At 40.5% G+C, this 72,089-nt stretch overlaps 2 protein-coding genes across 9 annotated transcripts in view; both read left to right on the top strand.

Moving 5' to 3' along the window:
- Nucleotides 1–14,330: 14,330 nt before the first annotated feature.
- tjp1a (tight junction protein 1a) lies at nt 14,331–67,945 on the top strand. Of its 8 annotated transcripts, none has more exons than XM_041942124.1 (30): nt 14,331–14,740; nt 34,620–34,676; nt 35,687–35,811; nt 36,048–36,150; nt 36,401–36,728; nt 37,024–37,127; nt 40,904–41,072; nt 41,278–41,413; nt 45,375–45,514; nt 46,145–46,250; nt 46,575–46,725; nt 48,438–48,546; nt 48,660–48,879; nt 50,216–50,400; nt 50,556–50,651; nt 51,606–51,632; nt 53,339–53,421; nt 53,818–54,028; nt 54,820–54,920; nt 55,044–55,394; nt 57,090–57,341; nt 58,638–59,462; nt 59,634–59,716; nt 59,917–60,093; nt 60,254–60,360; nt 60,598–60,857; nt 61,479–61,633; nt 61,719–61,939; nt 63,507–63,650; nt 67,300–67,945. In XM_041942124.1, the coding sequence occupies exons 1-30, from the start codon at nt 14,717–14,719 to the stop codon at nt 67,392–67,394; spliced, it is 5,145 nt and encodes a 1,714-aa protein (XP_041798058.1). In that variant the 5' UTR covers nt 14,331–14,716; the 3' UTR covers nt 67,395–67,945. The 8 variants fall into 8 exon arrangements, with proteins under 8 accessions (XP_041798058.1, XP_041798087.1, XP_041798080.1 ...); XM_041942153.1 differs by having other exon boundaries at nt 37,021–37,127; nt 63,507–63,590; XM_041942146.1 differs by having other exon boundaries at nt 37,021–37,127; nt 63,507–63,611.
- A 4,077-nt stretch (nt 67,946–72,022) lies between these two features.
- Nucleotides 72,023–72,089, top strand: part of LOC121608477 (serine/threonine-protein phosphatase with EF-hands 1-like) — a 5,388-nt gene continuing 5,321 nt past the window's right edge. Inside the window, 1 exon segment of the mRNA XM_041939771.1 lies at nt 72,023–72,089. This exon segment is cut by the window's right edge and continues 29 nt beyond it. Coding sequence (XP_041795705.1) covers nt 72,023–72,089 — 67 coding nt within the window.

The following is a 72,089-nucleotide window of genomic DNA, read 5'->3' as shown; positions in this document are numbered from 1 at the left end:
GGGAACAAGCTCAGGAATGTCTCTGTTATCACAGGGAGAGAGCATGGAGGGAGGAAGGGAACAGGAGAGGTCAGGCCAGAGGGCCCCAGTGTTGTTAGGTCGTCTTTAGTCAGGACTGCTTGAGTAGTAGGGGTTGCCTTCATCAAATCTTTGATCACTACACACAGCTCTGACCATGGGCTCATATTACATAGAGGTGTATGCCTCTGGCCCAATCAGAAAGCATAGGAATCTAATTTTAGAGCTGCTGCTTTTTAAATCAATATCTCTACTCCTATCAGTGACAGTGTCATGTAGATTATCCCACAGCCTTCACAGATGTCACACCAGGTTGGCTCTGCTCTCAGTCCACAGTGTGCGCTGCTGAGGATCACCCTGTATTCACTCACACAGGCAAACGCACTGACTTGCATACTGCTCGTGCATGCGGAGGGACACACACACGGGCAGAAGCATCCCTCTGGGTTAACCGTAGCTGGAGTCAGACCGTGTGCAGGCATATGCACGCATGTGTGGTGAGTGAATGTGAGAGACGGTTTGATAATGTACGAGCAGCGCAGAGCTAATCAGATGTCACTTTTTGGAAGGGTTTAGTTAAGCGAAGTGGATTTATTTTGCCAGTTTGATGTATTATTTTTCAGTGTTTGACGTTTATACAGTATGTTTAATTCATGCTGGTCATGTCTAAATGTTTGGTCTTCTGCAGAAAGACGAATTACCCGTTTTTTGAAAGTAGATATTTATTGCTGCACCAAAAGGATATTTCTTTTTTGTTGGTCCTTCTCTGCTCTGAACAAGCATTACAAATGAATAACAGTTACTGTTCTCTATTTCTTGTCGTTTGAACCGTGCAAAGTAACTTTCATTCAGTGTGTTGATGTTAGGTTTGTATTTTGTGCTGACTGATTTGCATCGTCTAGCATTGTATATGTGTTGTGGGACTTGGTGATGGCAGTAAATTAGATGCAGAGAAAAAGAATGGAAGAAGTGTAGAGCTTATTAACACTAATGAATCCAATGAGTGTGAAGAAAAAAATTCCAGACTGGTGAGATAAAACCAAAATGTTTTCTAAGTGGCTGATAAAAAAAAGGTAAGACAAAAGGAACATTCTTAAATTTACTGTCTAATAAATTTCAGAAGCGGAGAAAAATTTATGGGTGTAATTTTAAAATGTCTTTTGACCACTGGCTGCGAGGAGGCTTCAGTGCCTCGGTGACTCAGTGGTTGGTTAGCCAAGTCGACTCGCAGCAAAAATATTGTGGGTTCAAACACCTTTCTGTGTTCTGTTCTCCCATGTTTGGGTTTCTTGCAGATGTACTATACCATTTATACCATGCTGGTCTCTTAACTGTGGCCGTCCACTGCTCCTAAATAGAATCAGTCAGATGCAGAGGACAAATTTCTCCTCAGGAATCGAAAAGTGTAATTTAGTGGACAATAACCCGCCCCCTCCCCAAAAAAAGTAGTAGTTTCATGTCAGACTTTTACCACTGGAATATTAAGCAGGTTTTTTCCTTCGTAATGCAAGAAAAATGCATGAATTAGCATAAATATAATGCATAATGGCCAGTTTGTCACAGGCAGTTCAGTCCTGTAAAGCTCCTTTATAATGCCTACAGTTCAGGGTTTCAGTGTGAAATCCATTTAATCTTGTCCATAATGTCATCTAGCCTATATATAAATACAAAGGGGATTGTTTTCATTGCTCTACTGTTCCTGTTGCAGATTTGAGATGTGTCTTGATTTTTTAAACGTGAATATTATCTGCAGCAATCATTTCGTTCAAAGTGGATTACAGTACATTGTGCTAAATGTGGCCGAAATTATGATGAAACAATGAAGTGTAGGTGAAGATTAATGATTGAAGTTATATAAAATTCCAGTAGCTGCTGTACCAAAGATTGTTTTTAGATAAACATATATTGTTATCTCTGAGTCCAGGGTTAACTGCTGTGATTCAGATACATTGTGGTATAAAATGCTGTTATCCTGCAAAGGCCGAGTGTGTCATACAGTCTGACCTTCCCGCGGGAATGCTGCTCTTGCACATTGCACACTGACTAACAGCATGACAACAGAACTAATCACAGCCTTGTAGCTGTGGTCCGCATAATGTTCCCTCTGTTACACTCTGTAATTATGTTCTGTTAGTTGCACACGGGATGGACAGCAAGGAGTCCATTTGTTTATTTAGGTCTCCCTTATTATGTTTATGATATTGATATTGTGTGTTTTTACTCTTACTCTTTACTGTACAGGTCACATGGTTAGGCCAGTGGCACTAGTTCAGCTGAGGGGGCCCCAGGTGATACAAGAGCTTTAGGCAAACAGAGGCAGATAACATCTCTACACAAAGCGCTTTTTCTTATTGGTGGTGCAGCAAAGGCTAATACAACATACTCACTCTGCATTTCATTTTTCAGTTATGTAATATATATATATATATATATATATATATATATATATATGCCATTATTATGTAACTACCTATGAGTGGATTGTATATTATTATAGTGGAGTATGGTGCTATTCCATCCATATTTTCAGAGTTTCAGAAAATATTAAACCTCCCTGGCAACTTTTTGACTTGTAATCACATGGCGGAAACTGATTTTTATTTTGTGAACTTAAAAATCAAACCCACACCCTTACATCTCTCTGCCTGGCATGCAGGGAAGGTCCGGATGTGCACATTCAGTCTCTCCTCACGTATGAGCTCACAGGAACTGTCTATATGCTGCAGAATAGGGCACTGTAAATCCCTGCCCACCACTCAGTCCTGACCCGGCTCAGGCCCCAGAGCGCCCACCCCAAGAGGGGTGGCTTAGTCTGGCTTTTTAGGTCTGCTCTCTTTCTGCTGAGTTCATCAGGCTGGTCCTTTGAGCAGGGAGCCAGCCCACTGCCTTGTGGCCCTTTCTTTCTTTTCAGGCGACAAATGTGCTAAAACAGCACTCCGTAATCACTTGGCATTAGGGGCCGTTGTGTTGGGCATTAGTGGTTAGAATTGACCAGTGGGACGTTATAAAAATGAGTCTGACAAGAGAACACCAAAGCTGATGAGTCTGGATCCTGGCACTGGACGGCTCGAGGATTAGTCAGCTAACACACTGGCTGGGGCTTCTGCAGGGTCGGGTCCCATCGCATCTCATCACCACCAGGCTTGAAGCGGCCCCTGTGGCTGCCGTGTCTCCATCCGCCTCTCTGGCTGGCTCTGGATCTTCCCATCCTCCACCACTTCTCCTTCCTCCGCTCTACCAAAAACACAACATCATCTCCTCTTGTAGGGTCGTGTTTTTCATGGGAGGAGCACATGATATCGTAGGCTGAGGACAGGGTGGGTGAAGTTGCGGCAGAGTGGCCTGATTCACTGGAGCTGTTACTCAAATGTTTCTTTTATGTAGCACAGAGGAAGAGAGATGATGCATGTCGAATAGTCTTAATTCATTAGAGCTATTTTATTTGTTGCAGGTCAAAATGCTTATCACTCACACACTTATATTTACACAGTTTCAACACAAGTCCAGCTGCATACACTCGCTCTATCTACAGTAACTCCCACTGAGGTGACGTAGTTTGATAAGGTAACTGAGTGCGCAGCAAGCTGTTCAGCTCAGCTCTTATTTCTCTTTATCTACTGTGTCATATTCAGCACTGCGAAAACTCAGTTGGATATAGAGAGAAAGCGCAGGGGGTGTTTTCGCTGATTGACCCCTCTCTGATTTCATCTCGTTCATATTATCTGCTACAACAACAGTTACCAGAAATCAATTTCCCTCATTATCACTGAACCATTAAGTCACATTTATTGCACAGCAACTAACCACGCTTTGCTTTGAAGTTAATATAATCGATTTTACAGAATTTCAGCTGCCTGTTTCCCTGCAAGCTCCTGCTGTTTCCACTCATTCACACAGTGAGAGCAGTTTCATACTGTTGGAATTAGCAGTAACAGGCAGTACCATGGGAAGAGTCACTGACGGGTGGGGGGTGTTCACTGGACTTGAAACATTCCCTCATTTGTTGCAACTTTGTCATAAAGTTTGCTGTGGTTTAGCTCATTTCCTCTTTCTTTTCTCTCTACTCTCCTCTGCTCTCTTTATATGTAATCTCTCATCTTTTTTCTGTTCCTTTTCACCTTTTCTTTATTTCACCTTCTCCTTAATTTTTTCTGCTCTCCTTTTCTAGCTTCTCATCAACTCCTACATTTTAAATCACTCTAGTCTGCCTCTTTCTTTTCCCAAAGTGGCATTTCTTTTCTCCTCTCCTTTCCTTTCTTCCTCCTGTAATCCTTTTACCCCTCATCACTCTTCCTCTCCTCTGCTCCCCTCACTTTGCATCTGCTCTGCTCTCCTTTTCTGCCCTCTTCTTTCCTTTTTTATCCACTCTAATCTCCCTCCGTTCTGTACTTTCCTTTCTTTTGTCGTCTCCTTAGCTCCTCTCTTCACTCCACTTTCATCATTTTCACAGCACCGTGCTATGGAGGATATAGACTGCTGACCTCTGTGCTTTTGCTTTGATGCTATTTACGGCTACACCTCCCAAACAAGTCAAAATAGTGAAATCTGTTTAATACTGTACAGGCAATGTCATCTATTATATTGAGGTCTGAGATGATGTTATGTTTTCAACAGGCGCTCTCACATGGGATCTTATTATTCTATCTGTAAGAAGTCAGCTAGGCTGTTTTCAGTTATCTCACACAGAATTTCACCCTGTACTACAAAGAGAAAACACTGATCACTTTGTGAAAAATGAGTGAGTGCTCTGTAACTGCTCTTGTGATTAAGTAACAGTATCAGAACAAAATGAACTCAAGCCTGTTTGTTCATTCTTGGATATGCTGTAGCTTTGTAACAGGGACAGTTTGAAATACTGTTTGTGCCTATTATCAAGAGAGAAGATGGATATGTCAAGGAGATAACCAAGAATGCTGGCCAATATGAATAAATATGCAAAATAAGCTTTAAAATCCATTCGTGGCCTGCCTGTGAGAGAACAGGAAACGCTCTTCTCTGTTGCTGTCATAACATTTAAAACTCATCACATTAATTTAAAAGTCACCCATGTCTTTAACACAAGAGCCGTCAGATGAAACCAGCAATGTTAAATATTCCATGTCTGAAAAGGGGCTTATCATTGCAAGTGTCGTTGCATCATCACTTCTGTTCAGACATAGCAGACAGCAGGGTTGCTCTTACTGCAGTATTTACAGTGGAAACAGTGAAGATCATGTGGTGTGACTGTATAGGATTCCTTTTCTTTTAGTCACCTCATGAAGTGTAATGAGTCAACACGTGTTGATCCATTCACACTAACAGTACACAAATATTTATCGCTGGCATTTGCATGAGTGCAGCATGTAAGGGTTGTTAAGGATCCAACAAGCCTGAACACACATATGCACTCATACTGACTCGTTAGGTAGCAGCTGTTACAGCGTTCAGTGAATGGTGGAGTGAGTCTTTTCTAAACTGAAGGCCGATTACCTCTTATGTATAAAACCGAAAGGTCCACATGAAGCTGCAGCAAGCAAAACTTTCATTGTCTTGAAGCCTGATCATCTGTTTGGTTTATCAAGATGTCAAATCTCACCATTTAGGTTTTGTCATTGGCTTATGTTGATGTTTAGCTACATATTTTTAAAACTGTACAGCAGTTATACAGTAATGTGGCAACTGCAACAGAAGAGTTGCAACAGTTTTTTATCTAACAACATGTGCATCAATGATGTTATATTGAAATGCAAAATAAACGACCACAGACATATTTAAAGCGAAGAAAACAAACACCATCAACCAATCAGATTTGCAGTTTCAAAACACCAGGCGGAGCAACAAGGCGTATTTGTCAAGATCATATATCCTTTTAAACCAGCTCCAGCTCCATTTAAATGGCTTGATTTTGCTGACCTCCAGACGGTGGTTTGACCTCTCACTTTCCTGCGGCAATGTAGAAGTGTACTTCAGGGTATGAGTGTACACTGTGACATCACTATTGGGCGTGTTTACAGGTGCAAAAAGCACACTTGACCACAACCAACCACACCCATAAGTGATGCGGATTGTGGTCAGAGGTAAAATTTTGAAACTTTCAGAATAAATAGTTGGACTTGAACTTGAATAGTGTCAAGTTACTGTTTAACTAAACAAAACGTTTACCATAACCTTTTCTCTATTGTTTGGTCAGTGAACTGTCAAAAGCCAACACGTCAATTAAACTGAAACCTGCTTGAAGCTGAAGTATGTTTTGAGTTATAGGTTATATTGCTGCACCGTTGGACAGCTGCAAAATAAATCTTCAGTCCAACAGGAGTTAATTGTGTTCCTAGAGCGTGGCAGCCTGAAATCTGCAGTTGCTGCCTGTATTAGACTTGTGAACCCTTACTATTCCTTGAAAATCAATTACATACCACTTACAGTATGTGTCAAATGGCATTTTAGTGTCTGTCGCTTGCTGTCGACACTGTAACTTGAGCTGCAGCTGTTGGACTTTCCAAGACATAATTCTGTCTCTCAGTTTAAATGGGGCAGCTTTGGAGCACTTGTGTCTATTGCCTGTTCATTAAGCTGTAGATTCACACCATGCTTGGCCACTGACACATGTTAGCACTTGCACAAAATTGATGCCCTTTAGAGAATAAGTGTGTCCATAATCCCTTCCCTGGTTGAATCTGACCTCTTTAGCATACAGTACAGTTAGAAAGCATTAGGACGGTGATATGTTTTTCATTGCTTCTGCTACACTCTGCACATGGGATGTGAAATTAAACTGTAACTATAAAGTTAAAGAGGTGAGTTTCAGCCTTAAGAGTGTTCACATTCATATTGGCAGTGTAGGACTCCTTGCCTTTATTAAACAAACTGTAGTTTTGCAATTTTAGGAAATGAAGCTGGACAATAACCCTTTATGGACATGATATATAAAGCAGACTTTTTTGGCCATGAAGCCAAAAGTCATAAATTCAATTGAGCATGCTTAATTATTGAAGATGATACTGAAGACAAGATGTCTTCAGTATCATCTTCCTCTGCCAGGCCTCTATTGAAGCCACAAGATGTCTTCAGTATCATCTTCCTCTGCCAGGCCTCTATTGAAGCCACAAGATGGCTTCAATAGAGGCCTGGCAGAGGGTCACCAGAAAAGTCACCAATTTCTTGTTGATGCCTATTGGCTGCACACTCCAGCCAGTCATTGAATGCAAAGGACTTCCCACTAACCATTACAAAGTTAATTTGTTTTGTTGATTTAAATTTCTGCCCTCTAAAATTGATGCACTTGGGTCATGTATAAAAAAAAATGAGCTTACATTCCAGCTGTACATCTGATGTGGATGTAAACACCCTCAAAGCTGAGAGCAGGACTTAAACCCTGTTGCTTCATTTTAAATCCTATGCCCTGGATTTGAGCTGAGACAATGAAAAACATCTCCCTGTCCTGATACATTCTGACTGCACTTTATTTCTATTTAAGTCCACATATATGGATTACAGAGCGAGGTTGTGATTCATAGTGATTTAGAAGATAAGCTTTAAAGTTTCATCAGTGAGCGTGTATAGGTTGTGTTTCTGCACTGTTATTATAGCCTCAGGTGGACATTTACTGTAAGTGCTGCCAGACAGTTTAACTGCTGCTTTTATTACACCCTCTCTTACTCTGTCTGAGGTGACACAAAAACCTGTGAGAAGTAACAGTGCTGTATAATTGCTGTATTTCTATGTAGCTGGATAATATTTGACTGATAATGTGTCTCTGCCAATGGTGTCAGCGTTTTGTTGGTTTGTTTTTGTCAGTTGTACCAGATGAGGCCTTAAGGCTGAATTATGTGTGTGAGCTGTTGCAGTACCTCTTCAGCTTAGAGAATAGCTGACATGCACATGCACTCAAAAATGTATCTACAATACATATGGGGGCTACGTGGATACTGCAAGAGCTGTGACTGGTCTGCCTGGGATGCTTTTGCAGCAGGTTAAAGAAAACCTAATGTTTTCCCTTTCTATTATGCTAGCAGATTTTGTATTTGTATGAAACTGCACTATTGAACTGGAGCATGGGTAAACATCATCCATGCATTATCAGTCAGTTTATACAGACTGTTTCCCAGACACATATACACCACAACACAGCTCCAGAGGTTTTAGGGCATGGTCAGTCGCAAGTGTCTGGGCCATTTGCAGTGTCCTTTTTTTTAAGGACACATACCATACATCCATAGTGTGAGATTTTCAGCAATACGTCTTGTGCTGCATTGCTACACTCTTGGTTTGCATGCAGTTTGTCATCTAGCATCAGGTCCCAATCCCTCACAGTGTAAAATATAACTCATTCTTGTCCATTTTCAGTCTTTCCTCACGCTCACATACGTATATATATATATATATATATATTTAAAAAAAATCAAGTTAACATTGTTCACCTGATTATGGGTAAATCAGCAGTTAACACAGCAGAATTGTTTATACTCAGTGCTTTGAATTAAGGTCAAAACATCTGAACTTTCTAGCTCTCTTCTTGAAATCCATGTCTACTGATTCTCTTTCCCATATTTCTGAAATGCTTACTTATTGTATGTGCAGTATGGTAAACTTAACAAATTGAAAAATCCTATAGCATGTCAACAAAACATTTCCATGCACCAACCTGCACCTTGCCACTTGTCACTGGATGATGAAAATCACTATACGTAAGTGAAGCCGGGGCAGTCATTTAACACATCTCTGCTTTTGTTATAACTCCTTTCCTTGCAGCTGCAAAGACTTCTATCAAATTTATTTTTATGGAAAACTGGAAATGTGAAAAGTATGGTTTTTTTGTAATGATAATTGCTTTCTTTCTATTTTTTGCAAGGTTGTTGGATTTTGTTATCAGTCTTTGCAAGTGGACCAGTGTCGTAAGGAGAAAGAAAAAACATGGTTATGCACAGTGTGTTATATGAAACTTTGGAGCACAGTCTGTACTTTGTCTCTGCGTCATGAGTCGGAGGACATACTTGCACAGCAAAGACACATTGTAATACACTTTATAAACGAATCAGACTGGGCAGTAACAAATAGCTGCTTGAAGTTGCATTTTCATTGTGTGCTACGGTATCGCAACAATGAAGGGAAAAGGTTGAATTGCTTTTCATGAAGTATTTACAGGCAGAACACACAAACACACATACACTCACACACTAGGTTGAGATGAGTGCCTTCTGGATTGTACCTTGGGATTTGCAATATTTTTAATTTACAGTCTCATTCTGCGGCAAACAATGGGGTTATCACGTGGGTGGAAAGCATGACGTAATGGCTAGTTCCCCCCTAGATTTATACAGTATATTGATTGTCAATGGGTGTGGGTCTTGCACAAAAATAGAGATTTAACATTCAGTATTCAGGTTGGTTCAAGGGAGGAAAATCATAAAAACAATTTTCTTTACTGAGAAACAATAATAGAGGTGGGGAAGTGGTGGAATTTCAAGTAGACTTGGAATGGTGCTCTACAACTTGTGCCATTCCTTGTTAAATGAGTTGAGATACCACTGAGAAGTAGAGTGGAGTTCAACCAGGTTCACTGCAGTAGAGACTGTGTTTTCTGAATGCAAAAGCCTCAGCAATCCTTGACCATTGAAAAGAGAAAGAGCAAGAGAGAGGCAGAGAAAGAGGAAAATGAGAGGTTTTTTTGGTTGGTTGATCACAGGCTGCCTCTTGGAGTACATTTCTTCAAGATCAAAAGCAGGCTGTTTCACTCTCAGTGACTGATGACCCACCATGGAAAATTTAGCACTCCGAAAGCTTTTTTCTTCATCACGAGGAACTAAGTGGAACTAAGTATGTCTCCAAATAACAGCACTTCAGTCTATTCTTACACAAGCTATTTTTTCTTCTGTGGTTGTGAATGAATAGGGGATGATCAAAACTGACAGCAGCAGGATTATCAGCTGCAATAATAAGAAACTACTTTGAACTGTGTGAAAATCTTATATTTCCATGCAACTTTTTGCTAAGTGCCATTCTTAGAGTGTTCCCCTGAACTATATATCCTTTGATATTGTCGAAATTAATTGCAGCTGCTTTGTGATAGCAGATTATCTAGTGCCAATTATCTTTTTAGGTCAAGTAGATTGTTTGAAACATGTTGAGAGAAAAAAAAGGAGTATGTCGATTTAGTAATAGCTTGTCAACCATGCTTACAGGATGTCTTTAGGGATGGTAATGTTGGGCCTTTCGGTTGGTCAGTCAGTTGGTCAGTCCACCACTTTGGTTCACACTGACATATCTCAACAACTGTTAGGACAACTGTTGCCATGAAATTTTGCAGACATTCATGATCACACACAAGCTTAACAAGACTTCAATGTGTCAGCTAATCTCTTTAAACAGATCTCTGCATATGAATGCAGATAAATTGAAAAAAGCTAAATCATCGTCATACAATAGCCGATGGGTTCTGAGATTACGTTTGAGTTCTGTCTCTTTTGCTCTCCACTCGTACTGTGTACCTGCATGCAACCAAAGCCACGTATAATGTGATTGGGCAATACTACTCAGACTACAAACCAGAGCACTTCTGAAAACGCTTCTGGAATCTTGTCCATTGCTTACAGATTATGCATTAATATGCTGATATCTGTTTATAAAGATTACCAGAGGATCAGACTGGCTTTGGTAATCCATGACTTTACCTCTAGCGCCACCAGCAGGTTGACATTTTTAGATGAATTGAACTATACTACTGTATATACACATATACATGCATATCCTGTCCATAATCATCCACTCCATGTATGCCCATTCAATATGTGTTTGTATTGTTTACATTATACAGAAATATACAGTATACAACAGGCCAATAAAGCTGATTCTGAATATCTGTAAACTCAGTTTTTCTCTAAATGTCTTCTTTTTAATCCTGTGCCGTGTCTGAATATGGAAGAGAAAGACTGCATGACTAGAAACAGTTAACAGGTTAGGTGAGAGATCAGGTTTAGAGGCACTATTGGAGGATGGAGACCTGAGTTATTATTGTAAGGATATATGTGTACACTCCATGCCCTGGTTGCCATGTGTGCGTCTTGTGAAAACCCTTCCTGATGAAAAGCAGCAGTCAGGAAGTGAGTTTGTACAGCTGATATTTAAACTGATACGGGGAAGGTAATATGTAGGTTTAAAGCTTTGGACAGTTTTTTATGGCATTGCTGGAATGCTTTTTCACCCTCTATTTTTAGTGTTTGTTGTAGAATGCACTTTAGTCTATGACATTATTTTATGGGTATTCATTTCCTTCTGTAATCAGGATGGAGCACTGTTGATTCCCTGACTTTATGGATGAATAAATCTAACCATGAACCTTTAACCATGTCTGGGGCTTATCACATGTTAAGTCTATGTTTCTTGAAATCCCGAAACCAGATTTGCCTTTACTGTCCCACAAAAGCCTGAACAATATTGAACTGGAAGTTAGGGGTGAATTTGAGAGATGTTTGCTAATCCTGTCATATGATACTAATCTGGTCACAAACGGTTGGCCCCTTAAGTAGAGATGTGACATTAGTATACTGATCATTAGAGGACTACACCACAACCCTTTCCCTTTGTGGCTTCTACTGAGCAGATTAGTATTCTGTAAGTGAAAGTTTCTCAAGATGAAATCAAGATGAAAAATATCTTTTAAGTATAAGGCCTGTTCTTATTGTCAACCAATCCCATCATATTATCAAAATCAACAATGAATTGATCCTATTAACAAGTGTTGTCCAGAAGCCAAGGCCTCATTTTGCTTCTTCTTCTGTGCCCTAGAGCTACACTGTACCAGGAGGCACTGTACTTTAGTTTAGTTTGAGTCTCGCAGACTCTGTTCTGCTGCTACAAAAACTCAATAGTGCACCAAATTTGTATTCATCTGTAGCTGAAATTACTATTTACATACTTGTGTAAGAACAAATGGGTAGCAAGCCTGAAAGTATTGAGATGGACAAACTCATTGTTGGTTTTGGTCTTTTCATGGGATTTTTTGACAATGAGAAAAAAAATGAATAACACTAGCGTTACGATTTAAACAGGTTATTTCACTTTTAAAAAATCTACATGAAACAATTTGCAATGCTTTCATACTCAAAAAAAAGGGAAAAAAGAGAGAAAACCTCCAGAACAATTTTTCTGGTTTGCAATAATGTAAGTACAAGGACTGAGAGAGAACTTCAACTGGTCCCATGTCTTCAGAAGGTTTTCATTAGCATGTAGAAACAAAGAGCCTTTGCTGGACCTGTGGGGCAGCCCTGAGTCAACAGGGCACAGAGGGGATCACACACCCTCTCACAGACACCTAACTCAGGACAGATGAAAATAGGGAAACATCTGCTCTTTTTCACTAATGCAAAACAAATGGTTCACATCAAACCTCACACTCGCCATTATTCCTCATCATCGAACTGTGTGTTTGCTTACGTGAATGCCTCTATGCGCATCAACGGCCAGCTTTACATTTTCAGGGTGTGCACATTATGCTGTTTCACTCTACATTAGCCTTTTCGCTGCAGGAGAAGCTGGGTTGAGTGAACCTTGTGATGCGCTCCAACCGAATGTGGGCCTGCATGTTCGCCTTTGTTTTCCACGTGCCTGCTCTTCCATGAGCGCACCTGAGCTTTGAAGCTGCCTGTTGCCCAAAAGAGTTGTGTCTTTGTGCTTGTGTGTGTGTGTGTGTGTGTGTGTGTGTGAGAGAGAGAGAGATGGGAGCAGGGATGCAAGCATAGAGGAGGACAAAGATAGCTTTGATCACACTGGAGTGGCACTAATGTCTTGCTCCTCTCTGTCAGAACATCTGAGGTACCATCACAGGTGTGGATGAGAGGGAGAGAGGAGGAGCAGAGGAAAAGCTTCTGTTCGTTGTCAGTTTAAAAGGTGATTAGCAGTATTTTAGCAGTTTTTTTTTATTTGACACCTTAGTGATCATGTTAAACATCCTGCTGTCTGCACTGATCGATCCTGACAGGCGTTTGAGAAGCTTCAGACGGAGTGAGCGACTTGCATCGATACTAGTATGTATCATCCTTTGGGCATGTTTAGCATTGTTGTGTTTCCTATATGCATTTTTCCAATACATTTTTTTCCAAAAGATTTCGTTAAACTTGCATGTCCCAGCCTTTATCTTCTTCACACATGCCTCGGAGTGTAGTTTGGCTACAGGTTTTAGAGTTGTTCATCTATCTTGATCCTCTTCTTGGCGTGACCTGGCCTTTCTGGAGGTCATTCTCTACTTGCAACCCTAAAGACATGTCTGCAACTCCTGACTGGCGGTATTTTAGCCTTGTAGGATTATGTCTGGTGGGAATTAACCCCTTAGACCACCTACGCTGCCGCCAAGCCCTCCTCCATACACAGAGGAAGTAATCATTAGAGGAGCTAGATTGAGGGAATGTGATTGCTCAGTTTGTTTGAAGAAGATAGGGTGAAAAGATAGGATGCATCGCTGCACTCATATGCTCTCAGAAACACATGTACTGTAACACTGCTTCGTACTGCTTTTTGTTTTGTGTTTCTCCTATGGCCCCCTTTGTTTTGCATATATTGTTTTCTGGAAACAGAAGTAAACTGTGAAACAATACAAGCTGAGATTGTTGCATCCTGTGGGTGGGGTCTGGTCTTGGAAGTCATAGGAAGTTGACTGAATGGTTTTTGTGGTTTCCTGTGAGGTGACTTATCAACCACAAACACTACCAATTTGAACCTGATTTGTTTATTGACTTATTTTGTAATCTACCAGATGCAATGCCCCAAAATGACCAACGCAAACCCCGAAAAGGGAAGTAGTTTCGGTCATTTCCTATACAACTAACTTTTTAAAAATTCTGCTTACATGTTCTACCGTTTTGCTATGAGAGCAGGCTTCGTTTAGCCTGTTTTAAATCATAGATTTTTATTAACAGAATACAGGCTGTGTTTTCCCTAAACTTGAGATTTTAAAGACTACTGTTGTCCTTGTGTAACATACCAACACAACATTCACTCCCATCGCACAGTGAAAGTGAGCATTCAGCATCAGCAGGGACAGCGGCGTCGCTTCTCCTTATTGTATCCCGGACTGTTTATTCCACTAGATAACAGGGGCGGGCCCTTTTTCAGCCGCGATAAAAATATACAGATAATAGGAATTTAACAAAATTAATGATGAAGTAGTAGTAATTAGTATCACGTAGCGACAGAAAAATTCACTATAAGAAGAGTGTTTTCGGTCAAATGGATATTGCCCCCGTTTTTCCAGAGTCATGCACCCCTCCATACTTGAAATGGTCCACTCCGCACAGACACGACACGGCCGTTGCTCACAGAGCCGAAAGCTGGGAGAGGTTTACTCAGCCTGCCATTGCAGTACACCGTCCGAGTGATGCCTACTCTTCCCAACTTTTCATCCAGAGGTTAGCGACGAAACGTCAAAGCAAGGTGGTCTTTTTTGCTTTTTTCCAGGCCGAGTTTCTTCCATGATCCGATACCTAACTGTACTAACGTTAGCGTGTCAGGCAACGAAGATAAAATAATGAACTTTGGACTTTCCACACGGCTTTTCGTGACATGTTTCCCGTCGTCCTGGATAAAATAAAATAACAACGTAGCCCGGCGTGGCGGCAGCTGGGCGAAAATTCAACTGGAAGGAAAATAGCGCACTCACCCAAGTGATTATCAAAACAAAGACACAGACAACTTTCAACCTGCCACTTTTGGAACGGAATAGGAGTGTAAAATGTCTTCCAAAGCGTCAAATAAGGTGGGTACCTGGCCGGATAAAATTGAAGTGAAGTGTTTTGTTCTAACGTTGTACCCGCTGGCTTATGTAATGTGAATGGTAAAGTGAGAAGCTAACACTGGCTAAAATAGGAAAAAAAAGGGGTAATTGTTCTGCCGCCATATAACTTAAAGACTATTCGTAGTAGTAGTATAATATGCTCAATGGTGGTGGTGTGAGTGAGTGAGTGAGTGAGAGAGAGAGAGAGAGAGAGAGAGAGTGTGTGAGTGAGTGAGTGAGTGAGTGAGTGTGTTTTGCTCAGGAGTTTTTCTGAAATCTACACTTACTGACGCAGCCTGCAGCTAGCCATGCTGTTTCTACTGTGCTAGGTTCAAAATTATCTGACTTATACTGGCTGTTACTGTTGATAAGCTGTCACTGACAAGTCACCCAACTGTGATCATAGCAGTTCTCAGCTCAGCTACCTGTTGATATCTACAATCGCAGTCTTAATCGCTTATTAGCAATGGCAGGAAACCATCCAAGGCCCCTTTTTACTCGTCAGGGACCCCAGAATATAGTAGACCACAAACTGAACTCGGTCAAGTCCATTTTAAGAATATTTTTAGTTTTAGGTTTTTGTTTTTGTGGTAGGTTGTTTTTTGTGAAAGACTTATGAAAACTGCCTATGTTGTTAGTACGGTGGTGATAACATTAATAGATAAATAGCCACCTGTTACCCAGTGTAATCATTGTTAGTCCAATAACTTTGTGATTGAAGTAAACCTAAATTAAACTTTTCTGAATTTCTTGGCATTTGTTCACTCACTTGTCAAGTGCCAGTTGTGATCCCTGAAGCCCAATTTGGAGAACCACAAACTTAACATATTGTTTTCACCTGCAGCACTGTTCCAGGTGTGTGGAACTGGTGTTGAGTCATCAATAAAAAACAGCTGGATGAGTATCTTTTGAGCTTTGTATGTTATCAGGTGTCATTTTATATTCATATCTTAGATTGTAAGTCATGAATGAAGCATTCCTTCAGAAGATGTTGAAAACTAGGTCAGGTCAGGTGTTGAAGAAAAACAGTATAGAGCATGTACTGTCTTTTCTCTATAAGGGTTTTTTTCAGTTTGACAAGTGAGGAATTTGCTGTGTTTGTTTAATAGAGGTGGTGATATTCAGGTTAGGTCGGTTGTTCCAGTTAGACGAAACCAGCTCCGTCATGTCCGCTGATGACGTTATGCTGGCCTCGGTCACACCTTGACATAAAACTTACTACTGTAGTATGCTTACAGTTAGTAATGAGCCAAGTTCTGAATGTGCTTATTAGTAATTCCAGTCTTCCCTTATTAATTTTGTTTCATCCTCTACAGTCTTGGAAACTTGTGTCTAGGATAGTTTCCTACATTGTTTTTCAGTAATGCTCTGCAGTAACATGATCAGCGATGAGCAGAGCTTGAACAGATAAATAAAAAAGTGCTGAAAAATGCAGACAAGCAATGAATTAGCATTGCCTGAGTAATTAAAGTAAAATTTCCTGTTGCTGCTTCCGAATGAAAGTTTTCCTGAATTGTGTTTGTGAACAGTTTTGAAGTAGCAGCCACGAGTGTTAGGTTTGCATTAATAGTAGATTAACATCAGCTCTGATGACACTACAAATGAGAATAGAGCAGACTATTATCAGGTGGATGAAAGCAGGAATGTATGAGTAGAAGAAGTCATGTTGCCTTCTTGCTTATGAGCAGTTGTGGCAACTCGGTTTTGATGTGTTTAGTGTGCTTACTAATTTTATGATGGGGAAACACTAAATGCTTTTGTAGTCATGTTGTTCAAGTGATGAATATCTATTTCATATAACTTTAAGGAAGGCTAAATATGGCTTATAACTGCTCATACACATGAATATGTGTTTTTAAAAGGCAGAAAACAAAAATCCTGTCCTTTTCCAAGCTAACCTCTGCATTACTCAATATATATAACCCTGATTCCAAAAACATTGGGATGCTGTGAAAAACTTAAATACAACAGAATGATCATTTGCTAATCGTTTTTGAGATATATTAAATTGAAAACAGCACAAAGACAGTATATTTAATGTTTTACCACATCGGCTTCATTGATTTTTGTAAATATATGCTTATTCTGAATTGAATGAAAAGCAACAACTGACTGGTTAAGTTGTGGTTTGGTAAAAAAGAAAAAGAATCTTACTGCCATCCTTCTTCAGCTGAGCGGTAGGGGTTGCGATGCTCCCCACTAGTTACTGTCTCCGCTCTCCACAGTGACTAGTTACTAGCTACAAGCCAGGCTAAAGAACAAGTACACTCTCAACTACAGTGAAGGAGGTGAAGCTAGCTACTAGCATATCACAAGTCTACAAGAACTATTAACAGTCATTTGAGGGTGAGGCGCTCTGTGTGTGTGTGTGTTTGTGTGGAATACTATTTTTGCTCAAAATGCCGGGATAATTGGTAACAGGTGATAGTGTCATGATTGGGTAGAATGTGTCGACGTTCAACACTTTGTGAAACACTTGATTCTATCAGAGTATTGCTACATAGGCTTGGAATCACTTGATTACATTTTGTTTTTATTGAAGTCTTACACAGTGTCCCAACTGTTTTATAAGCAGCCTTCCTTTCCTAATGTCGATTTCCAGAGTAGAAGAAATATCTCTATCAAAACATGGTCCTCTAAGTTTTTTGTATTTTATCTGTTCTTGTCCAACTGTAAAAGCCTGGTAGAGCTGTGTCTCTTTTGAAGCACAAGACCTAATAACTTCTATCCAGGGATCACTGCACTGACTACCCAAGAGCGCAAAGACAGTAGACACATTAAGCATCCAGAGTGGCTCCCAGTGAGACAGACTCACCCTGACTACATTTTGTGACAACAGATTTCATCATGCATTGTCAGACATAATCGGTGAAACAAGTAAGACTTGACTTTTGTGTTAGCTTTCACTGCAGTGCACCGCTCAATACTCCCACCTGATAAGTTGTGATAACCTGTCATAACACCACAATTAGTCACACACCACATAAAGCTACAGTTAATGATAAACAGTAATAAAATGTAGCAGTGCTGTCTATCAGGAATAGAGTAACATTTGTGGGTGTGTTGACTTTATGTCTGAGAGGTCAGTAATTCTGTTATTGCTAGTAGTGACTTCAAGTGTGTCATTAGGTTAGTATGATGTTTCAGTGAGTATTTAACATTCACTCAATTGCGACAACTTGGGCAAAAACAATTAGGGTGAACAGAAATAAAACACTTTGTCTAATCTAATCTAAATGAAACTGAAGCTACCTTTCAATTTGTCATGATCATCTACACTACAAAGTAACAGTGTATGGTAATTGCCGTTTAGAGGAGGATGTGTTTCTATGAGGACGGGAAAGGAAATATCTTTCTGTGTGGTGCCAAAGTTCCTGTTCTGGTACCAAGGAGAGAGGAAAGGACAGTGTTTTTAAAGCTGGGTGTAAGTCTGTTAGTCACAGCCAAAATTTAAAATGTTGTCAAGCCAAACAAGGATGTTTTGGTATTATTGCCATTAATGGCTTTTCCCTCCAGTTTAAGAAAAAAAAACAGTCAGAGACTGTTAGTATTTTTACAATGCTGAGTCAGAGCAGTTTAAAAGACAGAGAGAAGACAGTGTGGCTCTGCTAGTTTGCTAAGAAATTGTATTTAAAATGTATTTGGTTATCATTTAAAGACAGAATAATAACGCTTACATATTTAGCATGGTAGTTATTATTACCATTTTAACAATCATATTTTGATGTTATCATGTAAATATGAATGTAATCAATCATTTTATTTTTTTTAATAAAATCATTTGACTGATGTCAAACTAGTGGAAAACAACATTAATCCAATGAAGCACTGACATTAACTCTTTTTCACTACTGTAAATGGGGGCATTTTGCCTTTAGCTACTCCTGCTTATTTTTCTGAAGGCAACACAAGAAGAAGAAATATAATTTAGAGCATCGGCAGTCCCTCCAGCCCTTAGACTTGTGTTTTGAGAAGCCAGACTGAAATAAGTGGAAAACGCATTTGGATGGTGGAGGTTGTATTAATTAGAGTTGGACAGTGGGCCAAGAACAGCCTCTGTTTTGCTTTGATGATTACACATCTCCATTTACATCAGTGAAGGAGGGAAATGTAATTAGAGGCCAAGTGCTAGGGAGAGGAAAAGAGTCCTGGTGGTGTTTTTGTTCTCTGTCCTACGCTCTGTGTCCGTTTTGGAGAATCAGAGCTGATGTGGCAAGTGATAAACAGACTATGAAACAGCTGATGTCTGGTGTCTGTGACAAGGAGTTACACCATCCGTTTCTAAAGCAGTTATCCAATCTTCTGTTGATACACTTCCCAAAGGGCTTCACATGCTTACATTTGAACACATTACACACAACTTTAGTCCAACCAGGAAAACGTTCTCAAAAAATATCATAACAGGGCCTCAAGAAGGGCTGGATATACAGCAGTCCAAAAAGGACACAGACAGCTGACGTGCTCATGCTTCTTTTTATACTACATTGAGTATCTGCATGTTTGGATGCATTCACACTAGGGTTACAATGGTATAACGTTTCACGGTATACCATGGTATGAAAATTGACAGTTAATATACCATATACATTTGCTTATCTATGGTATTGAGTTCTACCATATTAGTGTTATCAAAACAATATAGGATATAATATTTTGTGAAATTATATTTAAGCAATTGTTCAACAAAAAAAAAATGTTTTCATGCCTTTAAGGATAATATTGTGGGTGATATTTTTTGAGACGGTTATCGTACCATGAAAATTATACCATTGCAACCCCCTAGATTTGTCAAAGCATACAGTCTGCATGCATGGTCATAAATTTTGAGCTGCACATTGACGGTCAGCAGAGAACCTCACACATGGCATGCTGCCATGTAAATGTCAGAAAGTAATAATTGGGCAAAAGAGAAACTCTTCATGGAAGATGGTCAGGCATGCAATGGGCGGAATAAGAAGGGTTATTGATATTAATTAATTAATTAATTAATGGAAAAGAAAAGACCAAATAATGTAAAAACTGGGGTCGATCATGTCACGGGGAAGCAGGTCAAAAACCACAAAGTTCACCCTCAGTATCTTGTTGCTGCCTCAGTGTAAAAACAAAATAGATGCACCTATACTACGTGTAGCACACAATCTCTTATTCACTCTTAGTCACTTATTCCTGCTCACTCTCACAGGCCCTTGATTCAGAATCCTCCCAACTGTTAAGGAGAGCAGGTGTGGCGTGTTTCTGTGTATAAGATGAGAGGGCTACCAGTTGCCCACATTGAAGACAGCAGCTGGGTGCCTGTTGGATCAGCTGGACTTCATTTTTTGGCTAGTTTGTCTGCAGTTGTGACCTGTCTGGATCTGAACACAAGTATGCATTTGCAGACATTTTGGGCATAGGTCCAAGAACATGAGAGAAGTAGCACATACAGAGTAAGTGTGATTATGTCCACATGCCTGAATTCTATATACTATATACTATATACTAAAGGGAATTGTCATTGTGACTAGAGAAGACAGTGGAGTGTGATAATCAAAGTGTTATCTAAACACACATATGTAACATTTACATCCATATTAAAATGTCTAAAAACAACTAGACCTATGTTATACATTTTTTTGAATTGTGAACTTACATTTTCCCAAATGTATCCAATGTTCAAACCCAGAGAAATCTTTAAGTTTATTCATAACCGCAGTGCTTTTCATTTGGTCACATGTCCGTGGCCATGCGTGAAACACCAGATGATACTTACGAGAGCAAGAAAGGAAATTGGCGAGCATGGCTAAACGTAATGTCAATAAAACTGAAATACATTCTGCGACAATTTCTGAGTCACGCCAGATAAATTTTTATCAGCAACGGTGGTTGTTAAACAATGAAGACAATAACAACAATAATCCCAAGCAAATTCCCGACATCATCAGAGTGGCCCCTAGCGACAGAAATGACATACTGTGCATTCAAGTATCACCTCCTCCAGCGTAAAGATAAAAACATTAAGAGAAAGCAGCTGTTTGTGTTGTTTCAATGCCAGGGGACTCTGGAGTGCGGCAGTTATCAAGGACATCTGACCTGCTTATCCTTTCATCCCTTGAGGGAAATCCAGGGCAGATACACACAGCAGGAGGCAGGTGGATAGCAGAGAGAGAAAACGAAGGAAAACAGAAAATGCCTTCTGAGGAAGGAGGTGATGTGAGGAGGGGTTATTGGAGGTAATGAAATGGAGAAAGGAAGGAGTGAGAGGGAGAGATGCACCAGCTACAATCGGAGTCACATGGCAGATCTTAAAAAGACTGCCTCTGATAATCGGGGCATTATGGCTCTTGGGCTTGTTCATGTTAAAAAGCATATTATAAAGCACATTAATATCTATTTCAATTTAATTCAAATGCATCGGAAAAATAGGATGGAGCAAATGTCCTTGAAGAAGAATTTTCTGGTTAAGACCAGCAGTGGCCTTGGTTTGGCAGTGCCATGACTAACATATCTTAATGGGGACGTTAGTCAAAGTTGGCTATACAATAGGTGATTGACAGTTATCTGCTTCATTGAGTCATCAACATAAACCCTGCCTACACTTTATTGGATGAATGCACCACTTGCCTGACTGTCATTGGTCTCTAGCTGTGATTTTCTTGAATAACATGGGTGCAGGGTTGGGTGATATGGCCAAAATCTTCTGTTACAGTATATGTAATTTTGTATCACGGTATAGTTATTGTTATTTCAATGAAGAAATGGTTTAAAATAACCATACTGTACCAAGCTCCATCACTCCGTCCATCAGATGCGGTCACACTTACTGGAAATACTCCATTTGGTTAACATGAGGGGTGGCGCCTGGGTAGAGCGTTCAAAAGGAGGAGGAAGAGGCCTCACCTGTAATGATGACTGTCGTTGCGTTTATATCCATACTTACATGTATTTGCATGTATCTGCAAAGTCAATAAAAAAGTGGAAAACAATACACAGACAAACAGAAAAGAGTACGAAGCAGCTACACTCAGTGCAGTGTCATCAAAACATCCACTCGTTCACTGTGTAGCACAGCAGCAGTGCATACACTGTGAATGACAGTGTTTAAACACAACCTAAGGGATAGCTCCTGTGGTGAAAACGGTGTTGCCAAATCTCTGGACACATTTCTACCGTTGCATAATATATGCTGTCATACTGCCCAACCCTACGTGGGTGTGGTTCTGACTGTCTTTAAATTTCTCCACTTTTTACCAAAGTTTCTGAAAAACATGACACAAGTATGCACCATGTCGTCAAATTATCATCATCAATCATACTTCAGTTTATATCTTCAGTGCCAAATTGTACTAGTTGTCAGCAATCTAAATGTTTATTTGTTGGTGATATTTGAATCTGACTTGCAGGATGTTGCGGGCAGAACCAAAAACACCTGAGATGGGCCTGAGCAGGAAGTCCATAACATATTTTTCTGATGTATGAGTGGCTGAACACTGATATTGACCTGACAAAGTCTAAATATTTTATCATAGAGGTCTCTCAAGAAGACTCGATTGTGATTCATTATCAGTTTTACCTACACTTTGGTTTGAGGAAACATGTGGGCCACTGGAATAAAATGATCCACAACCTTTCACTTGCTGATATTCTTAACTGACATGAATGGATGGAAATGTCATATAACCCACAGTCTTGGTTAGTCCCTTGGTCTTTATCAAAAAGCCAGCCTAGCAAAGCTAGGACACTCCAACCCAGCCCTGCATCCTTTCTGGCAGGGCAGGGCAGGTCTCTGCAGGGATTTATCATTCCCACTGCAGGCACAGGGGATTTGACATAGGGTGTTTTGTGTGTGAGAGACAGAGAGAGAGCGAGACAGTGAGAGAGAGGGGAAGAAGGGAGAGAGAGAGAGAGAGTGCATGTGGCAGCCGTGGCTCAGCTGGTTCGGGAAGAGAGAAAGAGGCTGGAACAGATTCATCCCAAGGCTTGTTGCCCTACATGCCTTTACACACATACACACAGCTCTGTGTTAATTTGCTTATCTTTTGCAGTGTTGGGAGTGTATCACTGTCATTTCTGTCTGGGAAGCAGAATTATCAGCCTGTGGAAGACGCTGTCTGCTGCCTCAGATGATACAAGGCACAATCATCACTAGCAGTAGATGTGTGTAAATTTCCCAGATCTCATACTCCTGACAAGAGAATTTGCTTCTCTTTGAGATCTAAATTGGCTTTACTTCATACAATGTCATCTTGTTGATAAAAGGAAATTTTTGTCTACTCAATATAAATCTAGTTGTCGTGCACCTATTAAATTCCACCCCCCACCCCCATCTCAGCCCTCAATGCAGTCTGAGACAATTGAATCTGGACCGACCAACAAACCAGAATCAGACTTAACACTATTCTGTGGTATTACTTGTTCCCAACATCGTACATGTGTGATCTGGCTCTTTCATCCCTGCTATACATGAAAACAAGACGAGAAGCAGTCAGTTGAGTCAGACCTGCGGTTTGAGCTCTCTCTCCCCACATCAGCAGCAGGCACACATGTTTTTGTTTTGTTTTGTCTGATTTTCCTTGTACCTTGTAAATAGAAGCTAATTTTAATTTTGAAGAAAATGAAAGAAACACATTTAACTGTTAGCGCATTTAATCGTTTTCACTGTTTATATATTACATGGTTAGATATCTGTAAATCTGCAGGGCACTGTTTATTCTGAATGATGGACAATGGGCCTATATTATTTAACTTAACATTGATATAATATGATATCCCACTAATTTGTTTAAAACAATTAGAAGCTGTGTACGTATATACATGCTATATTGGGGGTTGGGAACCACTGGTATAGAGCATCAGATGATTCTGTAACTGCTGGGTGATTCTGTAACTAAAAATAAACTCAATGATACAGTACACCCTATCACTCCTTTACATCCTCTTCTCCTGTCTGAAGTGTGGATTAGGGAAGTAAAAACACAAAATAAACAAACAGCAGCCAGCAGTTTCAGTATGACAGTGAGGGGTAATGAGTGTTGGAAGGAGAGCCACATTGTTTTGAGTCTATTCTGTGCCAGTTTGCAGATGTTTCACCTCTGAAGTGCCACTGTTGTGGCTCAAAGCATTTTTCTCTTCATAGGTATCAACAATAGTATAAGACACTACACAAATACTATAAAAAGCGATCAAAGAAAAGCTTTGATGCACGTACTGTATTTTCTTAATATAAATCTGTTCACCTGTCAGTCTTATATAAATTGCTTAATGTGGGCCCGCTTGAAGATAACTGCTCTATGCAGCTGTAAACAATACTGACTGCTATCTGCAGATACTGAAAAGTAAAGGACTTGGACTACAGTATGGATGTGTTTCCCTCATTCCTGTAGCCTGCTGTTGCCAGCCCTCTGAAAACACTAATGATGTTCACTCACTTACTATGTGTACACTACGGAATAACAAGATGATAAGGCTTCATCAGATTTGCAACATTCATACTTTGCACATTGTAGTTAGTGCAATAGGTACATCAGCGGGTGTAAGCTTCCTTTCTGGTAGGAGTGCTAAGGAGTCCTTTTTTAGATGTCATTAGAAGTCATTTACGTATTATCTTTGTGTGCTTTTGCATCTTGTTAAAGAATGCATGCACCCCCTCCCTATGTCTCATCTCTTGGGGGAATGGTAATTATGTTGCCAGTTAAGTCCTGGGAAAATGGCCGCTCCAACAGTAACTCATTAATTCACTATAGATTTTGTCCCACAACATGCCTATTGTAGCCAAGTCCTCAGAAGGCTTGGGAATGCCATTGAGTGGGTTTGGCCCCTTGTTTTATGGCACCATGTGACTCTGCAGACTATGAGTTGTGGTTCAGAGTTGCGTAGTTTGAAAGATCTTTTGCAACTGGCAATTAAGGCGTCATGTTTTTACTTCAGTGTCAAATATTCAAACTGCCTGCTCCAAGTTTATATTTGGACACTCAAATGCTGCTGCTCTTATCACCATGATCATGTATAATTTTTGCTGATACATTGTGGCAGACGAGACTCTACATTTGTCCTTACTGGTAGTAGCTAATTTTAGTCATCCTGTGTGTGCTGTGGTGGAAGGCAAACATGAGCAGACTGAAAGAACCCTTGCTTTGTTTAATGTGTGTGTGTGTCTGTCTCTGTGTGTCTGTGTGTGTATTCCTGCTTGCCTGTGAGGTACAGTGAATTCCATCACTGTCAAACCCATCCTTAATGGAAAGCATCATTTGCAAACCCAAGAATTCGAATGTGTTTGTTTCTTAATGTTCACAGCACTGACACTCCTATAACCCTTTGAACCCTGTGCGTTTGTCTTTTGTCCTTTAACAACCTCTGCTCACTTGGAATGTTGCCATGAAAAGTTGGGATTTCCACAGTTTCTTCCATGCTGATATGTCCTCCAACTGATTTTATTGTTAATTAAAAGCCAAGAAAAGATTTACATATAAGGACAAGGATTTGGAGCCGACCATTAGTGCTACAGGGGTGTCAATGCACCATCCTTTTTGTTTTTGTTTTACTTTGATGTTTAGGTTAAGTGTAACCATGGCTATGGTGGGACAGCATGGCCTAAATATGATTTAAAAACATCAGTTCAATATATTTTCATTCTCTTGTTGCCACATTTCTAATATGTAGTTTAATTAATGTCGATTCTGGACTACAAGTCTTTGGGTTAATGGCTTGATTAAACTTTTGGTGAGATGTCAAGGGTCATTTTGGCTAATCAGTCTAATTACACAGGATTCAATTACAAGTAAATTTAGGTCAGCAAAGGATTCATAGAGTTGGTATCACAACACATGGCTTCTGTTAATTGTAGGCAGTCACATACAGCATTAACGTATCTGAAACTCTACAAACCACAGTAATTTCTGTAATTATCATTGCAAGACCATTCATCTTTTTGCCTCACCATCACAGTCCTTGAGACTTGTTGATACAGTGATTGATGATTGTTTTTTGTTCCCTAATACTAAATTGGCCAAGACACTATATTGTCACATTAATTTTGTTGTATTGTTCTCTGACCTTGCTTTTATTTTAAGTTCTTTGTCATTGAGATATAAGAAGTGTAAAGGACAAAAGATTTAGATTGAGGCAGAAAGATCCAGAGAGTGAGGCGAGTAAACGGTGAGGGAAACCGTTTGGAATGAGAAACAGGCAGAGTGAGAGAGTTGGGCCTTGTCTCCTTATCTGCACATTCCTGTAGAGTGTGTGTCTGTGTGTGATGGGCGGGGAAGGGTGGGCATACTGATAGTCGTGTGTACGGTGATTGGCTGATTCGAAAGGTTCCAGTGCTGGATCTGGTTATCATTCTGAATGCCTTGGCTTACAGATTGTTTCCACAGACACAAAAACAAAGCACAAATGTAGAGTGTGTCTATGTTTTTATACGTGTTTATGCATGTTTTGTATGTGTATGTCTATATACAGTCCTCCACAAACAACACTGAACCTGTGTCTCCTTACAGCTTGCAGTACTCCCCACCAGTATGCACTCCTTCATATCTGCCAATATACATAAGGATTCCAATAAATAAGTAAAGTGTGATTCACCAGTATATGCTGATAACAGCGGCTGTTAGATATATCAAAACTGCCAAGTTCTACATATGAAGCTGTTTCCTTCCACAACTTTCTAATCAACCAAGAGCACAACCAAAATGACACCTTTTTAGGTTGTTGAATTTGGTTGAATTGACAGAGCACGGTAGGTACAGACATATTAGATATATTTTATTGGCCATGCCAGTCTTGGACCTTTATCAACCTTCCTCCACCTACACACTCCAAAGGAGAAAAATAAAACTGTGTTTTAGCAAAACATCTTCCACCCCTGAAGTACATGTATCACTCTTATGATAGGGGCCCCCCATTCCCCAGAGTGGGAGCCACTGTCCAAGAGGCTATTTCAAACTTTGAAGTTTGTGAGAGACCCACAGCTTGAACTAAACCAAAGGGAAGGAATGTGCAAAAGTGTAAAGTCAGAATCCCACCAGAAGTTACTGCTCTCCTCTTTGACCTCAACACTGCCTGTCTCTCTAGGCAAAGAACAATTCGTGTGGTTGAGCTCGGATGACTTTGCTGCTGGATAAGCTGCACATGAAATGTTAGCCTAGCCTAGCTTTGTGTCTGAGTCAGTGGATAGCAGTGAACAGCCTGCTGCACATCTGTTCTGTGGAGCTGCATTGTGTTAAAATAATATTCTTCATGTCTGCAGAATAAAATGACTTCTTATTTTGCATTGAGTATATTTACATTGAGCATAATACATAAAAACAAAGTTTTAGACAATTAGTCCCTTGATGAACAACTACCAAGAACCGGGGATGGGTTGATCCTTTTTCTTTCCTTATTTTGATTGTAACACCTCTATTCTGGGAGCGAGTGAGGGAGTACTGAACCAATATCAATGTTCTTCTTTCTTTATCAATAAAAGATACCTATATGTCACTGTGTGGTGATGATTTGAATCAGTAATTCATCAAAGGAGTCTTTGATGAGACTAACTGATTGATAGAGCCAATTTTCTGCACATATGATATCATCCTTATAAAATCTTGATTGTGCATGTACTAAGGTTGTCCAAAGACGTATATCTTGTATACCTCCTGGTTAAATGGTGGTTTTTAACTTGTGTGGGATAGAATGGAATTGTAAATCTGGGTTAGAATTTTTGTACCAATCTGAAACTGCACAAAGGTGATGGGAGATAAGTAAGAAAATTGCAAGTATCTGGGGTCATTATTGGCAGATTTTACCACAACCACAATTTCATCTACCTGTGAGAAAATATTTTTCATCAGATATTTGACAGCCAACAACAGTAAGACAGAGGCACGTGAAAGATCTGTCCTCTAAGAAACATGCTTACTGACATGACACTCTTCTCAGTTCTGCATCCACCCATCCATCCATCTATCCATTTCACTCTTGTCTGCTTTCATGAGACAACAGCAGTAGACCTCAGTGGGAAGCATGGCTCAGATTAACGTTTTAATCCAAAAGCCTGGATTATAGGTTTTGTATTTTATTCCTACCCTCAGTATTCCAGCAGTGACTCTGTGACAGATTTTTTTTTTCAGTCAGAGGTGTGTGTGTCTGTGTGTGTGTGTGCACGCACGTGTGTGTACGTGTGTGCGTGCATGCACATGTGTTATGTTGAGGAGAGTCCTGATGGAGGGGTTTTCAGGGAGCTGTATGACAGAGTAGAGCTGCTGTTTGAGACTAATTAACTCAAGCGTATTTGAGCACGTCAGCACAACAGCACATCATTGCCGACTGAGGCTCTGCATCATCATCGTCGTCATCTGCCTATTGGCTACTTGCCCTCATCTGCACACCCGTGTGTGCACCCACTTGCAGACCTCTCTCCTCTCAACACTGTCACAACAGGGCAGGTTCATCTGTTAAATACTGAAGGTGTCGATAGATCTTTCGTTGGGTCCTTTACTTCGCATGCATTTCATATGACAGCACAGTACACGCTAATCTGAAAGACAGAATGTAAAGCCTTACATTAGTAGCTTTGATGCATTTGCATGTGTTTGCTGTTGAGTGCTTGCCCTCCAGAAAGAGCATGTGCGTGTGTCTCTAATTATGTGTTGTTTGAGTGTACTGCTGCCCCACTCTTTCCTTTGGGTCCAGTCAGAGGAGAGATACAGTTACCATGGACACAATTGCCCCAGTGACTGGGAGAGCTGCTGGTACAGGGTGGTGGTTCTATCGGAGATGCCAGTCTAAATGTTATTGTCAGCTTCTCTTGACTGTCTTCTAATAAATGCATCTATCCAGGTTTGGCTGCAGTGTTTATGAGCTCAGTACACCAGAACGACATATTAACTCTATTTATTTGTGCGATAAACAGCTGAATTCCGATGAGTATTTGTTATTGAGGTTGTGCTTGTGTGCGTTTACATTAGTGGCTGATAGCCATGAAGAATAAAACTAGGACCAACAGTGTGACCTTGGTGTATTTGAATCAAAACAGAATGAGATGAATCAACCTCTTGCCCTCTAGAGTAGTGCATTCTTTAGGTTTCAGGTCGTTTAATGAGGTGAGCTATAGTAGGAGGAATTTTGAATAGTGAGCACAGGGATTTCTCTGGAAGCTGAAGCAATTTCCTGCAAACAGGAAGTGGAGTGTTTTCCTGTGGGTGCTGTGGCTGCTCTTGCTTACATCCTGCCTCAGGCTATCAGAGAAGAGCAGGCACACTGACCTAAAGCTTTGTCAGGATTTTACCTCACACTTGTCGTCATCTCTAGACACTCGCTGCTGCAGCCTCATTGCTCACTATTTCTCTCCATACCTCAGAATAATCTGATGTGAATAATGAATTGTTCACTCTCAAAGGCAGAAGTGTCAGTTTTGTCTTTACTCCTCCCACATTTTCATCCTGTGTAAGTTTGTCAAAAACTGCATTTTAGACTGTTTTTGATATGCCCACTGCATGAAGCATTCCTGTGGTTCAGAGGTTCGATGAAGGGAGGAGGTGAGCAATGGACAAGTGGACAACAATTTTGTTGGCAAAGCACTGATAAAGAGCTTTTATTGTGCTTCTTCTAAGCCTCCTCTCAGCTCATGACTTTACTCATAAGATGACCTCATGGTCATCTGCCGCTTTGTCAATTTTCCTTTTACACACACCCTTAACTACCTTTGTAAGGTTGTTAAGGGTGTGTTTGACTATTATTGTGTACTCAATGTCCTCAACTTGGGTATGTCCACATGTTTTTTGGCTACTTATGGCTAAATGTTTTTAAATGTTGACATTTTATGCAGATCCTATGTAAATGTGAACATGTGTGATGACTATGGAGACTAAGAGGTATCTGTTGAAGGCTTGCATGCTTGGCAGGACCCTATTTATCGTAGCTTTCTGCAGTAGGTTATTAATGTCCTTTTCATCACTCATATTTCCAGTCAGTTCATCAGTATGCCCCAAAGAGCTGGATTAGTCTCTGCCTTTGAAGAGCCTGAGTGAGCTGTTATCATCTGTACTGGACTGTTAGTTATGGTGGGCCAGGCAGGGCCAAGCCAGGCTGGCTGTAGCTTGAACAAAGAGGCCCTGTAGTGTTAGATCGTGTGTGTGTGTGTGTGTGTGTGTGTGTGTGTGTGTGTGTGTGTGTCTGTGCACACGGACAAGTAGACACACATGTGTGTGATTGGTGGCTGCTCTTTGTTTCCCAGCCCAGGGCCTTGCTGGCCAGAGCTCAAGCCTGACTAATATGGATGTATAAATACACTAGGCTGCCGTCAGTTTGTGCAACATCAAGCACACCATTGTTTCACACAATTCTGTGACTTCAGAGATAAACCTCATCTTTTGTTCGTGCCAGTATTTTTATTATTTCTTTACTCCAGAAAATGAGACACTTGCACACACTTGCGTTCATGTTTGTTTTGGCCCCACATGTTCTGTGATCTTTGCCTTTGCGTGATGACTAAAATGTTCCTGTAACAAAATACCCAAGATAACCAAATTACCATGTGACACTGAGCTACAGCCTCTAAGATCTTTTCCACAGAAAATTCCTCTTTGTGGATTTTAGTTTTATCAAACATAGGACCACATTGCCCTCTTCCTTTCCCCATCCACATCACATTTTAATTAGCTGTTGAAATTCACTGGCTTAAAGTAAATTGTTTTCTTCTCATATGATAAAACTAAGCTTGCACCTGACTTGTGCTCTGTTACTGTCTGCTTTCTAACCTGCTTATACCTCACACTTAGCCAGCCTGTTAATCATCTCTTCACATTGCAGTGATTAATTACAGTAATAATCTCATCTGAGAGTCAAAGCTGTTGTCCCAGTGGAGTAAATATTCTAAGCCTACGAGACAGACAGGTTCTCTCTCCTTAACCATCTTTGCTGTCACCAATTTAACGGATGTGTTCATCAGTAGAAAGCCTGCTTTTTTAGATAAAAACAGATGATGGGAATTTATATCCAACCACAGTCCAAACCAGATTGTCTCACAAACCAATGTATAATGTGTATCTGTCAGGGGTGGGGCTTTTACTGCACACAAAATGAACAAAACTGCATATCCACCTTTGCACCATTAAAAATACAAATATGTGTGATATTGTTATACTCCCTTTTATATATATATACTCCCAAATCGAGCAGCAGAATGAGCAGTTACTGTAAATGAATTATTTTAATATGATGACGTGCAGCAATATGTAGTATATTTAACATAAAGTCACTCTCTGTTACCCCCAGTTACCCACTCAGATGTTAATCTGAAACTAAATTGAAGCCATCGTATTAATCTACACGTCTCCTTTTTCTCCTATGACTCATACACCTGACCTATGGCCTCTTATCGTGCAAGAACATCTACACCCTTCTGCCTCATACACTCTCACATACTGTAAGCCCTCTCTTTATAGTGTGTGTGTGTGTGTGTGCACGTGCGTGTGCGTGCATGCTTGTGTGTGCGTGTGTGTGTGTGTGTGTGTGTGTGTGTCTGACCAGTGTTTTAGGGGGTTTAGGTATGGAGGATGTATTTGTGAGAGGCTGAAAGAGACAAGGGAGTAGAGAATAAAAGGGTCTATGTCATCCTCTACAGTTTTATGAATCCCTGTCTGTTGGTACCATATATGTAAGTTGTATAAGCAGCCCACAGCCTTGCTCTCATCCTCTTCCTCCCTCTCCCTGCTTATCAGTGCAACCCACAGTTCAAGGACAAGGCCACCTGCATGCCTGACCGCCTGGTCACATGACCCCAGCATGTCGTTGTTTCTCATGGCGTAGCCCCCTCTCTGTCTGCCTGGACTGTTGGATGAATGAATGGATGAACGGATGGATGAATATATCACAAAAAACTTTAGAGGAATGGATGTGTTTGGGAATGTCGGGGGGAGCCGTGGTTAAATGGGTCAGGTCTCTTCACACAATAGTGGCATTGCTGTGGGAGTGGTAGGGGCAGACAGGGGGAATAGAGAGGGGGAACACCCAAGCCCTCTGCGCCAATTATAGACATAAATAACATCCACACAGAGCTGCCATGGAAATTGGGGTCAGAGGGTTAACTGTGTATTCTAGAGGTTCAGTCCAACTGAACTGAACAGTGATTAAAGCACAAACCCAGATTAGGAGAAGTACAGTAAGTGTAGTGCCAACAGGAGGCCTATACTTAGGTTTGGGATTCAGACAGAAGTGACCTGTTTGTAATACTGACATATTACTTGATTTTACAACTGGCTGCAAGTATTTTATCTTTCATAGAGACAACCACGAGGTACGAAGTAATCGTTGCGCGAACATGTGCAGCTGGATAGTGTTTGTGGGTGGTCAACACAGCTCGTTGCCAGATGAGTTGTAGCAGAATTTGAGCCTAGTGCAACTTTTTTTGCCAGGCGTCCCGGTGTTGTCTTGTTGGAGTCCCCTGAATTGGCACCCCCACTGCCTTGACGGACTGACTCATTCAAATAAATGAGCAGCCTGCGTCAAAACAAAATCATAGCCGTGTCAACATCACCTTGCTTTGAAACATCGGCCAAATAAATGGATTTAAAGGAGTTAATCTATGGGCATCTTCTCTTCTATTTGTCAAATGTTTGAATGGCCTTTCCCCTCATGCTGTGTGCTTACATGAGTTGTAATAGTCTGTTGGTCACAGTTAAATACCATTACTCATTAAAACAAAGGTTATTAGGGAAACGTGAACTACTCAAATCACTTCTAACTTTAATGTGGATATGCACAAAAATCAAGTTTTGGATTGACGGTATTGATTCATCTGTCTGATGAATCAATCAATTGCATTAAATGTTAATGTTTTAAATTTAAATCTTAGAAAATACTGAAAAGATGCACACTGCAATTCCCACAGACGAAGATGGCGTATTTATATTGCTTGTTTTGTTCTATCAACAGTGAAGTTTATTATATTTTAAGATGCAAAGAAATGCAGTAAAAGCTCACATTTGCATTTTTGCTTGGAAAATGACTCTAATCAATTATTCAAAACAGGCAATTAATTTAATTTTGATCGCATAATCTACAAAGAGTTTTATGTCTCAAGCATTCATTTTAAAATGCTTGTTAACTGCTTGTTCTAAAGTCAACTAACAAAGTTTATTTTTATTATGTTTAAAAAAATTTAACTATCTAGGAAATGTCTTCTCCTTAGTGTTATGTTGTATATTTTTAAAACGGCTGAATTCCTCCGTATTATGTGGCCTGTCAACAAACACAACATACTCTCATCAGTTGGATCTTAGTTTGTGTCCTCATCACATGCAGTTGGCAGCATTGCAGCGTGAACCTCCTGTGCACAGTGTAGTTGGGTTAAAGGAAGGTGATGACAGTAATGATAATGATGATGTCGAAGATGATGGGTGAGATGGTTTGGGGATTAGGTGATGATTAAGGGGTGAGGGAGTGAGATTATCACGATGATAGGGTGGACAGATGACATGGTGTGTTATTTTAGAAAGCTGATTATAGAAGTTGTAGTAAATGAGCACCCTGCCACGTGTGGTGGTGTTTATGTCTCTTCCTTCCCCTGCCACATTGCACTGTGCTCAGCACTTTGCCACAGACAGCTGTACCATCACTCCTTGAAGGCAGACAGACTGGACAGCAGCGTTACTTCATCAGCTGGAGGGACGCAGAGTAAATCTGTAATTTAAAAGATGGGTGCATAGCACTCTGAGAAAAACAGTGCTTTGAGACACAAATTGAGGAGTATATGTTTGACCTAATAGTAGTAACATTATCACATTTGTTGAGCTTTTTATAGAGTAGCCAGTATCAAAATGAAACACTGACAGACTGGCACATGAATAAAATTAAAAAGCTTTTACTAAAAGATGAGTGCTGTACATATGACAAACCTGTGTGATGTAACTGAATTAGAGAATGAGTGAAAGCAAAAGATCCCTGTGTAGCATCAGTTTAATCCAGTGTGGCAGGTCAGAGGAGCAGCTAAATACCGTCTTTGCTTCAGCTCTCTCAGATGACCCAGCCAGGAATAGGAATGTTCACTCAGTCTTCTGAACCTCAGTCTGTCTCTGCCGGCTGTTTACTCACGCTGCTGTCATTCATAATCTTCTCACATGTAGACCTTTAGGACTCAGGACTTAGCTGTGCAAATAAGCAATAGAGTGTACCTTGCTGGTAGCCAAACAACTCTGTTGACTGAAACTGAACAGGATATTGAAGCTCTAAATGTACATGTAATTTTTAGCTGTCAATCTTACCTACAGCTAAATATAACCTTTGTTTTGATTTGTAGCAGAATTTAATGAGTCACTGACAGTTTGTGTATGTTATTATGTCTTCAAGCTGGTTAGATGTGCCCTCAATGAGTTAGTATTCCAGGTCTTTATAGGGACAGAAAAAACACTGCTAAATGCATACATAAGAGAAGATCACATATTATAAAACCTGTTATTATTATCTGCAGTTTTAATTGGTTGAATCATGTTCTAAGCTGTTTTTTCGAAATGTGAAGCACATCTGGAGGAGAGTAAGATAACTGTGAAGGCTGTCGTCTTATATACAGTTCAATGAAAACCCACATTATGTATTTTGATAGCCACTTACAAGGATTCCTTTTTCTTAACACTTTCAGAGAGGTGTTAACTATGAACATTTTTGAGGCTGCACCCCTCATTCAATATAGTATATATATTATAGTTCAATATAATGCAGTCCAATACAACAGCACCACTAACTACGGCTTAAAAATAACCATAGAGTTGGCTCAAAATCTACAGGAAAGGAGCATTATAAGCTTCATAAAGACTGTATTTGCAGGGTTATTGTAATAGATAACATTTGGATACGTGTATGCCTAATTAATTAACCTGAAGATACTGATCCTTTGCCTCTTTTGTTTCAGAGTGCAGCGATGGAGGAAACGGTCATATGGGAACAGCACACAGTGACCCTTCACAGGGTAAGTGTTTACAGCTCTTCAATCCACTGTCCCCTTTTTTCTCATCTTTTTTTCTCTCCCTGCCTGTTTCTGGCACCGTAATCCTTCACTATGTCTTGTGTGTTCTTCGCTTTTTCCTCTCTGTTCCTCTCTGTCCTCTGCCCATACATCTCTTTTCTCTCTGTACTGAGAAGGCCAGCTGTAGCAGCAGGATGTGTGGAACAGAAACAATAGTCAAGGAACCCAGATGGCAGGAAACAAGGCTAAGGAAGACAGAAATCAGCATCCACTTCCTTACTACTTCATTTTACTTCCTTCCTGCTGACAACATACTCTTCTCCTTAACACAACTTCAGTGAAAGAAAGGGATGATAGTTTTACTCCATGTGCTTTTTGTGCCTTTTAAAGTCACATATAATTATGATAGATTGTACTAACCTCCTAACCTCAGTATGATCGGTGTATATGACTGATTACCTCCTTTGGCGCAATCAGCATCATCAGGTTAACTGTCAGACTATTCAAAGCCATATTTCCCCCAGAGATTGCTTATAAATGAATATACTCATTGTCTTGTATGTTGAATTTCTGAATGTACTTTGCTTTGAGACAGTAGTACTAGTACTGGATTGTGAAGAGCACCTGTCTAGACTGGCCTGCTTGCTGTAATCTAATTAGTAGCGGCTTTATTGAGGTTGAAGGAGTGGCCCAGTGTGGCCTGCGGTTCTCAGCTCTCCTGTGTTGTTGTGGTTGTATGATTAGCCATTTACATCACATGGCTGACTCCCTCTGTGCTGGCTGTATAAAACACAGCAGTCCTCAAAACCTGCATTGAAAACTTATTGGAAAATTAGAAAAATAACTTTCAAATGCGGAACTTGCATAAAACACATTACATTATTTTACTTAAATAACAGTTTCATTGATAATTAGCCTCCAGAGTGCCTTCTAGCCTGTTTTTGTTTACAGCAAAGCTTGTGACAAGTCTAATGTATTTGTCAGTCAGTAATCAGTAACTCCTGTGTGTATAGGCCCCAGGCTTTGGGTTTGGTATTGCCATCTCAGGCGGGCGAGACAACCCTCATTTCCAGAGTGGGGAGACGTCCATTGTGATATCTGATGTGCTGAAAGGAGGTCCTGCAGAGGGACTGCTACAGTAAGTCTTTGTCTATTGCTATCTATTTTGTCATCTACTTTTTTGTTAATATTTACATGCAAAAGGATTGTAGGAGTGCTGTTAGTTGGACCTCAGTATTAGTTAAAGTAAGCTCCTGCTAGATATTTTCCCTTTTCCATTTTATTCTAGATAAATGTTTATCATGTTGGTATGAATTTATAAACTCACTTAGTTCTCTTAAACTATTGTTAATTGATTTTTTTTTATTCTTTCAGGGAAAATGATCGAGTGGTGATGGTCAATGCAGTCTCTATGGACAATGTAGAACATGCCTATGCTGTGCAACAGCTCCGAAAGAGTGGCAAAAATGCAAAGATAGTAAGTTTAACACTGAAGATATTTACCAAACCTAAGCTGAAATTGTGTGAATCATGGTGACCATTTGTCCATTCAGGTTTGTCCAAAATTTTTACATATTGTGATTTAAGGATTGGGCTCCACTCACTTGTAATTGATGTTCGACAGAATGTTTTTGTGCAGCATTAATGATACAGTCATGTTTACCTGAGTTTTGAGGTAGATACATAATAATTGCTTCTTTAACATTCATAACTCTGTCTATTCCAAGACTATTCGCCGGAAGAGGAAAGTGCAGATCCCTGTTTCTCGGCCAGGGGACAGGGAGACAATGTCAGAGCACGAGGAAGAGGACAGCGATGAGGATGACGGCTATGACCACCACAGTGGTCGCGGTGACCGAAGTGCCTATGAAGGAGCAAGCGGAGGCACGAGCACTGGCAGGCGTCACGATCGTGAGCGTAGCAGCAGCGGCAGGCGGGATCACAGTGCCTCGCGGGAACGGAGCGTCTCACCGCGCTCTGATCGCCGATCTCAAGCCTCCTCTGCTCCACCCAGGCCTGCCAAGGTCACCCTTGTCAAGTCCCGCAAAAATGAAGGTGAGCAACACAATGTCCAAGCACCTGAAAAATTAACTATGCATATTGTGTATACAACCAGTTCATTTAAAATTTAAAAAAAATATTGTAAAGACTTACTGAAACATAGTGTGAAAAAACATATATGTACATATAAGATGACAAATTCTGGAGTTTCTCAACTTTACTGATGCTCAGAGTTAAGGTCAGTCAGAACATTTATGTCGACTAGTCTGTTAATTGTATTTGCAGAGAACAAAGCAATGGTTGAATTGATGTGTGCTGTTAATATTGTTTTGTTGTGCCCTGAAAGCAGAATATGGACTGCGGTTGGCCAGCCATATATTTGTTAAGGACATCTCCCCTGAGAGCCTTGCTGCCAGAGATGGAAACATCCAGGAGGGAGATGTTGTACTTAAGGTGAGAGAAAAGACAGTGTTTGCATAAATAAGCATAGGGATGCACGATAATTATTGGGCCGATAGTTATCGGGCCGATAACAGTAAATTATGATGTCATTCCGATAAGTCCGATATCATGACAAACAGCCCCGATAACATATGTGTTTTTGTTAGCACGGCAGTGCCTCGCTCCCACTATGAGACCCGAATGGCCTGCAGTGAATGCTGCGTTCATGTGACATTGGCTCGGCTAGTTTAGCTGTAGTTTGCGACTGTTATTTTTCACAAAATGGATGAATATTTTTCCGACTCTGAGGTGGTGGACGATGACTTTGTTTACGATGGACGTCCTTACCGTTTTGAGCCGGAGTACACAGAGGAGGAGCTTGTTGAAAGGAGGATGCGGAGGCAGAGAGAGGAACAGCTGGCCAAACAACAACAAACGCGTATCTCCTGGCTGCAGGTCCCACTCTGAGCAACAGAGGCATTCCTCCTCTGTTGTCATCGATGAACATTGTCCACAAGAACACCACCAGTTGCCGTTTACTCGTGGACGCGCAGCCGTTTGTTGTTGTTTTGGCCAGCTGTCACAGTGTGATGTCAGTTTGTGATGTCACCGTGTGATGTCACCGTGTGATGTCACCGTGTGATGTCAGTGTGTCATGTCACAGCGTGTCATGTCACAGCGTGACGTCACTGACATCACCATGTGATGTCACTGTGTGATGTCACTGTGTGATGTCACTGTGTGATGTCACTGTGTTATCTCTGATGTCACTGTGATGTCACTGTGTGATGTCACTGTGTGATGTCACTGTGTGATGTCACTGTGTGATGTCACTGTGTGATGTCACAGTGTGTGATGTCACTGTGATGGTCATTTCTAATTATATCATTCTGAGATATTAAAATCATCGTTTGTGGGGATGCATGATAATTATCGGGCTGATAACAAGAAATTATGACGTCATTCCGATAAGTCCGATATCATCACGAATAGCCCCGATAACATATGTGTTTTTGTCAGCACGGCAGTGCCTCGCTCCCACTATGAGACCCGAATGGCCTGCAGTGAATGCTGCGTTCAAGTGACGTTAGCATAATCAGAAAAATTCTTTCTCACTGGGAAAAATCAAGAATACCCCCTCATGCCAGAAAACAACTCGTTAACTAGGTCATAATTTTGCTAGTTGCTGACTTGAATTAATATTCGCAGTATTTTTTCTCATGTTACACACAAAAAATAGAAACATGAACTTAAATAGGCCGAAAGAACGACTGGCAAACGAGGGAACGCGGGAATGAACGTTACACCTTGAATGCAGCATGCGGCACAGCGTGCTTATGAAAACAGAGTTCAGACTTCTTCAAAGTTTCCGAAGAAGATTGTTAACTGGTTATTCGTAACAAATGTTCAAAGCGAGTTTCACTAGGAGTGAGAAATGGCACAAGCTTTAATACCCGATCAGTCACCTGAAACATAACCACCGCTTTGACGGAGTTTGGAAAGCGTATGAGGACGGCCGGCCTGCTAAAGACGCTAACGTTAGCAAGGCAGCCGCAAAGAAGCCACCGGGACTTATGCGACGGCGAGGCTTTCAGTGTGATGTCAGGCTAAGGTTATTGAAGATTTAATCATAGACATGATGGTGCTTGACTTACTATGGACTGCCCTTCTTCAGTTTGTTTACATAGATAAGTCTAAGTAAGGGATCATGTATCTTCCTTCGGGATGACATAGAAGCCCGACGCGACACTTCTCCGTAGGAAACTGCTCACTATACGTTATCCCGCTTAGAACACGGCTTACTACTAAAGCATTCAATAGTGTGACACAAAATAGTGATTAAAACATATTTTATTGATTTAAAATGAGTCTACTCTTGCCTTTCACCGCTCTCACTGCGCAGCGGCTCTGAAAGTAAACCCGTACGTTGCGTAGCAACCGCCTCTCACTGTGCGCAGGCCGGCAAGCAGGAAAACTTATTTCTTTACAGATATTCAGCGAAATCATGTCAAATGTGGAGAAGTGATGGGATATCCCAGACCTGAGAGAGACGTAGCTGGAGACAGTTTGGTTTACCGCTATTTTTTCGGACTGATGGATAAAAGTCCATCCATCAAAGTCCATCCATGATTTCTGCTTTCAGCGTCAGACATTAAAAAATCTGTCTCCAGTTTTGTCTCCACTCAGCAGTCTTTTAGCAGACCGATCGTCCATGCTGTGTTTCTCTTGGTGTTTTTTTTGTGTCTGTCGGCTTCAATCTGGTCAATCTCTGCGTCCTCAAGTCTTTTGTGTCTTAATATCGCTCCTCCTGTTGGTCCAGCGTTGTTCTTTACTTTTCTCATCTTTATGCTGGGGACATCATTCTCCAGCAAAGTGTTTGGTCCTCTCCAAACAAATTAAAAATAATGTACGGAAAATGCTCCATATTATGCCTCTCAAATCAGCTGGCGATTTGTTATTGAGCTTGGTACATTAAGGAATTGCCCCTTTAGTCTGACTGTTAGGAACACGCGACTGACCAATCAGAATTGAGTATTTAAGAATGCCGTCTTCTAACTTCTGTCAGTACAATATGCACTGTGCATTATTTTTGTTGTCATTGAGGAATGCACTTTTTCAGTTTGTTTAAATAGAAATGTTTGAATCTAACTTGTGCCAGTGCATTAATTTACTATGTTTAATTATTTTTTGTAAATTTCTGGAATGCACTTTTTCAGTTTGTAATCCTGATGCATGTATTTGCATCATTTCAAGGGGCCTTTATTTTTTATATCAGTAAGTAATGCACCTTATTTAAATTGATGTGAGATATCAAATAGGTTTGTTTGATAGCTTTAAGAACATGTTTGAGAGGCTTACCAATAGTTTTTCATTGGAAAAATAAATATCTCTTCATTTAAAGAGTCAAAACTGTTTATGGTTTTGTTCGTGGTATTGATGTCATGATGTTAGGTATATGTGTGTGTTATTGGTTATCGGTTATCGGTATCGGCCTTTAGGAGCTGAAAGTTATCGGTTATCGGTATCGGTTTTAAAAAACAGTTATCGTGCGTCCCTAAATAAGCCTATAAGTAATTATAGGTAAAACATTGGTAAAACACTGAAACAGGGAAATAAACTGAAAAAGACATTATCAGAATAGACGGGAAAGATGAATATGTAAAGAAATATCTGTAAATGGGGTGAAAGAGAAAGGTATTTTTTTTTTACTGAAAAACTTCACTGGTCTGCTGTGGTAATCTGTGAGCTGCTGAAAGTGGACCTCACAGTGAGGTCACAGTTCATTAGTATGCAGGCTCACCAGCAGGAATACCACACATTCCATTATTCCTTTGAATTTTTATCCACTCCATCTCTGAGGAGGGAAAAATCCTCCTTCACAGTAAAGAGATGCTTTCAAAATCCAATTTAGTGTATCAGTTCTGAAGAGAGGCAGAGGTATTTTCTAGTTGAGCTGTGATTCAAGGACAAACAACAATAGAAATAAATACCTAAATAAAGATAATAAAGGTTTGCATTATACAGTATATATATGATACAATACAACTTCTGTGCATTCTCCCTCTCTCTGACAGCACTAAAACATCATACACCGAATTATACTGTACATTTTCAAACTTGTCATCATTGTTTATGTGAGGGTGAACTAGGTTGTTCCCAATTCCTCTTTGCCTTGTGTTGATAACCTAGTTTTCAAAAGCACATTGTGTGCCCTACGGAAAAATAATGAAGTGAAGATAACTTGTCTATTCAGTTCTTGTGCTGACGTGCTTATCTTCCTCTGGCAGATCAATGGCACAGTTACGGAGAACCTATCACTGATAGATGCCAAGAAGCTGATTGAGAGGTCAAAGGGCAAGTTGAAGATGGTGGTGCAGAGAGATGAGCGAGCAACGTTGCTCAACATTCCTGACCTTGATGACAGCATCCCATCAGCCAATAACTCCGACAGAGATGGTAAGACAACAGAAATGTAGCATTGCCATGTTGGATGCAGCTATCATTTCATTGCACAAGCTGTGACTGCCAAAAAAACAAATGTGTAATGTTTCAGACACTAAGAAGGAATAATCTCAACCCTAAGTTTTTCTTGTAATTTTAGCCCTTTCTTGATTTACGTCGTTGATTAAATGCTAATGCATATTTAATTGTAATTTCACAGACATTTCAGAAATACATTCACTGACATCAGACCATTCCAATCGATCCCACGGGCAAGGTAGTCGATCACGTTCGCCTGACAGGCCCGAACCATCTGACCACCTCCGTCACTCCCCTCGGCAGATCAGCAATGGCAGGTAAGCAAAGTACACATACACACTACTGACTGCAAATCTGGCCATGAGGCACAGCTGTCACACATGCCACAGTCATACATCCATACTCCCACCACTCCAACTTCATACATCATGTTCACACCCACAGTTAGTGGGTGCTGAGTAAGTACCTTGCACCACTGATGCATAAATCAATAGATAAAGACATTGCATGCATAAACCATCGCACTCCCTCTGGAGCCATCACAGAGTTCCAATAATACCTTGCTCTGGGAGAGGACTGGGAAAGAGAGGATGGATTGATTAATCTCCCATGGTGGACAGAGGTCTTGTTTTCTGTACAGAGAATCATCTTCAAATGGTTTAAGGCTGTCTCAGCTTTATAGAATCACTCACTTAAAACATACAAAGATTGGTTTATTTACTATTTAACACACATTTTTCTTGTGTTCTTTCTTGTGTGTTGTCTTGTTTTCTTGTGTTCAGTACTCATGTAAGTGGCCTACACTTCAGTCCTGAAAATGGGATCTATATTTTGTAATGCATATTTGATAAGTGCAATGTCATTTGATAGCTGTGATGATGATTCTGTTCTTTCTGTTCATTCTAATGTCAGTACTGCCTCTTTGTCCTCCTCTTTTCTTACTACCAGTTGGAGCTTCCAGTAAGTTATCTTTATCGTAGTTTAGAGTCTGTGTAGCTTCTTAGACATACATAGATGGCAAAGGAGATCTAGAGAAATAACATGCAAGTAAAACTAAAGTTTCTGTCAGCTAGTGCGGAGCTTGGGCATTGTAAGCTGTCTAGGCAAGAGCAAGATACTGAGCTTGGTTGAATGGGTCAAGATGATGAGCTCTTGCAGACTTGAATCTACTTGAAAAAACAGGACTGGACAGTGAAACAGACTTGCTACTTTTGGGAACAGACCCATGCTAATTCGGTCATTGGCTGCAAGGACAAAAGACAGAGGGTATGTTGCTAGTTTAAGATCACAGCGAATGGTTCTGTTAGACAGTGTGAAGTACGGTTGTTGAATCAGGGCGCTGAAGCTGCCTTGAAGCACTGTAAGGAGTCTTGTATAACCAGACCTCCATTTCATCATGTTTATGAAATGAAAAAAAAGACAGTACAATGAACTTATTTGTTGCCAGACAGAATACTACAGGTTTTTGTGTACCATAGCACACAGCCAGTGCTATTTCTGGTAGCAGTAATTTTCAAACTCATTGCTAATTAAATGGAGGCAATTTTCTCCAGAGAAAACTACTGAGATACAGTATGGGTGCCAAACCTGCTGTTTATAATAAAGTCTCTTCCTAAAGGACAAAATGTCTCACTGGAATGGGTAAATAAAACTCAAATGCAACTGAATAACAACAACCTTATTGACATATCACTTACATTGCTTGTTTTGCACAGAGCACACTCTTAAAACAGCTGTTATAGCTGCAGGATGTTAGCTCAGTTTGCTATTGCTAGTTTATCTTTCTGGCTTGGTAGTTGCTTTGTCAGTCATGTCATCTATGACTAGATTAACTCATCTAATTAACTCAGTTAATTCATTAGATGTTACACTGTGTCAGACTGTTGAGTAACCTTACTTGTTTCAATGCAGGATGAGGGCAGGTTCACTGTTGCACAGATTACTTCCAATGTAAGTGAATGCATTCCATTGATAAGAGGCCAGTATGTGTTTGTTTTTAGCATTTACCATTGTACTATTTTTGTTGCTCTTTCCCTGATTCATCATTTATCTTTGTGTACCAAATATACAGTATGTCTGCCCAGAATTAAGAAAGCCAAAAATTAAGTCAGATGTTTTTTGTATGTTACCTAACATTCTGTGTGACTGGTTAATCTGGTAAGCACATGAGTTGTCATAAGAAGAGTTGCACCTGTTTCTCATGTGGTTGTGGTTTAAGATGTAACTGAGGAAACGACAGTCTGACTGTCACTAGATAATGATGTAAGGGAATGTTTTTACTATCTCCCAGTTTAGGAGGGGAAAAAGGAATTTGACATACTTCCCACAGTGCTTTGCCCCAAGCCAGATGGTTTGCTTAACCTGATTGGCTGCAGGGCTTAGAGGCATTCTTTTGCCTGCAGCACGACGCTGTGCTGTGTTTTTGAATACAAGCGATCATCATCTCAGTCCGCATAAGTATACTTTGTGCACATGCAAAAGGCTCTCTGTGTTGTCTCTCAAGGAATCGAACCAAAATCCTCATAATAAGCGTCATGGTTCATCTTACAGATACATTTGTGTGAGTAATTAGTTTCTGTTTTTAAAATTTTTTGTTTATATGTTTAATTATTAGATTGGGAGTTTGCAAGAGATTTTGCTATTGGATGTTTTTATTAGTCAATTTTGTTCTGTAAATACCTTGAAGATTGTGAGTGGATGTGAAATTATGGTGTCCCGGACTGTTATGCTGTGGAGAGATTCAGTACTATCTTTTGCATTATTTGTTGATGTCTGTGTAGCCACAGCTCTCCCACCCCTTCACGTTTTCTGTCTCTCACTCACTTGCTCTGTCTTGCCTGTACCCATACTGTAAGAATGTGTAAGCAAAGGGATTGAACAAAGGCTTCTGTCAAATGGTGTTTGTCAGTGTAAAGCCTTTTTTTAGCCGCATTCTGCAGCAAGGAACAGCAGATCTAGGCCATAACACACTGTCTCACTCCTCTATCCTTCTGTCTCTTGCTCTGTTTGTCTCTCTTTCCCCCATCTCTCACACTCTCTTTCTCATTCAACCATTACTCAAACACACACACAGACACATCTCTCTCCTATTACAATTCTGTTATTTATCCTCGAGCTACTGCTTTCATTTATCTTTCTCCTTCAACAACAAACTCAGATCTCTCTGATGCTGATTCTGCTGACATTAAATTGCACAGATCATGTGCATTACTGAATCGTAGTGAGAGCTGATGGACACATTCAGGGATCTAGAAAAAGGTCGTTCTGTGGTAGAAAATGTGTCAGTCAGCATGGAAATGGGTGTGTACACTGTTTTTGCATCCTTTTTTTACTGCATTTTATTGTGTGAATAGACACTGTACTGTATATTTTGGTCATGGGAGAAGTTGCCCAGTCTGAGCTGGTGGCACAGCCTGCACCTTCACATTCTTCTACAAAAGCTTCTGAACACAGCACAAGTGCTGTGCCAGCAGGCAGTCATGTGACCAGATTGGAATTCAACCATTGTTTTAAGCAGCAAAGCCCTTTCTACTCTGGTAGTCACACACACACACACACACACACACACACACACACACACACACACACACACACACACACACACACACAGTTTTCCCATATTTATTTTATCCAGGTTAAACAGGAACTTGGACTGAAAAGTATCCCAACTCAGGATTTTTTGTTGGGAGACTTGGTATGTTTTTATTGGAAGAGTTACTGAATGGTCAGTAAAATGGGAGTTAACATCCGTCTTCAAGAAAAATGTGACTTGGAAATTAAAACCGTGTAAACCTTGTCTGTTCCAACTGAACTTAATGTCATTTTCTGGTTGGGAGTGTGGTTTGCCATTTACATACTGCATAGACCACACAATTTAGAAAGCTAAATAGAAAGAAAAAAACTCCACCCAAATACAGACAAATAACTTGGTGACCAATTTGCAGTTTTTTTTTTTAAGAAAGCCGCACATCCTTCTTTTAAATTGCTTATTTCTTCTCATCTCATCTTATCTAATTTTTCTGTCCATGTGCCTTAATTACACAATTCATGGTCTATGTCATTTCCATTTGCATTTATTTAGTCTCTGTACCTTCCTGGTGTCAGCTGCACACTTACAAAACAATATATACACTTACAAAACACATGAGGTCATTGTTACTCACACTGAAATCAGCAAAGATCTCGCAGTCATTTAAGGAATGCCTTAATATAAACTTGTTTATCGCATTGATAGTCCATTTGTACTGAATTGCAATGTGCTAATTTTGTTTATTTCAGCTATCGAAGTCGAGATGAGGATCGCATATCCAAACCAGGGGCCATGTCCACACCAGTGAAAAGCTCAGATGATGGTGTCTTGTCACAGGCCAGTGACCAGGCCAGCTCCAGAGATGACAAACAGTTACCTCCTCTGCCTGGTACAGAAACCTCTGTCCATCAGCCCCCCCCTTAGGGATTGTCGTGGTCTCTCATGTTTGTCTAAGCTTTCCCCACCTTTTTTATTTCTACATCTCATTTTTCTTAGTACAGTAAGACTTTAGTTACATCTCACAGCAAAGAGATGTTCTGTAAATCTCAGCCTGCATACACTGCAGCGAAGAGCTGAACCTGAAGACAAACTCTTAAAAAGACAAACAGCGAGTTTTAAAAAGTCAGTGTGTCAGATACCTTAACACTTGACTCCACTGTTACTGTTAAAAGCACCTAAAAACACAATCTTAGCTGTTTTTTATTGTGTAATATCTAATCAAAACATTGTTCTAAAAGTTTTAAATAACTGCAGATTGCATTTTCAGCCCGCCCCACCCCATGCACAGAGAAATACAAACTATACATGTCAGCATCAGCGGAAATAAATCAGTTTCATATACAAACAAATATCCATCACCAAATCTTGGCTTGGATTAAGATGGATGCTTTCACTTTTACTCTTGGTTTCATCATTACCGAGCACTGTACAAAATGATTATATGGTTCTGTGTAGAGTGTGTCCAAGATTCCTTGGGAATAAGTGTGTTATTCTACTTACAATGTGTGTATTTGTGCAGAACCAAAGCCAGTTTATGCACAGCCTGGTCAGCCTGACGTGGACCTGCCTGTCAGCCCCTCTGATGCACCTGTACCCAGCGCCGCTCATGATGATAGCATCCTCAGGTAAGTGTCTTAGATGCTCTCATCCAAATCACCATACAGTTTGAGTGCTGATCTGCATTGTGGTATGTATGTCAAGTGCATACATTATTCATTTTGAGTGAACTTTTTTTTTATTCAGGTTAGCCTACGTGCCGTATATTTGAAATATAGTTTGGATTAAGGCAGAGATTCTGGTCATCTTGTGTTTTGGCTTTGTTGTTACTCCACACTCTGCTTTTTTCAATAGCCTGCTGTGTTTTGTGTCTCTTAGAATAATTGTTTTTAAATCCACAATTTGCTGACCTTTTCGCTTAATTCTACCTGTCTCCCTGTGTTCTCCTGCAGGCCGAGTATGAAGCTGGTCAAGTTCAAGAAGGGAGAGAGTGTCGGTCTGCGGTTAGCAGGAGGGAACGACGTGGGAATTTTTGTGGCAGGAGTTTTGGAGGACAGTCCTGCGGCCAAGGAGGGGCTAGAAGAGGGAGACCAGATTCTCAGGGTATGATACACTTAAGCAACATAGCTATTGCTTGCTTTCTGAAATGACCTGATTTTGTTTTGGTTTTTTTTATAACATGTAAAGTGTGTTAAATGTAGTTTTGAAGCTGTGGTGAGGTATCCAAAGAGTTCTAGTGTGCATAGCTACATTTCTTCTGGAGAAACCAGTTTTTAGACTGCGTTGTCATTTATCAAATATGCCAGCCTTCATTGGAAAAAAATGGACAGGGGTTAGGGGGGAAGTCTGCTGCATGTAAACACAGGTTTTACCATAACCAGGGGTGTATAAATGTGTTCTCAGATTTCCTCCTTTAACCAGATTTCCAACCAGTGTTGATTTTGTGCACATGTAAACATAGTGTTACACCTGCAAGTCACTTGAAGATCTGCATGTCTAAAATAGATAATTTCAATACTTTGTAATTGCACTGTGTTGTCCTAGTATTATCTAGCTTGTAAGAGTATTCTAAGGTATGTTTCTGTCAGAGTTCATTTAAGGTTTTGTATTCAGAAAGTAGTAACTATTACAATTTTTTTCCGTGCTGCATGTATGATAGTGGGAAGAACATCTGGTGTTATTGTCAAAATAGACAAGCAGTAGCTGCCCACACTAACTTAGATAATCAGTGGTGAAACTATGTGATCCCATTGCCACAATAGTTTTATTTCTGTGTGAAGAGATCTTGGGAATACAGTACAATGTATCAGTCAGTCTATGAGTCATTCAGGGCTCTGCCTTGTGTCAAAACTCCCCTTGTTTCCAATGTGAAGACACAATAGAGGTCGTTCATGCACTCTGACCTCGGAACAGTTGCTTTCTGTTTCGCTGAACACTAGAGTAACATTGTTGATGGGATGATGGAAACCCTCTTGATGTCAGTGTTGGATCCATTCTGACATGTTTATACACCAGCCAAAGATTACACCTGCTGTTTAATGCTGCAACTGTGAAACTGTGTGGTGGTGCACTGTGCAGAAGAGGCTGATAACTTGGACTGCATGTTGTATCTGACAAACAAAGCTGTACATTACCTTATCTCCTTCTCTTAATGAATACACTCCATCTTGTGTTCCTTTCACTCACAGCATAGATCTTTTTTTGTGCCTTTGTGTGTGTTCTCTCCACTGTACAAACACACTTTAGATACTTCCAGGACATTGTTTTCCATTTTCCCTTTGGTCATGGTGTGCTAGTGAAGATAAAGACGTCAAGCCCTCCTGTTTCTGGGAAGGATAAAGGTGTCTTTCTGAGGTTCAGTGATTCAGTCCATGTGTTTCTGGTTCCCCTGCTGCCCCTCAAGCAGAGTCAATAAACAGCAGTTATTGTGTTTGGGACAGCAGCAGGAGGTGAGGAGGAGGCTGCTTGGTTGTTGAGGGAATACATCACCCTGCTTCTGTTGAGGAAGTTTTTCTTTTCCTGTGTTCCTCATATTATGTGTGGAATCAAATGAGTTATAGTTGCTAGAGGTTTTTATTTCTTTTTTTCTTTGGTCAAGGATAAATAAAGACAGATATTAAAAAACAGGATGAGAGTACACTTTAATACAGTAGCTTTCAACTGTTTTTAAGCATTCAACAATAATTATTTAAAATAACTTAGTGGGATCAAGTTGGCCCACAATAACATAATATCAGGAGTCTATAATTTCTTGTTTTTTTATGATCCGCTAGTTCTTCAGGTTGACTTCTATGTCGTCTATTCTGCATCTGTAGGTGAACAATGTGGACTTTGCTAACATCATCCGGGAGGAGGCTGTGCTGTTTCTGCTGGATCTCCCTAGAGGAGAAGAAGTTACTATTCTGGCTCAGAAGAAGAAGGATGGTGAGTGATGGCAGTATGAAGCACTGTGTTAGTTTTGTCAATACGTTGGGCATGAACCAGCAAATTTTGATTACAGCAGTAATCATCTCTGTTATTTTTTGCTTTTTCTTAAGTATATCGGAGGATAGTGGAATCGGACGTGGGGGACTCGTTCTACATCCGGACACATTTTGAATATGAAAAAGAGTCACCGTACGGGCTGAGCTTTAACAAGGGCGAGGTGTTCCGTGTAGTCGACACCCTCTACAACGGCAAACTAGGCTCCTGGCTCGCTATCCGGATTGGCAAGAACCATCAGGAAGTTGAAAGGGGCATCATTCCCAACAAAAACAGGTAAAAGAAGTTTCAGGTCACACCTTTAATACCTGTGCAGCTTGTTTTGGCACTTTATGAATGGGCAAGGGTGGAGGCAAAGGAATAGAACCATTGTAGTTGATCTGGGAGTAGCAAGAATGGATCATCTCCATTTGCTCACTTGTTTAATCTACTGTATTTTACACATTTGTCATGATTGTTGCTCCTTATTATTTGTGTTTCTGTGATTTTGTTTAAGAAAAAGCTTTAGTTCTGTGATATAGTCCTTTATAAACTTTCAGTGTGTTTTTAAAGTAGGGCATATTTAACACATCATATGCCAGAAAAGTAGTTTTCTAAGGATCTACTGTGTGCCGTTTGTGAGGCCTGTGTGTCTGAGGATATAAAATATAGATCATGATCAATGCAGCAGCATCGTTTTATCTTGGCCTGTCTCTATAGCCTTCAACAGCCTCTGGCAGTGTGTACACAGAGATTCCTCACTATCCTGTTGACAGAGAAGACATAGCTTTTCACATGCTGCGTTCTTTTTTGCATTAACGTATCACGTATATTTAGCATTGTGAAATATATCAGCTTCTCGGCCAAGTTAAACCTACCTCCCTGGATATTCTTTCAAAACATAAAACCATGAAATCACACTCAGAATTCAATAATATTTTGAAAGAACACACATCACAGGAAGACCATTATTATTCAAAGCCACTTGGAATAGGCTCTTCCCCCTGTAGGCCCGCTGCCTTACTCACCAAACCGCTTACCCTCGTTTGTGTGGTTTTCCAGTCATTTTTTATGCCTCTGTGCTGGAGAAAGCCATGGCCGGAGGCATTATGTTTTCGCGTTGTCCGTCTGTCTATATGGATGTCCCATCATCATGAATGCTATACATCAGGAACACCTTCAGGGAATTTCTGATAAACTGATTAGAATTTGGTCAGATACTAAATTGGCGACACTAATCTTGGGTGTCCACCTTGAAACTGTATTGATTGTATAGATCTTTTTTGTTGCCGGGTTGAAGATGTGTGTGAAGCATCCATAGTAGTCTCTAAGTGAAGACAGCATGTTTCTCACTGGTAATTATTCACTGGGTTCATACATCAATCATGTCAATATTGTGATGACTTCCATTTCACCAAAATGATATATTGATTTATCTGCAGTAATCAAATGACATAAACTTTAGCAAACACATACTGCAAAAGATGCAATTCATTTGTCGAATGTCCACATTTTCAGATAAGGCTTATCATTTCGATGCAAAGACTTAAGCCTTCTTTACAGTAGACTGTATGTATGTTGGAGCATCACTGAAATGTGTATATCACAATAACTTGTACTTTTCTCTGTTCAGAGCTGAGCAGCTATCCAGTGTGCAGTACACCTTGCCCAAAACACCAGGGGGCGACAGAGCTGACTTCTGGAGATTTCGAGGATTACGAAGCTCCAAGAGGAATTTGCGTAAGAGCAGGGAGGACCTATCAGCCCAGCCAGTTCAGACCAAGTTTCCTGCCTATGAGAGGGTGGTGCTGAGGGAAGGTAAGAGTACTTAGGCAATGGCAGTAACAGCAATCAACTCCCACACATTTTTATACTTTATTGTAGGGCAAGAATGAAAGAAGTAAAGGTCTGGTTTGGTGTTACATGATGCTATCCCTTGGTAATCTCCATGACATGGTCTTGTTCTTGTACAGCTGGGTTCCTGAGACCTGTGGTTATCTTTGGGCCAATAGCAGATGTGGGCAGAGAGAAACTGGCCAGGGAGGAGCCAGACATTTTTGAACTAGCAAGTAAGTAATACTTGTACGCCTCTCCCTATTTTCTCTGTTCAAGCTCTGTGTAGTGTCCCTCTGTGTGTCAAGCATTGATAGACCAGACTCTTAATTTACACGTCACACATCACTAAAGCTGAGGGCTGTTTAACTTAACAGCATCCATCAAATATTCACGGTAGCAGTCATTATCTAATAGACGTTGAGCAGTAACTCTCCTGACTTGTACGGCTGCAAACCAGATGAAACAATTTAATTTGATTTAGCGTTTGATTAAAAACACCTACTTAATTGTTTATTTGGCAGTAAATTGTTATGGCCACAGATCAGAATGATAGGATGACAAAGAAATTAAAAACTGAATCATTGTAGGTGTACGGAAGTTTAGAAAAATTATATATATTTTTTTTTCTTTTAGTCTTTAGTCTTTTCCTGTAGAAACAGACAACTGCTGCTAGCTGTTTAAATCTTTAGTTTAAAATACGGCAGGTCGTCATTATCCACTGGATGCTAAACAATTTTCTTCCGAATATATTTTCCCAGAGATTTTCGTTTTTTAATAGATGAATTCTGCTTAACTCCAGGATACTGCTACTAGTAGTTATTCCCAATTTGGTTTTAGTAAATCTGTTAGTGAGGTTACTCAAGTTGAGTCTGTCATTTCTTCTGTTTATAGCTTCTTTCTTCACTTTTATCTGTGTATCTTTCAGTCCTCTACACTCCAAGCAAAGTTGCACACTCCTTTCATTTCAGTCCTCATCCACTGCCATGTACTTGATGAAATTGCAAGCTTCTTTAATGTGTGGTTGTTATACACTCAGTATTGAATTTCAATCACTTTAAGTGCATAAACACACATGCCAGTGCAACCACACGCATATTACGTACACAACCCACATAAAAGTGATTCCATTCCTGGATGTTTATTTGCATACCTCTCGTGATGTTTGTGTAACTGTATTTTCTTTTCAGAAACACAGCAACAACAAGGAGGGGGAAGTATGTCACTTAGTGCATCAGCTTTGATTTGTTTTATTTGATTCAGTGAATGGCAGATAGTCTGTAAACTGTTGTTTGGTGGCTAGCTGATCTATAGATGTTAAAACAGTGGGTATAGGGGAATAGCACTTGATTTAGGAATTCACATTTGTCTTTACGATTGGCATTAACAATTGTTTTAGTATATATTAGCATCATACACAGTCTTGTAAAATGAATCACAAAAGACCTGAAAGCAGTATCGTACTTACACACAGCTAGTTCTCAATTGACAATGAAGGGATTAATCTGCCCTTGATATTGTACTTGACCTGCTCACTAAAATTGCGTTCCACTCTGACAAGCAACACTAGCTATCAATGAAAAATATATCTATTTAAGTTTTAAAAAGGCTCTGCTGCATTAGGAAGAATCACATTTTGCACATCAACCCGTGCAGGAAGATAAACATTGATTTACATTGTTCTACATTTTTACTTTCTTAGTTTTTTTGTTTTGTTTTATTTTCCATTTTACAATATTTTTCTCAAATTTAAGCCTCTAAGGAACTGTGTGTCATTGTGATATTGCATGTTGCATAACGAAGAGATAGTGGTATTCCCCTCTTAATGGCAGATTGCAGCATGTTGAGCTGTGCAGTTAATATGCCATGAAAACTGAGATGAGAAGTTGCTTTTCAACAAAATCACGAAGAAAGAATAAAGTAATGCAGGATAGCCTGGAAATGTTGAGTTTATTTGAAGTTCAAAAATTGATATTATTTTTTGCTTTTTGCATTTACCTTTTCTTATATTCCTATAAAATACCACAACTGCTAAAAATGTTTGGCAGCAAATCAGCATGGCGTTAATTTGCCAACTGAAGGGTTTGCACATAAAAATGCCCTGCACTGAATAGATTTCATGAATGAATGCCCATAATACTACCCATAACAATATGCAGTACATAGTATTTATTAAATAAGATGAAATAGTCAATATGTGTGCATTACATTTTAAGCATTGCTGCATATGCCTGAATCTTGACTTGTTGCATGGCTATATTTATCTGCTCCATTAGAATTTATTTTTGGGTAGTTTAGAGCAAAGATTTATAGATCATACATCCTGTTAGAATTTCAGAAGTGAAGCTTTGCCTCCTGATGTGTTGAAAGTGATTGCTATACTAAACATCCTAGTGAGATGAGTGACCTCCTTTGAACCTTGTGTGTCTCGGCAGGAAACCATTGCTTATCTTTATGTAAATCATAAACCCCTCTACACATCCTTGCTTAAATCCCTGAGGCTTACAATGACACTGTTTTATTATTAATCCCAAATGACCCTCATGTGCTTGTATCTGCATATTTCATGTCAGTGTTTCTCACATAACACATTTCCTGCACCATAATTTCTGCTGTTACATGCAGTTGCACGCACACAATCATTATACACTAAATTTTATTTCCTTAAACCTACCCAAAATACCTAATGACTAATGCATGAATTGGCTGCTGTCCTCAGTCGTCTTTACTATCTAGCTGTTGTCATAAACGTACACTTGTCCTCTCCTGTATGGAGATTACTATTCCATATTTAACAGCTCTATTTATGGGAGGCGACAACTGCACGCTACAAGGATGTCTAATTGGGGTACAGCCTGCATTTATTGTTGTTTGTCTCTTGTGTTGATGTGATGCAGTGACTCTGTCCATTTGTGTCCCATAGAGAGTGAACCCAGAGATGCTGGAACCGACCAGAAAAGCTCCGGCATCATTCGCCTGCACACCATAAAACAGATCATTGACCGGGTGAGAGAAGCTAGATCTGCACACACATTTGAAAATACAAACAAAAGGTAGTGATATAAGCATCATTTGACAGATTTGTTGTGGTAATGAAAAGATGGCAGCGAGCCACAACAATATGTTTAGCTCACTGCTGCCCTCTGGCGTACTGCAGTCTAGTGCTGCTATGTGCCTGAACCTCAGCAAAGAGGTGACTGGTTTACTTGAAACATTTTTTGAGACTGATGAGCTGACCTCTTACAAGGGTTCAAGATTTCCTGAACATAATATGTGAAAAAATCATAATGGTGTTGACCATACATTGCTCTATAGCTTACATTACAACAGAGGGGAACTTCTCTCTATATGGAAGTAATTTGCAACACATTTATGTTTTTTATCCGTTTTCTGTGTATGAAGGACAAGCATGCAGTGCTGGACATCACCCCTAATGCAGTGGACCGTCTCAACTACGCTCAGTGGTATCCAATTGTGGTGTTTCTCAACCCAGACACCAAACAGGGCGTCAAGAACATGAGGACCCGCCTCTGCCCTGAGTCTAGGAAGAGCGCCAGGAAACTCTATGAAAGAGCCCTCAAATTAAGGAAGAACAACCACCACCTCTTCACCAGTGAGTCCAGTGGGAGGGAGGGAACGTAGATGGGTGCTCCAAACAAAGGGAAGAGAATGGAAGAGCTTTTACAGAGAGCAGACTCACATTTCAAAGGCAGTTGATAATTGAGTGTCGCAGTGTTGGAGGCTGTGGCTACACTGCACTTGTGGTGCATGGCCCTGTTCTGTCAAACTTCTTGCAAAAGCATGTTCAGCACTGACCGTCACACAAGAGCACCCTCAGGCCCCTTTCTAAGCATGCACTCTTCCTGTCAAGGGATGTGGTGTGACCATACTTTAGGAGCAACTGTTGGTGATAAAGAAATTAGAGAGGTCCAAAAGATAATTCTTCTCAATTCACATTTAGACTTTGCAGCACACACATGAATTCTTCACGAAATCTTCTGTTTAAACAATTATGACACCGCAAACTGCATCCTCACCTCTGTGCCTTTATCCACTGTATTTGGAAGTTACTAGATACTTGAATATTTGCAATTGGCACATGGGACTAGGCAGTGTGAGATGTTATAGTGCAGAAGAGATGCTTTTAGGCTCCCTTGTTAACTCCTTGTTAACTAAGTTTGAAGGAGAGCAGTTAGCTAATTTTCCATTTTCCATCTCCTCCTCCTGGCCATTGGTTTGCACGTTATTCAATATGAACTTTAAAATTATGCGAGAGTCCTTTAGAGACATGATGCCAATCTTGTAAAAGTGAAAGAGGTTGTACTTAATTGCTAATTGAATGATTGTTAGTACTCATTTGATTGGAGAGATATTTTTTATTCTTCTCCCTCTTTGTGTATTCAGCAACCATTAACTTGAACAGCATGAATGATGGTTGGTTTGGAGCACTGAAAGAGATAATCCAGCAGCAGCAGAACCAGCTAGTGTGGGTTTCAGAGGGCAAGGTAAGACACACACACACACGCACTTACACACACACACACACACACACACACACACACATACAACCATGTAGACTGGAATTGATCTTTATCACTCCCTCTCTCACTTTACCTTTTGTTTCCCAGGCTGACGGGGCAGCTGAGGATGACCTGGACATCCACGACGACCGCCTGTCCTACCTGTCAGCGCCAGGCAGTGAGTATTCCATGTACAGCACAGACAGCCGTCACACCTCCGACTATGAGGACACGGATACAGAGGGTGGAGCCTACACTGACCAGGAGCTGGACGAAACACTGAATGATGATGTGGGTCCACCCACGGAGCCTGCCATCACCCGCTCCTCTGAGCCTGTTCGTGAGGACCTGCCGGTCATCCAGGAGCCCCCTGGCTATGCTGGCTACCAGCACGCAGTGCAGCCGGACCCCCTGAACCGCATCGACCCAGCTGGATTCAAGGCACCAGTGCCGCAGCAGGTAGCGTTTCTGAGAGCCGCACGTCTTCCCTGTTGTCTGGAGGACGTTGTGTGCGTTAGAAGGGTTTTTTGGAGGCGCTATTGAAGGCATCTTTTTTATTTTTGCAGTTATTCTGTCTATCTACTGTTACACAACAATATCAGTGGAAAAGTGAAACCTTTTGTGGTCAGGTATTTATCGCAATATATAAATATTATATATACAGTAACATATATAAATATAAATATATTTATTATATTATTTATTTTATCTATTTGACTTTATGTGATTGTTGATTGATGTTTGTGAGCGTATGTTTTTTTATTTTTCAAAAGGAGAAGAACTTTTACTGTTAATCTTGAATTCTGTATTACCACAAGCTGTCTTATTGGTGTGACTGTTGCTGATGTCACTGGGAAAAGAAACTTATGTTTGTCTAAGTGTCTGTACCAGTACTCACCTATGTGCACTTCCTACCTTTGTTTTACCTGTGACTGGGACTGTGACACTATGACACAAGAAAGTATTATGTGCATGTTTGAAATGCCAGTGTTAAACCAGTGTTACTGTGAAATGTATTAATCGAAACCCAATTGGCCGCTGTGGTACCCAAATCTAAACGTTTGTCGTCTCATGATGTGTTAATGAACATAAAAGGGGAAAAAAAAGAAACTACTGTATTGTAACCGCAGCATTAAAATCAAATTAGTGTATCCAAACAACAAAAACTTGTCCTGCTGCTAATTCCTAACTCTCACATGCCATCGGTTGATCTAGAGCTATTGCTAAATGTGGAGGGGGAATATTGGCTGTTTGAATCCGTATAGGCTGTAGGCTCAAATCAGGAGCAGCTCGTTGTTGAGGGCCTGTGTATTAGGTGTCAAACAATTCAGCCAACTAATGCACAGTACCTTCACTGCGTACCTGTTACAGCTAAAGGGCGTGTATACACGTATACGTGTATATATGTTCTGTGGCGAACTGTAGCAAACGTCAAATCAACACAGTACACCTCAGTTGAAAAAGATATCTAGGTGTGTGTATAGGGACATGAAAGTGGAGCACATGTTACATGTGGTGCTCATCCGCAAACGCCTACACACCGACACGCCTAACCTGGAATTTATATTATAGCATTTGACTCGTGAAAGGTGCACCACAGTGCATATACAGGGATTCACATGTAGTGGGAAACACAGTTGTCCACTGCTTGGAGATAATATTTGGCAATTGTTAGATAGATTATGTATTTTGTAATGACGCACACTCGCATGTGCGCCACTGACAATGTTTATCTAAATGCATGTATTGTTATCTATCAAACTGGAATTTGTAGTATGTTGACGTGGCATATGTGTGTAGATGAGATTACATGCACAGGTCAGAGTGTCTTAAGTTGCACTAAATTGCGTATAGTGTACGTTTCGTGCATGCACCCCGTCAATTTGTGTGAGCGCCACATCTATATGAAATGACCTGTGTCCGAGTGACACCTACGTCTCGTGTGTAACACCTGTGTGTCCATTATGAGACTATGTACATTGCTTCCATGCGTTCAGAAGTTTGGTTTTATCTTAAGTAGACACTAGTGAGGCGTTTGACATGAGTTGGCTGAATTATTTGACACCTCATAGGCTGTGAAGGTAGTAGCACTTGTTAGTACTGCACCAGAGTGTGTCAGCGCGTGTTATTAAACATTTCTGAACCACTTCACAGAAAGCAGAGGCCGCTGCCATCCCTAGCATCCCCCAGCAGCCTGAGCCCCTGGCTGAGTCAGTGCCCCCTGCTGTCGACGTTACTGTAAAAACTGTAGGGGGTCTGAGCCCTGACGAGGCTCCTGCAGCTCTCCACAGCCAGCCAAGCCCCAACCCAGAGGCTGGCTCGCTTAGGAGGCCCACACCTGAGCGAGCCCCTCAGAGCATCACCCCAGAACCTCTACAGTCTGGACCGGCCAGTTCAGAACCAAAGGTATCCATCTGACCGTCACTGGACGCCCCGTGACCCGGGCCCAGCTCAGCTCGGCCTGAAATGGCTGACCTCCTGTGCTGCTGCTGCTGCCTGTGTACCTGCCTACCTGTCTACCTCCTGCTGCCACGCTTCTCTTTCTCTCCTTCCGCCCTGCATGTCTGCTGACCACAGTGCTGCCCAGAAGAGACAGAGATGTGTGTGTTTGGGGGCGTTATTGTGTGTGTGTGTGTGTGTGTGTGTGTGTGTGTGTGTGTGTGTGTGTGTGTGTGTGTGTGTGTGTGTGTGTGCGAGAGTGTGTGTGTGAGTGTGTGTGCATGTGCCAGAGTGCAAGCAAATGCTGGTAAGCAACAGTGGGCTTGGAGGTGATGGCTGCGCTGATATGCCTACATGTAGAGGAAATCCTGCGGCTCTCACTGTTGCTTATCCTCTTTGCATGGCTGTAACATGTTTGCCTCATTCTCGGTTAACCACTAGAAGTAGATCTGTTTGTGCTGTATTTATCAGTGCAGATTGAATGGATCGTTTCCTTGTAAAAGTAGCCATTAATTTTCCATCCGTTTTCTAGATTTTGTTTGAAATGTAGCTATGGCCAAGTAATAAGGACCACCTAAACAGAAATGTTCTTCAGATTTGGATGGATTGTTAATGGTTACTTCTCAAACAGGATTCTTAATATGTTTTTGTACAATGGGTATGTGCTTGTAATGTTAAATATTATTGTGGATGTTTAAGTTGCCTCTATGATTACACCAAGACAGTGGGTGGCATTTTCCCTCGTGGATGCAGCAGTACACACATAATGTGTGGGAAAAAAAAATATATATATATATTGGTCAAGTTATTGATATACATTTTGTAAATAGTTTACATTACAATGCTCTGCACCATTTTCACATTTTGTCAGTTTAGACAAGAAAAATGCTTCCCATTGTTTTGTTGTTGTTTTTTTTATAAACTTTGTTATTCTTTGTTTTTTTATTTTAGTGTTTAATTTGGGGTTGCAGTGGTACATTGTGATGTTTTTCAGCTGCAACGAGTGTTTGTCTGTGCTGCGATTTCTGTTTAATCTAATATATTATCTGACCAGTAACCCCTCCCTCTCAGTTTCTCTATTTCAGGTCTTTCCCTTTTTGTTTCCTCTTCTGCAATTAATTTCACAGACTTGTTTTAATATTCTCCTTTTCTCATGCTTGAACTTCACATATCACCTATCACATATTTTATTGTTGTGCAGTGTGTTCGTGGATCCTGTGCAATCATTTAACCTTTTTCTTTGTTTTTGTATTTGTTCGGTAGATGTTTCAGAAGGATCCATACAGCACAGACAACACAGGGAGAATCAGTCACAGTATGAAGCCTGTGGCTTACAACCCACAGCAGGGATATCATCCTGACCAGCCATACAGAGATTACGACCACCCACCCAGTCGGTTTGATGTCAGCAACAGCGGAATCAGCAGTGGAGGTGGTTACCCAGAACCAAAGTACCGGAACTATGACTCTAACCCACCCTATGAGAACAGTGTGCCTCACTACGACCAGCAACAGTGGAACCCCTACAGCCAGCCGCTTTCTACTGCCAACTCTCAGGGCTACGATCCTCGTTTGCCATATGGTGACGGCCCTGACTCCCAGTACACCCCTCCTCTCCGCTACGACGAGCCCCCACCTCAGCAGGGATTTGACGGGCGGCCCCGCTATGGTAAACCGACAGGTCCAGCGCCCGTCCGTTATGATGATCCTTCACCTCCTGCTCCAGGGCCTGAACTGCACTATGACCAGGATTCACATCTGAGCACGTACCCCTCAGCTGCCCGCTCCCCAGACCCCACTCCCCTGCGGCCTGCCTATAACCAGGGACCAACCCCACAACAAAAGAGCTACAAACCTCAGCAGTATGACCCCATTCCTGTGAACTCTGAAAGCAGCCCCACACCACCTCCCAAAGCAGAGGCCCCCTCGCCTTCCCCTGTGGACACTCCAAAGCCAGCTAGAGATGAGCAACAGGATGACCCCGCCATGCGGCCACAGTCTGTCCTGACAAGGGTCAAGATGTTTGAGAACAAACGCTCTGTGTCCATGGACAGAGCCAGAGATGCAGGGGATTCATCAGGAAACAAGGTAAACTGTGTAGCAGATATATTGGCAGCTAATACACTTACAACAGATACTAATATACTGAACTAAAACCTTCACATTTTCTTTTCAGCATCTTGAACAACTAGCACATTTGAAGTGAACATTCGTGATTTTTTATCCCACTGATGAGGTTCATTGCTTTTGCTACTGTAGGCAGCCGATTTACCTTTGAAAGCAGGTGGAGTAATCCCTAAAGCAAATTCTCTGAGCAACCTGGATCAAGAGAAGACCTTTAGGTGAGCCTATAGTGCTGTTTTCACTTACCTTTAATTATCAGAGTATAGTATAGTATAGTATATTAGAATAAAATTGTGTAATTAGTCACTTTAATTTTCAGGCATCTTCATTTGGCCATTTCTCATTGTAAACTCTTCGTCTCCTGTTCTTATCTCACCATGCATTTAACCTGCTTGACTGTGTTATCACATCAACCCAGAGCCCCAGGGCCTCAGAAGCCTCAGTCCAACATAGCTGATGACATTGTGCGCTCCAACCATTACGACCCTGATGAGGATGAGGACTACTACAGGAAACAGCTGTCTTACTTTGACAAGCTCCAGGCCGGTCCCAACAAACCCCAGCCACAAGCACAAGCAACCCACAACTACCCCAGGTGATGCTCATTCCCATGCACAATCATAGATTTAGATTTAGATTTGTGTCTTTTCCAACTTTCCTTAAAGCTATCTGTAACATTCTTTATGGTTTTCAATTTTTGTCTTGTTCACATTTACTGTGAATGTTGAATTGATGGTTTTGGTCTTTCAATACAGGACAGAGTCTGTGGAGAAACCAACTCCAGTGGAGAAAAAATATGAACCAGTTCCCCAGGTGACGCCTTCTCTGCCACCAGCCACACTGCCCAAACCAGCACCTGAAGGTAAAATGTACTGTTTTACCAAAAAATCATTCAGGACTTTATCTCATACAAGACTTTAATCATGTGAAGATGCATTTGTGTTCTGTATCACATGTTGCACTTTGTCTATCTCCTGACGTTGCCTGCTGTGTATGCCAAATGTACATAATGTCATACAAATAAAAACATACACGCACACGACAACTCAGTGACACATCCTGTGAAGCTCTTTGGCTGACCTTCATGGCTCTCCCACAGCCAAGCCTCCTGCCCGAGAGGACACAGTCCAGACCAACTTTCTGCCTCACAAGAGTTTCCCAGAGAAGTCTCCAGTCAATGGCACTAGTGAACAGCCTCCAAAAACAGTCACTAGCACCGGGGTTCCACCAGTATCCAGCTACAACCGCTACGCGCCCAAGCCCTACACCACATCTGCCAAGCCTTTTGCGCGCATGTTCGACAGTCCTAAATTCAACCACAACCTTCTGCCCAATGACAAGCCGGAGATTGCTTCAAAGGTAAGCAGAGTTTGGCCAGTGGTCTTTTCAGTGCAGCATTCTAAAGAGGGTCAGATAAATAATGACGCAAGTAAGGCCATGCTGTTGAAATCCATGTGGCTGTAAATCAAAATCAAATAAATACATGACATAATTAATGATGCTATTTATGTAACTGCAGCCCTAAGATTCTAAGATTTGGTACAAAGTCAAAAACATAAGCAGACAAGTTCATGCTATCTGAAAAAAGTTTTTAATGTAAATTTTAAAAAACAAGTAAAACAAAGGGAACATTTTTCAGGGGTTCAGGTTCAGTGATTTTTTGACATATTTCTCAATTGATTTGGCCACTTGTATGTTTTTCTGTAATCCTTGCCATGTTTTATCTCATCCTGTCATCACTGCCTTTATCATTTTTTTCTGTTGAGTTCACTTTTTCAAAACTCGTCTGTAACTGTAATTTTGTCACACTTTGTTGGTGTAACTCTGTAACTTTTAGCCTCAAGCTCTTCAGCTAAGCCTCACTGTCGCTGTCTTTACCTACAGTCCAGACCTTCAAACCAATGAGAATCAATGAGAATTTTCATTGGCCATGGTATGAAGTACCATGTATAACATTTCACCCTCTCGTATTTGGAACAGGGCAGGAGCTCCAGCCCAGTAAAGCCGCAGATCCCCCCACAGCCCCAGAACACAGACCATGACAGCGGCCTGGACACTTTCACACGCACTATGGACCACCGCTCCAAACATCAGCACAACAACATCAATGCTGTACCCAAGGCTATCCCAGTGAGGTAAAAATCTCAGTTCGACTACAGACTAAACTGAAGGTATTCTCGTGAATGTAAGAGCGTACCAGTAAAGGTGTCTCTCTCCCAGCCCCAGTGCCCTGGATGATGATGAGGATGAAGATGAGGGCCACACAGTGGTTGCAACAGCTCGAGGTATCTTCAACTCCAACGGCGGTGTCTTGAGCTCCATTGAGACAGGAGTCAGCATAATTATCCCACAGGGTGCCATACCTGACGGTGTGGAGCAGGAGATCTACTTCAAGGTCTGCAGAGACAACAGCATCCTGCCACCACTCGACAAGGAGAAAGGTAACTTGTCAAACATGGAGGTATGAAGAAGCCATGTTTTTTTGTTGTTTGTTAAATTTACATCTGAATTATTTGATGCTCTTTCATTTTTTTTAGTAGTTTAAAGTGTAATTGTGCATGTTGTCCTTGGGGAGATGGATCTGGATGTAAAGCAGGATTGTGTATATTGACAATCATCTTGACAAACCGACCACTAAAAACATGATCACCGATTGCTGAGGTCCCCGCTGAATATAAGATGATTTAAGTGTCTGTAATCAATATTTTCATAAAAACAATGCGTCAAATGACATTGTGAAAACAGTTTGAAAGTTTCTCGAAGTGGTGAATCTGCAGCTTTCCTTAGCTTTACAGAGCTTTATAGCGAGTTTCAGCTCATTGTTCATCTGTCTAGCTGTAACTTCACTGTTCTGGTTCACTCTCACAGCTATTTTAACGTTTTTCGTTGCAGCAGCCAGGCAGTTGCTTTCAGTGAAAAGGCTCTCAAAACCCACTATACACTACCTGATCAGCATTAAGAAGCAGACAGGCATAGTTAGAGACTAGCTGGAGCTGGTTGGAGACCAAAAACAGCTAAAAGAGAGAGGCATGACTCCAAATGAATGATAATGTTGCTCTGTTACTGCTGGGTGTGTAAATAAGTATTAATTATGTAATAAATAATTCTTTGCTTGCAAGTTCAGCAGCAAATTAAAAAGTGATACAACATCAATAATGTGTTCACAACTTGTCTCTGCTGCCCTCAGGTGGCCAAAAGATAATCATTTATCTTTTGGCTGTTGGGTTAAGATGCTGTGGTAATCCACTCCTCACTTCTAAAATATTTGTTTTATATTTAGCCATAGGTTGTCCTGCCTCCAGTGTATGTTAAACAAACTTGCTTCCTTCTGACTTCACTGTGTGCATGTGGGGGAAGTAAGCATTATTAAAAAGGCTCAAATTCTGCATCTCTCAAATATGAAACATCTGCTGTAGATATCCAGTGTGAGAGCTGTTAATTATGTTGTATTGTTTCTTCATCACTTAACAGAGCTTATGCATGGCTGCCGTGTAAGATTAGACACACCACCTGTTTCTCACACTTTGATGTGATGATTTTTTTATTTAAACTGATTTTTTATTACATCAAAGCCTGCATTAGTTTTATCTAGCTGTCATTTGCAGGCTGTATTATGCTCAGCCTCCATTGCTCTTGCGACGTCTTGTCCCTTTGCGCAGCCAGTGCCATACAGCCACATCTTTCTGACAGTGACAGCCGAGATAACGAGCGATCATATCAGCTATCAGCAAGCAAACAAAATGACAGCACTCTCGAATTATAGACCACTGTCCAACCCTAATGCAAAGTGTCATACTGTCAAATGAATCTTTACATTTCCAGCATGGATGTGCCCACAAGGTATCAAATCCCCAGTTCTGATACAGTTCCATGATATTCCCAGTGACACAACTCCACAAGCCTACCAGCACTGTTGGAGTAGATTGGCATTGAAGACCTGCTTGTGTGTGTTTACTTTTAATTGTTCTAAATTGAGTTTGTAACCACATTATGTCTCTGTGTTTACAGGAGAGACTCTGCTCAGTCCTCTGGTGATGTGTGGACCTCATGGCCTCAAGTTTTTGAAGCCTGTGGAGCTACGCTTACCTCACTGTGCGTCTATGACCCCTGATGGTTGGTCTTTTGCTCTAAAATCCTCCGACTCCTCGTCGGGTACGCTGTGCTCTCTGTTCTTCCGGGGTCGTTTGGGCTGGCTGTGTGAATATGAGGGTTGTGGGTCACTGTTGAATCAGCTTTTACCCCCAGTTTTGGTTCTCTTCATTAAAAATCAATTGAGAAAAAAATGAACAAGATATTTTGGTCACTATCACCTTGTCTGAGAATCAGTCTAGGGGGAAAATCTGCCTTTTTCATAATTATGGCTTTGGTTGATTCATTTTCATCATTTATACTCGTTAACTCACCCACTTAATTTCTCATTCACTGTATCACTGATTTTCTTTATTTGGTGTTCAGATCAAAGTCTTTCCTCATTGTTTTCAAGATTTTCTCTCTTGATTTTTCACCTCTGAGTCACCCTAACAATTTTCTCTGATTTCATGTAACATTTATGCACCAGGCACTGGGCAGTACAATAATTTAATTTCATCAGGTAGAATTATATTGCATGCTGCTCTGCCCAGAGTTATTTTCTCACATAGCCACCCAAATCCTGACCTGGAGAACAGCTTTTATAGATGTTCCGGAAACTGGCACGCTGTCGTAACAAATAATGCCCGCTATTATCCTCCAAAACAATGTAAGAAAAGTTACACAAAGACAACTTGTTACCATGTCAAAACTTACTGTAGTTCTCTAAATTTAGCCTCTTCCCAAATGTGGAAACAGACTGGCCTCAATTTGTTTACTAAAAGAACGCTGGTGAGTATGAAACTGGGTCTGGGAAAGACAAGGAAGTAGAAGCACAAACAGATAAACCATTCACAGCTCTGAGTGGCTGCAGGAGATGACTCAAACACTTTCTGTTTTATTTTTGCTCTGAAAGTCAAGATAACTTGATTCCAATAGCTGACTTTTGATATGGAAGAAAATAAGTTTAATAAGTAACTATTTACTAAAGAAGTCTCCATAAAAGTCCAAGTAAAACCACAAAGCTGAATGCTGTTTGTGAAATCCATGTTTTTAGCATTGAAAATGATCAGCAGTGTATTCTGGACAGAAATGAGATAAAGAGAGAATTCTGCACAAATCATGTTAATGGAAATCAAAACCGAGATGAGCTAATTTAAGTAGGTCATCTCACAGTCTATTGTGTAGAAAACAAGCTAACGTTTGAGAAATAACCAAAGCTCATAAAGAAGTTGAACTTCTGCTAAGAAAGTTTTCTTAATACTGTCCTTCTCACACCCCGTCTTCAAAAACAGTGGTAATTTTGGCAGTGGTTGGGATTAGCTGCTAATTAGCCTCATTTTAAGGATGAGTCTTGGAGGGCTGAATGAGATGTGAGCTCACTCCGTTGTCCTGCTGAATTGTGGGAGGATTATCGGGCTGCGTCGTAATCCTCTTATTGTAAAGCAAGGCCACTCTCTGGCCTCCTCCTTTCCCCTCTGTGATTTTCTTCTCACTTTGCTTCCCTGCTTCTGCACTTCCCTCCTATAAAACTCTCTGCATCTTATTGCCTCTCTTCTGAGTATGCTGTATTAGTCTGGATGTGATTGTGTTAACTTGTAGTATAAATGAAATCTGCACTGAAACTGAATCCTGGTAATATAGAACAGAATTAGAAATCACAAATGAAACAACTGATGATCAAATTATGCAATATCTCATCTTCCAGGCATTCTCAGGGTTTGACCACCTATGATTTTTATCATTTAAAGGTGCTCTGTGGAGTTTCTTACCACTACTGAAGCTATAGAGGAATGTTTGATAAGTGGGCTCCCTGTTTTGTCTTTATCTAATGGTCTACTTGCGCACACACACGAGCACACACATGCACAAGCATGCAGGTAACATGATGCACAATGCTGCCAGTAGTTTCACACCACTCATCATGGAATGGTAACATCCCACTAAACTTAGATATGCAGCAGTAAAAAGCTGTGAAGATGTGAGCTTTTACCTGATGTACAGCAAACATTTATATAAGCAGTGCAGGTTTTATTGACACTCTCAGGCCTTATATTCAAAAAAGTGCTTTGAAAATTGAACTTGATGGTTCATCAGTTTGACAGGAAAGTCTCAGCACGAGGTCCATTTACTGGGAATTTTCCAGAGATTTCAGACACTTCTCATGGCCTTCACCAGCAGATGGCGTGAACTCACTGAGCAAAGTCTGTCTGACAGCGAGGGCCCAGGATATGGCTGAAAGCCCCCGAAAATGTGGAGAAAAGTGGAGCACCTTTCAAAAAGGAATAGCATGTTTGTCACGCCTTGAGGATACAACAGAGCTGAAACATTTAGTTGACTTATTAATAAGCTGATTGACAGGGGATTTATCGGCAGTCATTTTGATAATAGGGGAATCATAACAGGTTGTTTTTTTTTACTGTTGCTTGGACAGAACAATATGGCACATTGGATACTGGGAAATTATGACTATGTCATTTTTCCTGATTGTGTTTTTATATTATTATAGTAATAATTATTATAGTTGCAGCCCTACGATGCACACCTTGCTTTTCGATGAAAAACACTTAATGTAAAATGTAAGTGTTTATTTAAAAAGCTTCACGGGGTGCCTTTAATGTCATGCTCCCTCTCTCTTTTAAATATTATGAAAATTTGTGATACAAATTTTTGTCGCTTGAGCAAAAAGCGTCTTTTAAATTAGTAGGTCATATTTCCACCAGGAAACTGGAGGAAAATTCCCACCTGTTCTCGTAAGGTGGTGTCTCGCAGCCAGACATCAAAGGACGGAGTGGAAAGCCACAAGCTCATAACTCAGATGGTGTTTTTTATTTGAAGTTCTGAAGATCAGCGTTTTGGCACACCACCTTCCTTTGTCTGTCTTCTCTATTCTGTTTATTGTGTGTTACAAGAAAGACTGGCTCTTTATTAGTGTCAAGGCTGTGTTCACTCTCTCATACACAGTGTGTGTGAAATAGAGTGGTAATGACTAAAGGGAAGTATTGAAAGGCTGGCTGGCAGCGGGTTTGCTTTGGGCTTACCTTGAGCCAGCATCAGCGGCTGGCTCAAGCAAAAGCCCCACGAGCAGCCAAAATGATGTTCTAAGAGGTCCTTGTTCACATCCACCTTTAGATCTTCGAATAAGGGGTGGCATCTGAGATATGCGTGTGGTTTTCCCCCTTTTTTCCATTTTGCGTACCCAAACAGAAGATGCTCCTCTGGTTGTTGTCACATTTATTTACTCCACATCACCCAGATTAGAGCACAAGATTGACAGTTCAGAGAGCGACAGTCGATGTTAACGAGGAGTCTGTCTTTATATTGTCACCTGTACAGTTAGCCTGCAGTGTATCGATGGACCTCTGCCGAGCTGGCTCTGCTTTCTCTGATTGATTACTGGAACTTTCCTCTTGGCATAGACCTGTATGTTTATAATTGCAATTACACTCAGGCCTCACAGTGACTGAGGTTTAATTTGCAGTCAACAAGAGGCTGGGGACGTTCAATAGAAATATGAAATTGCTTTTACTAGTCTCTTGTGTTGCTGTGCTTGGACATAGGCCACAAAACCATGTGATATTACTTAACATGGCTTCCAGTCAATAGATGCAATCACATTCTGCAGCCGGTGCTGTTTTAAAATGAGATCTGTAGTTCGGGAGTTGGTTGAACAGTAGATCATGAAAGGCAGCTGTTCTCGCTCATGATTTCCCTCCCATCTGTCTGCCTGCAGGTGACCCAAAAAGCTGGCAGAACAAGTCTCTCCCCGGGGACCCCAACTACCTGGTGGGGGCCAACTGCGTCTCTGTGCTCATCGACCACTTTTAAGGACGGACCAGCAGGTGTGATGTTACTGAATGTGAAACCATGGGGGATGAAATGAAGAAGATGGACACACATGAACACACAACACATACTTTCTCACACACACACACACACACACACACACACACATCACAGACTGGAATATGAAGACGACCCAGTCAGTGCTGTTTACTGCACCCATGGATGAAGGCGAGACACTGATGATCGTTGCAAGCTGTTCTTTAAACTTTTTTCCCCCATTTGAAGTTTTGATGTGAACTGAGACCAGTAATGCATGCCCCATGCCCCTGAGGATTGACACTATATATAAGGCAATGTTTAATGTAATTTTTACATGAATTTAAAAGGATGGGATGACTTTTGAGGCAGCGTACGTGTTTCAAAACTGTGTCGGTATATATTTATGCTATATATGCATACAGTATATATAGTAGTGTAGAGGAGATTTGCTAAAATTTTACTCATGAATTCAATTACCAGTCAACATCTTGTTATTTTTTCAGTTCAGTCAAAGAAGAAAAAAAAAAGAAGTATCGGCACGTTTTTTCCACATTGATGGAATTTTAATGAAGGTTTGAGACAGACGTGAGGTTAAACCAGTGAAAGTGACGTTTGCATGTATCTGTTGAAGGAGCAGGATGTGAACCTAAGCAGCAGCACACTTTTTAGAGACGTTCTCCCTTCACACCTTCCTCTTATTCTTCCTTTTCCTCCAGTAATATCTTGTAGCTTAATTTCTTAGCGAGTACCACGTCTCTCCTTCCAGCCTGAGGGAGATCTATGCATGTTCTTTACTCAGGTCCAGTAGCCTCCTCAGTTCCTTCCTCACATTTTTATCTCTCTCCTCCTCTTCCTCTCTCTCTCACTCTCTCTCTCTCTCTCTCCTCTCCGTGCACTCTTGCACTCATACACAAATAAGCAGTGATGCCTTATCTGCAGATTATTCACTTTTCATGAAGAAAAAAAATAAGTTATGATAAATTATGGTATAATGTCATTTGTTTTGCCATTTTTGTGAACCCACTGTATAAATGAACTTGGGTTTAGCACACAATAACAGTTGATAAAGGATAACAAAGGTATGCTCTTCTTTTATCTGCTATGCATTACTTAAAAAAAACAACAGAAAAGAAGTGGCTGTAAATAAAGCTAGCATATTGCCTTGTTTCTTTCGTTTGTAAATGAACTTTTTGTATGTCTTTCTTTTTTGTATAAAACTTAGAGAAAACATGTTTTAAAAAGTGGAAGAAAGTGAACGTGGTTATCTTTGTATTCTGGATATACCCTCGAGCCTTGGAACTTGTAACCTAACAATAATACATCACACCTTTTCTACCAATATGTTCACGCCATGTTACAGTCACCAAAAAAAAAAGGTCTTTTTACGGCTCTTTAAGGATCAGGAATGTGCTTGGGCTAAAATACATTTAAAACATGTTCTTTTCAAAGGGTGTGCTCTCAAAGTGTCCCCCTCACTGATTTGTGATACTGGATGCTGTATTGTGTGCCCTTAAATGTATTTTTGTACTAATAGACAATATATTATGTATGGCACACCAGTACCATTTTATTTTTAGATATAACACTGCTTTAATTGGATATTAGCTCTTCACGTGTGGCTGACTTTTTTTCTCTTCTGCAACACAATTTTAAGTATACCACTGTATTAATAAATAAAATCATTTTTAAAGTAAAGAGCGTGAGTCTGTGTCAAAGTGTTTCTGAAAGAACGAGCTGTGATTGCTGCTTTTTATCCTTCTGCTTGATCACAACTTTGATTTTCCTTTTATATTATCAGGTGTTTATCTGTTATCAGTTAATCTGACATTTTCCTCAATTGTTTGATCAATAAAATATGAGAACATAGTGAAATATGTTTTTTAGCCATCTCAAATTGTTTTATCTGACTAACAATGTAAAACTCAAATATGTTTATTCTCATTCAAGATGAAGAAAAACAGGAAATTCTTTGAGGAAACTTGAGACACTGATTTATTTTGCCAAAATTAATTGGCTCTTTATCTCTTCTGTGTCTTGTTTCTCTGTATATCATGGCTCAGGTTTCACAGCTAGGTGGCGCCGGTGACCTCTGCTGAACAAGGTCAGAAATAGAAAAGTCCTTCAGATGGGATTTTAATATCTCACGATACTGTTCTCAGCAGAAAATCATCCTATAATGCTGTGTGTATGTTCACAATAGTGTGTAAGCGTGCTCTGTTTTCCTACCAGAGCAGCGCAGGCTGCGAGCCAGCTCAGTGGCCATCACTTGCATGATGATTCCTATGTCCCCGAACAGAGCAGGCTGGGAGCGCACGTACATGGCAAGGTAGACCATGATTTTCTGTATTACAAACATACGCAGTTTACAGCTGTAAGATCAGTGTCTGAAAAAGTCCTGTGGCGGTCTGAAATGTTAAAGATTTACCTGAGTGAGGACAGCGATACTGATGTCCTGACCACTGGAGAGTGCTCAACTCCTCGGGAGGAAGAGGACTGAGAAGAAATGATTCGGTTTATTATGTGCTTATTAATTCCACGAAGCCAATCTCACAATAACGATGACTTACACTGTGGTGACTCTTTCCCTGGGTTCAGGAGGTAGACCTACAGTCAGCTGTTTGTGATGGGAAATCAGATCTGTGCAGGCCTGAAGAATAGACAAATAAAGATGGAATGAAATGATTAATTTATTGATTCTGTAGAGACGATTTCAGCCTTCCCTCTGGGTCCTTTATGCAAGTTATTCAGCAGGTATTTAGCGTGTTGCTCAGGGACACTTCTTCACAGCTGAGTATTGGGCTGATGGCTAGCCTGTGGATGCCTACATCCACAGGCTATTAGATCACCAACATGTTGTTAAACATGAGAAGGTTTATTGGAGAGTCTACCACCAGCATATGATGCATTGTGTGTATATGCAAACAATAGTGACCATGTAAACACGTCATGTGAGTGCAGGTGTGTCTTAGTAGTCTCATCATGCACTGCAGAGGCCCCTGCATCAGTTTCACCACGCTCTGCCAAAAGACGACAACAGCTTCATCAGCTATCTACAACACGTCACTATAAACCTGATTATTATCTATTTTTGCTGCAGGTAGAAATCACTTAGCTGATTTGAGTCACCTGAGATTAGCGTTTGCATCATGGTTCAAATGAAATGAAATCAGTGCGTACAACAGTCAGTGATAATTTAATTATTAAAATAGAACTGCAAGTCTGTATTTTTATTTCTCAGTAATTAAATATTGTATTAAATGTATCGATTTATTGCTAATTATCAAAAATAATAAATAAAATGAGCTACAAGTGATGTTAGAATTTGCTTAATTACTCTGACAGCCAAAATGTCCAAATTAATAATTTGTAATAATATGACATACATGAATAAAATGCACGTGTCCATCTTTGAGAAGTTTTTTATTTTGACTTCTGGATTTTATGGTTCAATGTTATGTCTTAGTTTAACTGCAGTCTGTTTTTTGTTTGTTTTTTTTACATACATTTAGCCAACATTTCTTCTATTACACTGCAACACTCAGACCTTTGCTTTGTCTTAACAACAGGATAAAAACAGGATCAATAATAAGAATGGGTTCTGTAAAACCCAACTGATAAATGGGCTGAAATCAGCTTTTTGTACAGAAGTATATGATAAGCTGAATGTCCCTCTCAGTACAGACACTCTATGGGTAACAAATCCTCCTTAGCCAAATTTAAAGGATCAGAAAAGTTTGCTTATGTAAAAAAAAGATAAGATGATATTGTTTTCAGATTTTATTAAACTCTTAAATATCAATATCACTGTGAGGCTCTGTAATCCAGAAGAATTTAATCATTGGACTGTGACATGAAGCTCAGACACCACCAAAGCAAACAGGAAGTGTACAAAATCTCACAGCTGAAATGTTCTAAATAAACTGTAAAATGAGAGAAAATGGGCCTAAATATCTTTAAATCCACAATTTAGCTTGTTTTTGCCTCTGGTGATAAGAAACGCAGTGAGTGATGAAGGAAAAGCCTAAATGTGGGATGTTTTTCACTCCAGAAGAAAAAAATACATTCGGTTGCAAGATGCAATCACAATCAGCATCCTACATCATCCACAATCTCAAGATCAGGCAAACGTTGTAAACGGGCAAAAAAGTCATCCTTTAATCTCTAACAGCATAATGAAACCATGAATAGGTGCATTAAAGATGCAATAATGTTCCCTCTAGTGCAGAGAACAGCTAGGGAATCGACTCCATTTCCTAGACATCCTCTCTAGAATTGATTTGTGCGTGTTTCTTTTGAACCACAGCAGATTTACAGGCATGCAGGAGGTGAAAACTCTCCTGTGTTTATTTAAAGTGTTGCAAATCCTGGAAAACGCGGATTCGAATGTGGAATCACCTGCGATGTGGACGACAAGAGTAACAGTCAAGTTCCTGCCACTGAAGGTTTCAAGGCCTGGTGGCTAAAAGCAAGCAAGCCCAATTAAAGCAAAGCTGTTTTCAATTTGTGCTCATCAGAACATCGTTTTCACCCCTCGCTCGCTCCCTCTTTTCTGTCCTGCTCTCAGCTTGTGGAAAAGCTGCTGTAAGTTTCCTCAGTAGTGAAGGTGTCTCCCGCTAAACCGACAAAGAGAAATGAAAGCTGCGGTACGAGCAACACGCAGGATCCCTTCACAAACAAAGAGGAGGGTTCGAGCTCACT

This window comes from Chelmon rostratus, chromosome 1, assembly GCF_017976325.1.
Source record: "Chelmon rostratus isolate fCheRos1 chromosome 1, fCheRos1.pri, whole genome shotgun sequence".
Classification (NCBI taxonomy): Eukaryota; Metazoa; Chordata; class Actinopteri; order Chaetodontiformes; family Chaetodontidae; genus Chelmon; species Chelmon rostratus.
This window is presented reverse-complemented; position numbering and strand designations above follow the sequence as displayed.

Excerpts from the sequence above, each read along its gene's own strand:
- tjp1a (XM_041942114.1), top strand. The coding sequence starts at position 14,717 with ATGTCTTCCAAAGCGTCAAATAAG. Across the intron at positions 46,726-48,437 it reads AGGGAGACCAGATTCTCAGG|GTGAACAATGTGGACTTTGC; the intron begins GTATGATACACT and ends CTGCATCTGTAG. Across the intron at positions 60,858-61,478 it reads AGCCGGAGATTGCTTCAAAG|GGCAGGAGCTCCAGCCCAGT; the intron begins GTAAGCAGAGTT and ends TATTTGGAACAG.